Source organism: Meles meles, chromosome 9 (genome assembly GCF_922984935.1).
Source record: "Meles meles chromosome 9, mMelMel3.1 paternal haplotype, whole genome shotgun sequence".
NCBI classification, from domain to species: domain Eukaryota; kingdom Metazoa; phylum Chordata; class Mammalia; order Carnivora; family Mustelidae; genus Meles; species Meles meles.
In genome coordinates this window covers 77,314,939-77,387,027 of record NC_060074.1, presented here as the reverse complement: position 1 = coordinate 77,387,027, position 72,089 = coordinate 77,314,939, and the positions used below count along the sequence as shown (strand labels likewise).

The 72,089-nt window shown below is 37.1% G+C and overlaps 1 long non-coding RNA gene across 3 annotated transcripts; it reads right to left on the bottom strand.

Annotated features, from left to right (window-relative positions):
* Positions 1-34,459: 34,459 nt before the first annotated feature.
* On the bottom strand, positions 34,460-67,511 carry LOC123951117. Of its 3 annotated transcripts, none has more exons than XR_006820349.1 (3): positions 67,428-67,511; positions 59,864-59,906; positions 34,460-34,634 (listed from the first exon to the last, which is right to left on the bottom strand). It is a non-coding gene; the product is annotated as an uncharacterized LOC123951117 (long non-coding RNA). The 3 variants fall into 3 exon arrangements; XR_006820351.1 differs by lacking the exon at positions 67,428-67,511 and adding an exon at positions 64,126-64,245; XR_006820350.1 differs by lacking the exons at positions 59,864-59,906; positions 67,428-67,511 and adding exons at positions 41,748-41,887; positions 42,555-42,645.
* Between the last annotated feature and the right edge of the window lie 4,578 nt (positions 67,512-72,089).

Here is a 72,089-nt window from a genome sequence, read left to right as displayed (position 1 = left end):
TTCTTTCATCTTGTCATTATGTCCAGAGGAAAAAAAAAATAGCTGAAAGAGAGGAAAAAAATACAAAAACAGCATCAATAACACCAGAAAAATATATAGTAAACAAACCAGAAGAGATCAGAAAGGGGAAACAAAAGAAAGAAAAGAAAAGAAAAAGATAGAAGAAAATCAAACAGAAGGTGAAGAGAACAGAACAGAACAGTATACTAGATCCTGGGTATATTTTGGTCTGTTAGAAGAAACTAGATCACAAAATTGGAAAGAAAAACATATATATACAAAAATGAAATTGGATACAGTAAAAGGAAGCCAAAACTGAAATATATATATATAGTAAATGTAAAAATGAAAATTAAAAAAGACCTAAAAAAATGAGTTGATAAAATAAGAAGTTAGCTAGAAAGGAAAAAAAAAATTAAAACTGAAAGACTAAAGAATCATGATAAAAACCCCACAAATTCTGTATACTGTTTTCCCCAGTACTGGAATTCTGCAGTTCCATATGACTGGTAAATTTGGTATTCCTGCTGGTCTTCTAGGAGAGGGGCCTGTTGCACTGATTCTCATGTGTCTTTGCCCAGGTGGAATTGCACCCTTTGCCAGGGAACCAGGCCCAGTCTGAATGGCCCTGGATTGCTCTACATGGCTTTTGTTCCCTCAAGGCTTTCAACACCAGTTTGGAGGACAAAAATGGTGGTGCCCCTAATCTCCAGCACCAGAGCTGAAAGTTTGTGTCACCACTCTTCAGTAAGTCCTCACAGAAAAGCAGTCAATCACTCCTGTCTCCCTGGTTTCTGCTCACACTGTGTTCATCCAGCCTGTGAATGGGAATTTTTTATCTCAGGCATGCAATCCTGATTAGAATCTCCAAACTTTACAGACTCCTGAGGAGTGCTGCTGCTCTGCTCCTCCTGGTGGAAGGACGAGGGTCTTGCTGGGGTTCTGCTGCTTGCTGGGTCTCTTGCTCAGAGTGGTCACCCCATCATGCATAGGTTCATGGTTTATGGCAACACTGAGCTCAGAGTCCACTCCTGAGCTCACTGATTGTAGCTGGCTTCCCGCTCTGGATGCCTGGAAATTCTGTTGCATTCCAGCACTCCTCTTCCTTTTGTGACCCTGGAGATCCTGAGACCACACTGTCCCACCTGGGATTCTTTTCCATTTCACCACCCCCAGGCAAAGATATCCCCCACTGGAGCACATTTCTAAAAGTTTGGATTTAGGACCTGCTGCTATATCACTTTCCGGTAGCCGGCTGACAGAGGCTCCTCCCGCGTGGCTTATCTTCCTATATATTTCTTCAGATTCACTTCTTTGCATCCCCTACCTTGCAGAAAGTGGTTACTTTTCTATTTGTAGAATTGCAGCAATTCTTTTCCTAGATCTCTGGTTGAGTTCTCAAGTGTTCGGAATGATTTGAAAGCTATCTAGCTGAATTCCTGGGACCAGACAAAACTAGGGTCCCCGACTCCTGCACCATCTTACCTCTGTATAACACAACTTCTGCTTATCACTCTGTTACTTAAGAATATTCTATGGCTTACCACTGCCCTCAGAATAAATATAAATTTCAGAAATAACTATAATGCCATCTATAATGCCACTTCTTTGAACTATGTCAATTATATACTTTACTCCTACTCTGTAAGCTATGTTCATGTCCTCAAAGTCAATTTCATTCATTCAGTAAAAAGTGCCTGTGACTGGGGTAGGTGCTGGGGATGCAGCAATGAAAATTGAAGACATGGTCATTGAGTGGAGTCTAGAAGGGCATGTACACAGGTAAAACAAGGTTTTGGGAAGTACAATATACTACTTGGGGAAGTACAATATACTACAGGATAGCAGAGGTGCATAATAGCCAGGCTTGGTTTGCCAGAGAAGGCTTCTCGAAAGAAGTGACACTAACACTGGGTTAGTGTTAGCACTAACACTGAAAGCACAGTTGGAATCATCCAGAGAAGAATGGCCAAGTGGTGCACCAAGAAGAAGGCAAAAAAATGTGTGAAGATTTAGAGGTGAAATTGAGCATGTCCTATTTAAATAACTGAAAGAGATTTTGCTCTATTGGAATGAAGTATAATGATGCCTAAGAAAGGACCAGAAAAATCCTGAAACCAAGATTAGAAATTTGGTTTTAAGAAAAATAAAGAGCTTATAGAAGTTTTTAAAGTAAAAACACAGTAAGCAGATTTGTCCTAGAAAGTACCTTCTGGCTGATGGGTGCAGCATGGGCCAAGAAGAGAAGCAGAGGACCAGGTAAGAAGCTGCTTCCAGAACCCAGATATGAGTTTAGGGTGGCCTATCCTTGAGTAGCACCAATACGGATGAAGGTAAGCCAACAAAATTGAGGAATATTTGAGACAAAAAATTGTAGGAATTCAAATTAATTGTAAATGTGGTAAGACAAGGTTGAATCCCAAGTTTCTGTTTTGGGCAGCTGTGAAAATGATGGTATCATTTAGGCACACTTTGGAGATATTGTCAGTTCAGTTCCAGATTACTGCAATAAAGCACGTATTGCCATGAAATGAGTCAAGTAAGTATTTTGTTTCTCAGTAGATGTAAAAGTTATGTTTACACTACTGTAGTCTATTAAGTGTGCAGTACCACTAGGCTAAAAGAATGTATGAACCTTAATTAAATAATACTTTATTGCTAAAAATATGCTATCATCATTGCTTTCAAAGAGTTATCTTTTTGCTAGTAGAGGGTCCTGCCTCAATGTTGATAGTTGCTGACTGATTGGGGTGGTGGGTTGCTGAAGGCAGCTGTGACAGTTTCTTAAAATAAGACAACAATAACGTTTGTTCCATCAATGGACTCTTCCTTTCACAAACAATTTCTCTGTAGCATGTGATGCTGTTTGATAACATTGTACCCAGCTTCTTTCAAAATTGGAGTCAATCCTCTCAAACACTGCTACTGCTTTATCAACTACATTTATATAATATTCTAAATCCTTTGTTGTTATTTCAACAATCTTCAAAGCATCTTCACCAGTAGAGTCCATCTAGGAAATCACTCTTTACACATCCATAAGAAGCAACTCCTCATCCATTAACATTTTATCATGAGTTTGCAACAATTCATTCACATCTTCAGGCTCCACTTCTAATTCTGGTTCTCTTGCTACGTACACCACATCTGCAATTACCTTATCCTGTGAAGTGTTGAATCTCTCTAAGTCATCCATGAGGGTTGGAATCAACTTCTTCCAAAGTCCTGTTAATACTGATATTTTGACCTCTTCTCATAAACCATGATTGTTTTTAATGGCATCCAGAATGGTGAATCCTTTCCAGAAGGTTTTCAGTTCACTTTGTACAGACTCATCAGAAGAATCACTATCTGTGGCATTATTTTGTATAACCTTACAAAATCACAAAATATAATTCTTAGTCATACAACTTGAAGGTCAAAATGACTCCTTGATTCATGGGCTACAGCAAGGATGTTGAGTTAGCACGCATGGAAACAACATTAATTTCATTGTACATCTCCATCAGAGCTCTTAGGTAACCAGATGCATTGTCAGTGAGCAGTGGTAGTTTGAAAGGAATCTTTTTTTTTCTGAGAAGTAGGTCTAAACAGTGAGCTTAAAATATTTTGTAAATCCTGTTTTAAACAGATGTGTTGTTAACCAGGCTTTGTTGTTTCATTTACAGTGTTCAGACAGAGTATATTTAGCATAATTCTTAAGGTCCTGAAGATCTGCGGGATGACCAATGAGCACACGTTTCGACTCACAGTAACCAGATATGTTAGTCCTTAACAAGAGAGCCAACCTGTCCTTTGAAGCTTTGAAGCCAAAGCATTGACCTCTCCTCTCTGGCTATGAAAATCCCAGATGGTATCTTCTTCCAATAGAAGGCTGTTTTATCTACATTGAACATCTGCTGTGTAAGTGTAGCCACCTTCATGAATGGACCTTCTGGAGAACTTGCTACAGCTTCTACATCAGCACTTGCTGCTTCCCCTTGTGCTTTTTTGTAGAGATGGCTTCTTTTCTTAAACCTCATTAACCAGCCTCTGCAAGCTTCCAATCTCTGTTCTGAAGATTCCTTATCAGCCTTTAGAGTACTGAAGAGAGTTAGGGCCTTACTCTGAATTAGGCCTCAGCTCAAGGGAATGTTGTGGCTGGTTTGATCTTCTATCCAGACCACTAAATTTAGCTCTCTTATTTGTGTGTACCTTAGAGTAGTACGTTTCATTTCCTTTAAGAATGTTTCCTTTGCATTCACAACTTAGCTGTTGGTGTAAGAGGCTTACCTTTTGGCCCATCTCACCTTTCAACACGCCTTCCTCACTAAGCTTAACTAGTTTGATGAAGTGAAAGACATGTAACTCTTCCTTTCACTTGAACACCTAGAGGCCCTTGTAGGATTTCTAATTGGCCTAATTTCAATATTTCTGTGTATCAGGGAATAGGGAGGACTGAGGAGAGGGAAAGAGACAGGGAACAGCTGGTCAATGGCATACTCAGAACATACATGTAATAAAATAAGAAACAAAATGGAATGGATTTGAGGTTAGATATGATGGTTTAATTTTTGACAAGTTGATATTGATGTATCTATGAGTCTTCTTACTGAAGATCCACTATATACAGATGAGGAAGCAGGCCTGAAAGCTTAGAGCAAAGATCTAGGCTCAAAATGTATTCTTGAGAAACCATCTGAAACTACAGATGGTGACTGAAGCACTAAAAACAGAGGAATCCACTGAGGGACAATGAAAGAAAAACAGCCTTTGAAGAGTCATAGGCCTGAAGAGAACCAGCATTTAAAAAAAAAAAGGTGTAGGATAAAGAGATGAGGTAGAAGACTGCAGTGGCATGGAAGCATCATGAAAAAAGGAGTTTCAAGAAAAGGCCAGCATTTTTAAGTACTACTAAGAGCCTAAGTAAGACAAAGACGGAGAGTTGCACGATGGATTTAGCAATAAGGTTGTGCTGGTCACATTTTCTTTGCCTCTATCCCTCTTCAGTGTGTTTTGCACCCTGAAGTTTGACGTATGAATGGCCTCAATGAACTCTATGCATTCTATCTTCTGTTTGAGTTAGACCAATAGTGAGCACTGGCAGGGGATGAGAAGGAGGAAGGGAGGAGAGTGAATGGGGATATTACCCCTCAGCTGCTGCTTTGTGGATTAGCTGCAGGCTATGCATTCCTTGACTGAAGGTCAAAGCTCTTGTCAGGCAGGTGGCTCTGTTTATCCCTTTTGGGCTACGGTGGGCAAGAGCTTCCTGCATTGTTAGCTCTGGAATATTGTGCCATCTCTTGAGGGTTCACTATGCTCTCGCAAAGGCCTTTATTTCTCTTTATGACATTCTCTCCAAATTATTCCAACTCCAATATGCCATCTCTTTTCTACTGGAATCTTGACTGACACAAGGGTCATTTGTGACTTTGGTGAGAGTCCTCTCAAGGGTGTGTGGTGAAGGCAGAAGCCAGATTACAGGTGGATCAAAGAGTAAGTGGGAGGTGAGGAAGAGGAAAGGGCAGGTAGAGTATTCTTTCTAAAAGGTTAGCTATCAAAGGAAGCAGAGAAGGGGTAGGGGCCACAGAGAAAGATATGGAGAGGTTTTACACATTTTTCTTTTTATGTTGGAAAGACTTGAAATAATCATTTCATTATTTGCGAAAATAGGCTGGTATAGAAAATGATTTTAAGGATATGGGGGGGGGAAGGAAGAGGGTGAGAGGAAATAGGACCCCTTAATAGAAAGGCTTGTCGTCAATAAAAGAGGCTCCTTTCCATCATCATAGGAGGAAAGGAGGAAATGATGGCTGATATGTGGGAAGTCTATAATCAGAATGGGAGATTGAAGCTATTCTACTCTGATGGCTTCTCTTTTCCTCATGAAGCCGAAAGTAATGTCACCTGATGAAAGTGAGAGTAAGTGATGAGATTAGAGATTTAAGAAGAAAAGAGAAGTTGTAAGTATTTTGAAAAAAGGGTAAGGGGGGTTTGTCAGAACTCTTGAGAATACAGTTGCATTTGAAAATTTCGGCTAGCACCAATCTGCAAGTATGTACGAAGTTCCTCCAGTGGTACTGAGTAACATGGGTATTCTTTCAGAAAAGATGAAGAATTAGATCAGCCAAGTGGGGTTTTTCTAAGTACTCAGACTGAAAGACAACAGGAGAAGAGGGCTGAGGACTTAGGAAGCAAGTATTTGAAATAACGAAGCATGGAATTTATATGGATAAGCAAGGCAGCAAAAGAGAAGAGAGGAGTCAGTAGACTAAATGTCCCTGAAAGACTGAAGACAGATGTGGGGGTGCTAATCAGGTAGGGCTGGTGATCAGAGAACTGAATGCCCAATTTTAATATTTTAGTATAGCTCTTCCAAAAACTGACAAGGTCCTGGATGAAGCCAGGGTGGCTGATGTGGAGAAAATGGAAAGGTCACTGGACATGAGGCTTACAGGATTATCCACAAGATGGCTGCCATTCCTCAGGTGATGTCTCCTTTGAATTACCTGAGCTTGAATCTTTTTTAACGCATTTAATTTATAATTAATGCCTCATAAGCCATTTATCAAATTACATTATGTCACAAATATACATGGTAATATTTAAATGTGAGAGGGTCATTCTTTACTGTACAATTCAATTCCAGTTTTCTGGGTCAATTAAATCTTTTACTTAAACATATTAACTTCAGAAATATAGTTTTTTGTGCTTTTTTTTTCCCAAAAAAGAAAACAGGTGGGTTTCTTAAACCAGGCTTCTCAGAAAAGTTCCTCATTTGGTTTTCTAATTATAAAGCACAGAAGGAAGGTTTGGTTTGAAGTTTTAATTTACCAGAGCTATACAGGATTAGTTTTTCTTTTTTTTTTTTAAAGATTTTATTTATTTATTTGACAGAGAGAGATCACAAGTAGACAGAGAGGCAGGCAGAGAGAGAGAGAGGGAAGCAGGCTCGCTGCTGAGCAGAGAGCCCGATGCGGGACTCGATCCCAGGACCCTGAGATCATGACCTGAGCCGAAGGCAGCGGCTTAACCCACTGAGCCACCCAGGCGCCCAGGATTAGTTTTTCTACATGCAATCCAGTATTTGACAGTTGTTAAATATTTGCTTTAACCGTGAATTTATTTTGAGTACAACACAATTGCACCTACTATCTCTGCATGACTCTTTTAGGAATTGGCATACACTCATAATATTTAAGTAGAACAATGAATGATTTAAAAATAGAAAATGCACAAATTACTGTACTCCCTTGGAAGCATATAAGCTTTGACAGAAAGTGGAAAAAAGTGGTTGTATAAAGAGCTTCAACATAATTTTTTTTCAAAAGACCTTTTATTTTTATTAGCTTTAAATATATTTAGCTCTTCAGTGCAATCTCTTTGGAACACACATTCAAAATCCAGTAATATGTATCAGGCCTATGATAATGGGCTGTAATTTTTCCCTTTTGAAATAATAGCAGGTTATTATTAATAATATATATTATATATGTGATTATAAAATATAGATTCATATATTTCAATTTATAGACATACACAGATTTATACATATGGCATTATGTCTATGTGTGTATATATATACACACACATACATGTGCATATGTGTATTTATATAACCTAGATCTGGATATACATATATATACTTATATATACTTATTCTGGTCTTGGTATATAACACTATTAATATTTGTTGAAAAGTTGTGACAGATCCATTTTTCTTGCCCAGTGTCTTTTGTAACCAATGAGTAAATTAGGTGATGGAAAAAGGATACAGTAGGTTTCTGGTTAGAAATAAAGAAATAGTGTCTCCTGATGCCAAGAAAACAGATATGTTCAGTTGAATGAATATGAACTTGGTCACATTAACTTCATGATTTATATCAACTGTGACAACTATTCAGTCATTCATGAACACTTATTGAAGGTCCACTGTGTGTTAATCTCTGTAGCATTTGCCCAGTCTGGAGCAGGCATGTAACTGATCTAGTTATATTCAATATTTGTATACTACCTGTGAAAATGATGTATATTTACACTGGAAATATTTTTTATGAACCAGTCTATGCTACTCCCAAGAATAAGTTTTAGCAGTTTTTAATTATAAATCACACTGCTTTTCATACACCACTCCGATTTGTACTGTCCTTTTAATCCAGAGCATATCTTAGTAAACATTTGATTATCTGTATTTTATTTGAAGTTGTATAGACTGCTACTGTATTTCATAGCATTTCTCTGATCCTAAGGAAAAAAAGGGGCACTTGCAATCACCAATATACTATACTATATATAAATGTAAAAACTCTCCATGTCTATGTATATGGGGTAAATTTAGAAAAAAAACTCTGATAGTCCAACTTGGGGTTTTGTGTTGATTTCATATATGTTTTTCTTCCTCAACCATTACAGATCATAGATGCTATACATATGACCAAACTCTTGACTATTAAGCAAAGAAAACTCATCAAGCATGATTATTGCTTTGTACCTTTCATAATCTGTAATAATCAATAGTCTTCTGTAACTCATCAATAATCTTATCTGATGATATACTTTCTAACCAGATTTAGTTAAATTAAAGCCAGATTGCTATTTTCATATATTAATGAAAATGATCAAAACTCTGGCCTGTTTTTTTTGTTTGTTTGTTTAGGGAATATTTGAAATATGTAAGAACTGCTAGTAATCTTACTTATTATGACAATTAGTTTATAAAATTCCTGACTTTTTAAAAAAGCCAGTTACGTGTTAATTAATTATTTTTGAAAAAGATTTTATTTATTTATTTGAGAGAGAGAGAGAAAGTGCTCAAGCAGGAGTAGCAGGGAGGTGTAGGGAGAGGGAGAAGCAGATTTCCCCCTGAGCAGAGTCCAATGCAGGGCTAGATCTCAGGACTCTGTGATCATGACTTGACCAAAGGCAGAAACAACCCACTGAGCCACCCAGGCAACTGCAGTTACATTTTAAATATCAAAGATTTGGTTATTCATTTATATATTCACTAAAAACATTTCACAAGGTCATCAGGAATTAAGTACTATTCCCACTACTTCAACACTAGCCACTGTATTATTAAAATAGAGTCAGGGCCTTGTGGGGGTTCTAGTCAGAGGCTGTAATTTTCAGGCCTGGCATGCTTATTCAAAGTAGAGATGTCTGGGCCGTAGTTCAGGATCTGGGATAGAGATTAGGAAACTTCATTTTAAAGAAATCATTCCAGGTGATTCTGAAGCACATTCTCAAGTCCCATTCTGATGCAGAGTGTTTTCGAATACATCTTTTGAAATGTCTATCAGACTGTCATTCCTCTTCTTAAAATTATCCAACAGCTGCTCCCCGAGTTTAGAAAACGTTCAAACTCCTTGACATAGCTCCTGCCTTCCTGTCTAACCTCATTTGGCCAATTTTTCCTCTAATTGATGAATCTGCGATTTTATTGGCTTGCTCTGCTCCTGAAAGGCAGCAACCTCATAGTGTGCTCGGGACCTTTGCCTTTGCTGCTCCCTCTGCTCGGACTTCACCTCCCCATACTTTCTCCTCATTTGGGCCTCAACTCAAACACCACCTCCTCAGTAAGCTCTGGCGGGCCACCCCAACTCTGGGATTCTCTATCCAATGCTTCCTACAATTGTCTGATAAGACAATCCTGGGCCATGTGTAAAATAATGGATTTGTAGGACTCACCCAGGATGTCATCAATCAGCAATTCCAGGGGACAAACTCAGGAATCTGTATTTTTAATAAGTCACCTGGGTGAGGGCTCAGTGGGTTAAGCCTCTGCCCTCGACTCAGGTCATGATCTCAGGGTCCTGGGATTGAGCCCCGCATCAGGCTCTCTGCTCAGCAAGGAGCCTGCTTCCCCCTCTCTTTCTGCCTGCCTCTCTGCCTACTTGTGATCTCTGTCTGTCAAATAAAGAAAGAAAGAAGAAAAAAAAAAGTCACCTGGGTGAGTCATTATCAGGCAAATCTGGAAAACTACTATCAAGTGTCTTAATTATTACCACAGAGGCTATCACTGTCAAAAAAGAGCTTAGTGGGGTGCCTGGGTGGCTCAGCGGGTTAAAGCCTCTGCCTTCAGCTCAGGTCATGTTCCCAGGGTCCTGGGATCGAGCCCCGCATCGGGCTCTCTGCTTAGCGGGTAGCTGCTTCCTCCTCTCTCTCTCTCTGCCTGCCTCTCTGCCTACTTGTGGTCTCTATCTGTCAAATAAATAAATCTTTAAAAAAAAAAAAAAGAGCTTAGTGTGGGTGAAAGCAGGAACTTGGGGTTGTTCCAAGCTCTGTTTCTTAGGAGCTGAATATGATCTGCTATCTCATAGACATGGTTCAATAACTATTTCTTGACTGAATTGATGATACATGGGTCTAGGGGAAGATCCAAGTCTGGTGTCTACATGGAAGTAACTGGAACTATTTTTTAGGGTTTAACCATTGTTGTTAAAGATGGAGTTTAATTTTTAAAGGCTGATGTGAAGTGATCTGAAACTTCTAGCAACAAAATTATTGTAGTTTGATACTAAAATAAAAATCACTTTTCTCCTATATATAGGCCTCTGGGTGGGACTTAAAAGGGCTCCATGTTGGGGATTTCTCCTGTCATCATCATCTGGTCAAGAGGAAGCACTCATGTCCTTTGTCATAATAAATTCTGGGAGTCCAGACCATTTCTGACTCAGGGACTCAGCCTCTTCTTCCTGCTTGTCTGTTAGAGCAGCTGCTCTTTTACTTTTAGACATTTCTAGGTGCGAGTCTGTGTTCCATGATTTGAGGGGACATAGGTCAAGATCACTGACTGGTCTTACCAAAGTCTCTGCAGCAGGCAGAAAAGAGAGGGTTGTACCAAAATGACTTGAGAAGGTCACAGCACAGAGAACAGGCTAGTGTGGGTACAGTGTGTGGTAACAGAGGAAGATCCAAGAGGCCAGGACATAGTGGGTTCTGTAAGCCAGATAAAGAAGTTTTTAAGTTGATGGGCTGGAGGGAGGAGGAAAAGGGAGAAAAAAAAAAAAGAGGAATCAAGGCTAACGCCTCAATATCATCAACTGAGTCCACCCTAGTCATTATAAAAACAAAAAAGTAGAAAAGAGGAACCTTGCCCTTTTATGAGAAGTCATGTAGCTTGATATCAGGCTTTTCAGTACATGCCACTAAACTTTTACACAACATTTGGCTATTGGACTATCAAGTTTCAATGCTCACTTTCTGAAAATCAAACATTTTAGCCAGTCATTTAAAATGCTGAAATTCCTGCCATTTGCAGAGCTCCTTTTTTTGCCACCATTCCGGTTGCTCTTGGTCAGAGGCTGCCTCATCATGTGCTTCAATTTCAGCCAGGTTGAGAAGGTAAAGGCTTACAAACAGTCCTCTGTGCTTTAAAATGATCCAAACTGTGTAATGGTCAACAGATAACTCGAAGAGGAAAGTCAGGAACTTCATTCTAGACTCTCAAGTGTTGGGAGCTCAAAAGAGGGCTGTGAACATCCTTGGAGCCCGTGTACCCTCTGAAGCTGCACCTCATGACCAGAACCATCAGTAAGAGGAGTGCAAATGTCTATATTTGGTCAAGTGAACTGGAGGCTAGAATCTGGAGGAAAGCCATGGAAGAAAGGAAACAAGTTCAATTTGTACAAAGAAATGAAAGTGTGATGAGTAAAGAGGAAGTCATAAGATTTCATGAGTTCCAGAAAGAATCTTTCTTTTCCCCTGGCTTGTCAGAATGTGGTCGAATAAGAAGCCTGGGACTACAGAAGAAACTCATGGGACCTGGAGAACCAATAGAAAGCAGAAATATTGGATGTTGAAACCCTGTTTTGGGGCGTTTGGGTGGCTGAGTGGGTTAAGCCTCTGCCTTCAGGTCATGATCTCAGGGTCCTGGGATCGAGCCCTGCATTGGGTTCTCTGCTCAGTGGGAAGCCTGCTTCCCCCCTGATCTCTGGCTACTTCTGATCTCTCTCTGTCAAATAAATAAATAATATCTTAAAAAAAAAACAACTGTTTTATGGCTCAGTGGTTAAGAGCATGGGCTCTGGAGCTCAACTGCCTGCTTCAAGACTGTTTTCTTTCCAACGAGTTGTGTCTCAATTTCTTAACCTGTGAATGGGAATGATAATGCTCCATACCTCTTAGCTCTCTAAGGATTCAATGAGTGCATATGTGCGTAGCACTTAGAATACAGCCCACACTATGAAGCACACCTAAACACAGGTATCAGAGACCCTTGGGATCCCACTCAAGGGGCTTCCCCAGGTACACTTGCCAAGATGACACTGGTGGACAGGCCAGTTCCTTCCTGTTTGACACTTGTGATTTGTATATAGAAGATCTATATAGGTGATCTGTATGGGTGATCTGAAAAGACAAGCATCTCTGAGACAGAACCAATCAAAAGCAAGACTCACACAGGATAGTGTTAATAAAATGAGAGGCTCAAATAGGATTATGTTAACCTGGGAGCACAGGGACAGACAGAAAAGGGAGGGAACAGCAAAGCAAGATAGTCTTGGACAGCCTGGTGAAAGCAAGCAGGAGAGAGCAAAGTTGAAGGAAAGAGGAGTCAAATGGTCAGGCTCAGGGTGAGCAGAATCATTTAAAACAGATGATAAGGCAGTGGCTATATTAAATAGATAGATAGCTAGATAAGTGGATCTAGATAGATAAAGGGCCTAACTCTTTTAAGAGCTACTGGTAAGTGAAAAGAATCAGTTTTGGCTACAGATGTAAATATGGGAGGAAAAGAGAAATGATGTGTTGAAACTGACAGACTGCTCACTTCAAAAAAGATAAAGTGTGTTATAGTGTCACCCATGGAGAGAGAAGCCAGACCCTAGGGAAGTCAGCTCTAACCGTTCTCAAAAAAATTCATTGAGATTTGAAGGGTTAATGTGGAAAAGGGTGTTATTAGTGACAGGAGGCTTTTGGTATTCTTCCTAATACCCAAGGCACAGACCAAACATGCTGCTCCAAGCATAAGGCTAAGACGGTAAATTTGAAAGAAATGGCTAGAAAACGTGTCTAGTTGTGTCTGCCACATCTTTGCGTGCTCAGTTTAAACTGATTCAAGTGAAAAATCCTGGCTGATCAGCTCTCACAGCTGCTTTGCCATAGGGAGCAGCTGCTGCTGGTGCCAAACGGAATACTCACGTAGAAGGCCAACAGGCGACAGGGGACAGACATCAGACTCAGAGGGCAGAAAGTGCTAAGCACAGTGGGAAATAGTGTTTCAGGTTTCTGAATTGGTACTTTTTAAAAATTTTACTGTATTATTTTTTATTGAGGCACAATTGACATACATTATATTAGTTTCAGGTGTACAACATAATGATTTGATACATGTGTATATTGTGAAATTGTCACCACAATAAGTCTAGTTAACATCCATCACCATCCGCACAGAAATTTTTTCTTGTGATAATTTTTAAGATTTATTTTCTTAGACACTTTTCAAACATTCAGTACAGTAGTATTAACTAGAGTCACCACACTGTGCATTACATCTCCATGACTTATGTTACCACTAGAAGTTTGTACCTTTTGACTCCTTCGCCCATTTGCCCACCCCCAACGCCGAGCTTCTGGAAATTACCCATCTGTTCTCTGTATCTACAAGCTTATTCTCATTCTTGTTCTTTTTTAGATCCATATAAGTGAGGTCACATAGTATTTGTCTTTCCCTGTCTGACTTATTTCATTTAGCATAATGCATAGTAGCATAATAGCATAATAGCGTAGGTTTAAATTGGTACCTCTTCTAAAAGCCAAAGGTAGATAAGCAGATTTGGTGGAAGTATTTGTCAAGTACTTTTGTCAATAAGCCATAAGACACATCAGGCTTGACTGTTTCTGCTTGCTTCCGCTGGAGCAAGAGTTTCCAGGATTAAGTTCCAGGACATGGTCAAGTGTAGGTAAAGCAACGTCATTAATACAACTACATTCAGCAAAACATGACTCACAGTTTAACCAAGGACCATAGAAAAGTGAAGGATGAACCAAAGAAGGGTTGGCCATTGTTGAAATCATAAAATTCTTAGGCTCTTGTTTTTATTATCAGCATGGCTGATAATATTTCAAGGTGTCTAGATTTCCTGCCCAGGCATTTGAAACCAGAACTAGGTTTGGGAGTATAGATGAATTTGAAAGAAAATGGGAACAGGTTAATAGTGGAAGTGGAGTTAGATACTATGTGATTAGGGAGGCTGAATTTTCTGTATGAATGGGGAGATAAAGGAAGATCAAAGATATCACACCTAAACAGCAGGCAAAGAGAAAAATCTAGTATTAGAAGAGTGGGTCTGCCAGTGGGAGGAAGGGTAGAGGCAGGAAAATGGAGGGCTGTGAGGGATGGCCTCCTGGGTGGGAGTGTCTAGAAATGTCCCCAAAGGCTAAAGGTGTGTAGGTGGAGAGAGTGTTCTGAAACAGCGGCAGCTGAACTCATGGTTGAAGGAAGCTCATTAAGGAGATGGTGTGCTTTAGGATCAAAGTCTGGAGCAAAGTCAGACTAGAAAGACATTCAAGAAAAAGTTATCAAGGATTCCTAAGATAGCAAGATCAAGAGGCAAAGATAAGGTAAAAAATCAACATGCCATCCCGTTCTTTTCAAAATCTTTATCCTTGGATTTAACTCTGCTTACTGAACTAAAGAACTTTAAAAATCAGCAAAGCTTTTAGAACTTCTCCTGACTAACCCAGGCTTTCTTTACTCTTCTCACCTCACAAATAGTTATATAAAAGGTGATTTTTAAATACACATCATTTAGAACAGATCAATGTATTATAGGAAGCAATTTGGTTAGCAAGAAACTGATTTTATTGGAATATCATCATCTTCATAAAGCATTCCAATTCCTTTTTTTTTTTTTAAGCTGAAGAAATATAGTCCATGTTGCAAAATGAGTCAAGATAAATCTGAGTCTGAAAGTAGGAAGAAAAGGGCAGAAATGGAGTATATACCCCAGGGGACCATAATGCAAGCCTTGCTGAGGTTACTAATTTCAGTTCACATAGGATCTGAGCATCTGGGGCCAGATTTGCCTAGTAGGGGCAGGAAAGAAAACTGAAATGAAATATAGGAAAGTTAAAATTACATATAAATGGATCAACAACCCCTCCTATTTTTTTCCTAGATTGATGTACTGTCAAGGACTCTGCCTCATAAGCATTAAGAATGGCTTCTGAGGGGGCACCTGGGTGGCTCAGTGGGTTAAGCCTCGGCTTAGGTCATGATCTCGGGGTCCTGGGATTGAGCCCCACACTGGACTCTCTGCTCAGTGGGGAGCCTGCTTCCCCCCTCTCTCTGCCTGCCTCTCTGCCTACTTGTGATCTCTGTCAAATAAATAAACAAAATCTTAAAAAAAAAAAGCATGGCTTCTGAGTGATTCCACTCCATAAGGCTCAACATAAAACCTGACATCTTATGCAGTTCCTACCCTCTGATTTTGTGACTGAAACTAAATAATGATTCCAAGATTCCTAAAATCAAAATCTGCAATCTGATTCATGAATATTAAGTTTTAAGGCACTGGTAAATATTAGTTTCTATAGAATGAAAAATCTGTAGAACATTTTCTAAACCCCTGTGGAATGTATTGTCTCAGTAATCTGGAAAAACAAGATGCTCTGACAAAAGGAACCAGATACTGTTTGCTCAAAATACTGTCCTGACTCCGGCGCCTGGGTGGCTCAGTCAGTTAAGCCTTCGGCTCAGGTCATAATCCCAGGGTCTTGGGATGGAGTTCCCCTTTGGGCTCCCTGCTCCATGGGGAGACTTCTTCTCCCTCTACCCCTCCTCCTGCAAGTGCTTTCTCTCTTTCCCCCACTCGCTCTTTTTCTCTCTCTCTGTCAAATAAATAAATAAAATTAAAAAAAAAAAAAGACTGTCCTGACTTATGTTAAGACTTTCCATTAAAAAGTCAGTGTCAAATTGGTGAGAACATAACAGATTGCCAAAATTCAGTTGTATTTTAAACACTGACTTTTAACATAATAAAAAAATAATAAAGATAACATTGACTGTATTGACTTCGTGAAGGAATTTTTCATAGGGAAGACTTACAGATAACTGAGGAATTACTGTTAATGTTAATTAAATGGGTGCATAGAAGTTTTTTTAACCAAACACAATCCCTCAATTTTTTTTAAACAACAGGAAAGAATGTTATTTTCTCTGAAAGTTTCAGAATGTAAGCCCATACACTGGAAAGGAAAGTTTGCATACAGGGTTGTAAAAGTGGGATAAAAAGGTTTTAGAAAGACTTTGATCAAAGCAATACTATGAATCAGAACTGTCATATTTCAGATATTTTTCTCATTATCATTCATTGTATTTTTTAATATCAACTTTTACTGTATTTTATTGATACTAGTATTTTATAATATTTAAATTTATCTTCATCTTTTTTCCCAAAACTTCCATGTACACAAAGTCGGTATCTTTGTTCTGGGAGAATGACTTAGAGCAGTGCTTCTTAAACTGTCTACACTGAAGATGTAGATTTTCTGATGTTTTGTTTTTGTTTTCAATTGGTGATCAATTCTATTATGTAACAGTAGAAGTGAATTACTGGTAAAATGAAAATAATAAAGCAAAGGTGTATATATACAAGCCACATTTTTATTATTAAAGTCAGTAGTTATTCTATTCTATCAAATTGCTATAAGTTTTTAAATGCTTACTCCCAATGTTTCTGTTCATGGATTGGCATTGGTCCAGAGTTCACAATCTGAGTAGTACTGACTTGGAGGGTTCAGATTAACCAAAACTATCATAATTACCCACAGTACAGAGAGCCATTTGAGTGATAGGGATCCTATATTATTCTATATAATAGCTACAGAAATAAATAATATCTTTTACTTATAATAGCATGCTTTCACTTCCCAAGTATTTGCATGTTCATGGTCCCATTTATCTCCAGGACATACTGCAGAAGGTAGTTGAAGGCTTATTGTTTTATCATCAAGAGGCCAACATATCTTCATCATGGAAATGCATTTACTTAAGTGCACATGTTTTAGCCTACTGCTTGATAGTATTATGCTATAAAAATCTGGATAGAACACACCATATGCAAAAAAATAAAATAGAATAATTAAAAAAAAACACTGTATGAAAACCGCACAGTGAATTGAGTTACTGACCTTTTTATTCAATTCAGGAAACATTTATTGAATGCTCGTATGTGGCATGCACTGTCCTTGACTTCACATGTGGGGAATTTGAGAGGCGAAAAAGATGTTCCTTGCAGTCTGGTAGGGCAGATGAGGCAAAACCAAGTGCTGTTAAGGCTTGGGAAGGCAAGGCTAATTTTGCTGGAGAAAGTAGCGTTTGGTTTGGTCTTAACATGGAGTAGCTGTTGAAGTTGATGCAAGGGAATTCTGCTGAAGAGGTGGAACAACAGGAACAAAGTCAGAGAATATGAAAACACAAGGGGAATCTACAAACCAGTTCATCCTAGCTGGGCTTTGCATATGTAAGGATGTAAGGATGACTTCTGAGAAACAGAAGAAACTAGGACAGTAGATGTGTGCTAAATCATGGAACAGTGAGCTAGGAAGCCAAGGAGTCTGGGTCCCACTGTTGTCCCACAGATACAACTGCATCACTGAGTGGAGTCTCTCTGCTGTCAACTTTACTCACCTTGACTTAACCCTTAATCACAATCCCCAGAATGCAATCTGAACCATAGAAAGGGTAGCAAAAATACATATTACAAAAGACATGATGGGAAAACAAAAAAGAGAATTCCATTAGGCAATACACAACAAAACTTGACAAAAGTCATGATGAAACATGTATGTCCTTCTGAAAAACTTACTAAGTTTCTTACTGGCTACAAATATAATTCATTTTTAACTGACCCTTTTCTTTCCTAGTACAATTGAAAATCTCTCTCCATGTGTAATTTTGCATTTCCATATGCCTCATCCTATTCAGTAGACAAGACATTATCATATCATTAATATCATCTTCCTTAGAATCTACACAGAAAAGGTATGAATAATATTCAGATTTTTTTCTTTTTCTCTGAATGGTGACACACAGAGATATTCGTGACATGATTGCTGACATTGAAACAGCCATGTAGTGTAAGGGGTTAGGGACCAGTGGCAAGCAGAAGAACCTGCTTGAGAGTTAAGAAGCAAAGACAGAAACAAGGATGATGGAAAACACAAGGTATTTGGGAGACTGAAGGGACAATCCCGAGCACGACCTTCAGATCCACTTTTAGCCCCAGAGCTACTGGGACTCTTTTTCTTAGATACCTGCACAGCGGTCCTTTATAGCTTTATGTCTCTTTTATTTAATTTAGCTTTCATTAAAATGATGGTTTGATGATAAAGACACACTGTACTTCCTACCTGATTAAAAAGGAAAAGGAAAATAATAACTGCATACATTGCCTTAAAAAATGCCCAAGTGACATAGAGCATAACAAAGACCAGGTATTAATTGTCTCCAGAATAATCCAGGCTGATCTTTCTCTCTCTAGTCTTAAGGAAACAGAAGCTGGGCATAGGTAGTTTTAGGCTGTAAAACATTTATCCTTGGAAATTATATTTCCTAATAAAAGGGAACTGATGAAGGAAAAGGAAAGACTCTGGAAAATAATTGCATCCGCATGGTGGGTGTATATATTGCCTTGCAGTTCTCCACGATGCCCCCCTTTTTATGAAAGAGAACAGTGGGAAAAAGCCCTAATACTATAATAGGTATATTCATTCAGATAAGAGTTTAGAATTAAAGTAAAAGAGATTAATTTCTCCTCAATAAAGTAAAAATGTAAGGCTGATACATGTAAGATAAAAACACAGAATCCTGACCCTGGAAATGGTCCCAGGCTTATAGGCTTAAGTATGGGAGATGGTGTGTGTACTCAGCATAGAGATCCTTTCCACCAGCCACACTTTACATTGTCCATACTGTCACCTTTGGCCATGAAGGACGCTAGCACATACAGCACCCTCAGGAAAGCATAATGGGGGCTCATCGACATACCGCCAAGAGAAGAGATAAAGTCATCAGCATGGGACAGAACAGGCTCTCGGTTTCAGAACATTGCATTTTATGATTAAAAAGGGCTGGTGGCTAATAAAATTCAGTGATTATGACATGATTTCCCCAACCGTACTTAAGGTAACACCAAGGTTACTCAAACCAAATATTTTAATGAATTCACAAGGAGCGGAAGCCATTTCTAGATTTCCCAGCTGTAAGAGCTCTAAAATATAACTATTACATTCAGCTCAATAGAACAGTAAAGCAAGAACGCTTATTGCTGGTGACATTCCGGGGAACAGTTAAAATTGCTTTATGGCCTTTGGTAATGAGAGTGGACAGCAGTATAACAATACATAATAAGGTGAGTTTAGTTTTATGTCCTGAGAACAATCTGCTTTACCCTTATGGTTCAGTTCTTTAAACTGTTTCTGTTTTAGGTAATTACAAAAGATAGCTGGCAAGTGACAGTTATAACCACTATAGCAAATGGACTTTGTTGTAGCCTTGTAGTCGACCCTTGGGGACTATTATCTTAGACTTCTAGGGCATTTAGTGTAAGTGAGGGTGGCACATGAAACAAATGCCTCCTGACTTATACTAGACTTACAAAGATCTCCTTCAAGTAAGACCAGCTCGAGATTGTGGCTCATAGTGTTTTCCTAAGGGTAGTACTTATAACCCTGGTTATGCTTGAGTTACTATTAGGAGGTACAAGAAAAAATATACATTTTAATAGTTATGTATTTTTTTGTAAATTATCACATGATAATTAATATAAAGACCACATCAAACCTATGATTTCGTAGATATGACTGCTTAAGACGAATAAATTTTAGAAGTTTATATGGGAAAGGCAAAAGTTCTGATGTTGGTATATAATGAATGTGGTAGTTAGTCTCCAAGATAGCTTCATGGGTCGTAACTCCTGGGATTCAGGCCCTTGAATAATCCCCTCCCACACTGGATAGTACCGACACATAACCTACAGGCTCATTTAACCGACAGACTATGGTGGAAATAAAAGAGTGTGACTACCAAGGCTAGCACAAAAGTCACTCTAGTCATCCATCTGAAAGAAATCAACTTCCATGCCATGAAGAACAACCCTATGAAGAGTCCCAGGTGCCAAATAACTGAGGCCCCCTGCTCACAGCCAGCAAGGAATGCTAACCTCCTGTTTACAGCCTTGAGAGTGAGCCGACATCTTGGACTGCAGCTTCATAAGGCATGAGGGGCCAGAACTACCTCAGCTGAGACCCTAATTTCTGACCCACAGAAATTGTGCGAGGTAATACATGTTTATTGTTGTTTTCAGATGCTAAATTTTGGGGTAATTTGTTAAGCAGCATTAGATAACCAATAATAGATGAAGAATGCCATGAGCAAGAGTGGGAAACAATGTCAGGGGATTCCATTTACGTGTGCTCCTATGTAGCTCTGTTTTTCCTCCTCTTCTCTGAAGCTTCCATTCCATAGAGATGAACCATTAAGTCTTAGTTCTAACAGAAAGTGTACCTCGTTTCTGCTTTTGGCTGACGCTACACCTGGTACTTCATATCTGACAAAGTGTTTACTATCACTTAGTCCTTCTGACAACAAGAGGGTTATAGGCTTTTAATGAATGCAGACTCTGCAGCCAAGAGAAATGTAGCTGAGAGGTGTGATCTAGATCTACAGTTCCCAATCCTAAACATTAAGTAACTTGCTATCTCTCTTGTTCTTTTTTCTGTTTCAGAAAGTTGCCAAAGCGGCTGCTGTCTCTCAGTTCAACCCTCATGTGGAATTTAACAGTTTTCCCTAACTAGGAAAGGCCCTAACTAGGTCCACGGTAAATTGAGAGTTACAAAGTTGTTACTTAATCCTTTTCTTCTCTTAACAACTTCAAAAATACATTTTAGATATTTTTCTTATTAATTAATGTTTTCCTCATGTCAGCAGAAGTAGTTTGTTTTAAAAAGTTCTTGAGACATTCGTCCAGCTTCTTACCTTTGCTCAGAGGACTTGGTGAGAAGATTCCCATGAAGCTGTTACTCCCTCAGATTAGGGAGCAAAGAGCTAGTGGAAAGAGCACAGAGACAGGGTAAGGTGAATTCAGGTCATTTTCTACATTTACTCACATATTCTCATTCACTTTTTTCTGTTTCTGAATTATTTTCTCATCATCAGCGGAAGTTTCTTATTAGGTCTTGGTATGCATGTTGAAAATTGATTTGGTTTCCACTGTGTTCTGCAATGTCAGCATTTCCATAATTACACACCATTATTGGCTGTCCCCCAGATGATTGCTAAAATTATATATCATGGTATTTAACTATAGGCCAGATGAGGAACTAATCATCTTTTTTTTTTTTTTTGGTCTCTAGTTTGGGCTTTTTTAAGTACCGTTCTTGCAACAGATTAGAAGTTCCTTTACCTTTCAAGTTTTCAAGCTGCTTTGGTTCATGCTTTGGGGGAAAAGGAAGAGGACTTGCATTTTTCTGTAACTCCATGAAAAGGATTTCCATGAGTCAGACTCACTAATAATTTGCAGGATGTTCTGACCCACAGACACATTATTTGCCACATAATAAACTTAGTAAAATACCAAATTTTATGAATACCTAAATCCTGTGCTATCTACCTCAGGAATCCTATTTTTTAGTATCCGTATTACAAGGAATCCAGATGAAAGCAAATGTTGGTAGAGATGCAAACTAAGTATACCAGGAAGGTTAACTTCCAGTTCTGGCTCTAAATCGCCAATCGTGACAAGAGCAAGTCTCATGACTCTTCAGAGGCCAGCCACTCCATCTGTAAGATAGGAGGGTTGGAATACATGACCAAAGATCACTTCCAGCTCCACAGGCCAAACACTCTGTAACAGTGATGGCAGCTGGAGAGACCCACACTTCCTGTGGGCACATATTCTCCCAACCACTTTGTCCTGGTATTCCTGCCCACTGGTCCAGCTCACTGGCTATTTTATTGTCATCAGTCAAGCCTGTTCCTTTTCTTTGCTCTGTCCTTTTTGTTTGATGTTTAATTCTTCGTCCTTTTTGTTCTCTTCTAAATTCTCTACAAGGAAAAGGGGGCAGGATAGAGATTTGCTACCTCTTGATATGAACTACACTCTTCTAGCCTTGTTAGAAAATAGATCTGAAAATGGTCTTCCCAAAAGTTGTCACCCAGTCATTCCTGATGTGCCTATCATTGCTTTCTGGATTATTCTCTTTTAATTATTTGGCTATTTATTGATTTTAGGGCTCCCCCACCAGAATGTACTTTCTTTTTTTTTTTTTTAATTTTATTTATTTGACAGAGATCACAAGTAGGCAGAGAGGCAGGCAGAGAGAGAGAGGAAGGGAAGCAGGCTCCCCACCGAGCGGAGAGCCCGATGCGGGGCTTGATCCCAGGACCCTGAGATCATGAACTGAGCCGAAGGCAGAGGCTTTAACCCACTGAGCCACCCAGGCGCCCCCAGAATGTACTTTCAAAAAAAAACCTCCATCTGTGTGCCATGTTCCTGTTTCAGCCTGAGTTCCTAGGCCATTGTTTGACAAAATAATAATTGGGATTGTTTGTATCAGCTTCTATGCTCAGTATGCTAAACTAATTAATTGAACCAGAATCCCTTTCAAGGAAATCTGGTTTTTGAGGAAAGGATGCCCCCAAAGACATCAGAACTATTTAGAAATAGCAGCGGTTCAGAAAACACTTAATGTAGTCACACTAAATCATCCCTAGCATGACATGAAGCAGAAAATCGAAAAGAAAGAAAAAATTCCTAGACAGAAAAGTGTCTAATAAACCTTCTCTAAATAGTTTGCCACTGTGTGGCATGTGGTATGACTGGATAAACAAACTTAACAAGCATATTTGGGTTGGAGAATTCTGGCTGTAAATGTACTTTTCATCTCTTTTTGTGGCCAGACACAAAGTAAAAATGGTAAGGGCACTGTTTTTAGTGATCATGTCATCTTAGGTTATGGAAATTTCTCACTAGTTTGAGTTCCATGAAGATAGTCTTAATTAATCTAAACCTGATTTTGTCTTTAAGTAGGAGTTGTTTCTGAGAAGAAATAATAAATGAAACGGAGAGAGTATAAATGAAATTTTAGACTGGGCCATTATTTGTCCCATAGTCTTTGGAGGTCACTTTTGGCAAATACTTCCTATATGATTGTCTAGAAGTTATCTGAATCTCTCCTCACATAAATGTTCCTGAGCAGCTGACACAGTGTTGGCACAGTGTGCACCTAACAGGTGAGAAAAGGTGAGCAAAGCAAACCACTCAAAGCATACCTTGGTACATGGTAGGACAGGCAAGAAAACCAATTTGGTAGTCATGTGTAGGCACTACTTCATGCGGTTCATAAATGACTCTAAAATATCGAAGAGAAATCCAAGTGGGAAAAAATACTATCTGTGTGATGAAACAGGAAACGTTTTGTGGTGGAGTCATATAGAATATTCCTCCAAGGTCGAGTTAAACTCCCACCTCCTCAACAAAGCCTTTCCTGCTAGCTCATATCATTTTCTTCTCTGTTTTCAATTACGTTTACTGTCTGTTAGCGGTTCTTTTTTTGCATTCTGTCATATGGAACCTTGTTGAACTTTTTCAAGTGTTAATAAACTGCTGAATAAACTCCTTGAGGGACAGTTCCTCTGTCTTTATTTTTATCATCATAGTATTGCTTGGTGGCTAGCTTGTGAAAAATCACTCAAACGAAGTTTAAACTGAACTGATAGGATAGAAGAGTAATAACTCAGTATTAATAGCTTTGTAACGATGATCACAGTAGAGTTGACAAGCCACTGGATGAACCCAATGGGAAATAAGAGAGCAAGAGAATTCAGATGATGTAGTCCATACAAGTTAGCCTGCTGGAGCACAGATTACCATGACAAAGAGCAGAGAATAGATCTGGAAGGACAAATGGACGATAATCAGTATGACTCCTTCCTGTTTTCTTTGGATACTACTATTTGTAAAGCTTGTTACTATACATGACTCTATTTTTACCAAATAATAAAAGGATGGTCACCAGATGCAAAATAATTCTCTATCACCAAATAATGTATGCAACTATATCATTTGTTTCACATGTGGCATTTTTGTTTATATTTCTCAAAATCATCTTATATGGTTCCACTGATTTTATATTAGAGCTACTATATTTTAAACTATTAACAATAGCGAGAAATATAACTTACTCTTATTTTAATGTGTGATTTTTAATGTTAACCTTTACTCCTTAATGAAATCTATAATTTATCTTCACTTGGTAGTATATTCTTCAGGAGTATTTTGATAATTCACTTTTTCAAACCACAACTACATATTTACTTTAATTATTTAAAATATAGAAAGTACAAGTATTTTTAAAAAACCCTCTTTATGAGAAATGTGGAAGTGTAAATAGTACATTTTTTACTTGTGGGCAAAGTTATTAACACAGTTTAGCTCCCAGAAACTAGCAAGAAACCACAACAGCCTTGAGAAAAAGGCTGAAGACACACTCTATAAATAGATTCTATAAATCCAAAATACAAAAATATCTCCTAAAATGCTTCATAGGACCAAGGGTCCTTGACTTACCTTTATAGCACCTATTATTCACATGCTAAATCATGCTTAAATTTTGACACTCTAGTTTCAGTGTAGATTTAACTTGTCCCCCAAAGGTCACATTTCCTATTTTAATTGATGTGTTAAAATAATTCAAACATTTCTACATTGATAAAATGATTGACTGTCACAATATTAAATCTGCCTGTCATTATATCACCTGGAGAGCTGATATAATGCTTTTTATTGGGTTGGGAAAGACTGAGAGAAGAGAAGATATAGGGAGAAAAAAAATTAAGGGCTTAGTTCTGACCTATTGAAAGAAAGAGGTCTAGCAGAGTCCCACAGGGTAACTGGATCTGGAGTTCACAGGAGAGGCCTAGACTGGAAATATAAACAGGGGAACTGTCATTATGGAAGGTGATTAAAGCCATGAGCCTGAATCGGATCACCAGGGAAGAAGCAGAGTAAGAGAGTATTGAGCAGCTCTTCATGAATTACAAGGCATTTAAAGAGAAAGGGAACTTTCTAGATATTAAAATGTATTTTTAAAATTATAATGATTAAAGTGATATGATATTGAATTGCAGTGATGATCAATGATAAAGAGTCCAGAAAGAAACTCAAGTATGTATGGGAGTTAATACATGATATATGTAACATTTCCAACTGATAGAGCAGGCATAGATTATTCAATAGAACAGAATCAGCATGAGAATCTTCCATTTTCTTTGGTTACTATTTTTAAAACTTGTTGCTATTCTGGCTACTTCAACAAAGAAAAAGCTAAAAACCTAAAAACCTAAAAAAACATGAGATCTTGTCTTTAATCCATGTGGAATTTATTTTAGTGTAACTTATAAATGAATAAATAAGCAAACAAGTTAAAAAAAAACTGTAATTCTGTGGTAAGAAAGGTATATCTAAGCACGGTATATAAAATAGAAAACATATTTAAAAGTCAATAAAGTATGAATAATGCAATCTGGGAAAAATATTTTCAACAAAACTGACAAGGGTTATCTCCTTATAGCCTGTGAAGAAGTTTTATAAATCACTATTAAACAAATGAATACATTCATAGAAACATAAAGGTTATGTTAAACAACAACATCATCAAAAAATAGAAATGGTAAATGTTGCAAACATTGTAAAACAATGTTTTGTATATTTAAGTATAAAAACAAGCTAAAACAATAGTGAAATACCGTTTTCATATCATCAGATAGACAAAGATACTACTCAAAACATATATTACTAATGCAGTTCATGTTGGTGACATAGATCAAAGGTCCTAATACTGGCTAGGACAGGTAGTTTTCCAAAGAGAGCAGCACCAATAAATAACTCATGTCACATGTTTTTCTTATAAATGTGACATCAACACTCTCCCATTAAGGAGAAGGGAGTCTGTGGGGTCTATGTCTCCTCCCCTTGAACCTGGATGACCTTTGTAACTGCTATAACTAATGGAATGTGGGAGAAATGATGTTGTTTGATTTCTAACGCTAGGTCATAAAATGCAATATGGTTTCACCTAGCTCTCTTTCTTTCTCTTGAAACCCCGTCACCATCATGTGAAGAAGCTAGGCCCTTAGCCTGTGCCTAGCATCAAGCACCAGACAACTAGAAATGTGAGTAAATGACCAAGACTTCAGATGACGCAGGCCCTTGACTTCTGGTATTCCAGCTGAGATATAGACATCCTAGGGTATAGGCAGGCCATACCTGATGTGTGAATTTCATCCACAGAAATCATAAGAGATAATAAATAATTATTGTTAGTTCAAGCCAAAAAGTTTTGGAGTGTTGTTTTTTTTTTTTTTAATGCAATAACAGGTAATGAATACATGGGCTTTTAGCATATGTCAAAAACCAGGGCTTATCTGTTGACTAATTTATTTTGAAGAATCACTTGGACAAGTGCACAAAGATATATGTTTAGGGAAGTTGACTACAGCTTCCAATATTTCACCTTACAAAGATAATATCAAACAATTGGGAACTACTTAAATAAATTATAAGGTATCCATATAATGGAATACTCTTCAACCATTCAAAATATGTAGTAAATCTCTATTTGACACAGGAATTCTTCAATTTATATTAGGTAAAAAGTTAGATTTCAAAATGTTTTACTTATAGAATCCCATTCTTTTGGAAAAATTTTTCTCTTAATCTAGGTATAGAAAAGTCTTGAAAATATGCATCAAAATACATATATTTTGTAATCAAGTAAAACAAACTATCTCTTTTGAAAATTATAAGTAAAAACACAAAGCACTTATGACATTATCTCATTTAATATTCACAGATGCTGTGAGATAGGCATTAGCACTTTTATTTTCATTTATTTTCTTTCTTTTTATTTATTTTTTTAAATTGAATTATAGTTGTTATACAGTGTTATATTATTTTTAGGGGTACATAATACTATGATTTGGGGCTCACTTTTAGCTTTAATCCATGTCGAGTTATTTTTGTGTATGATAGAAGAAAATAGTCCAGTTTTATTATTTTGTATATAGATGTCCAGTTTTTCCAACCTCACTTATTGAAGAGACTCTCTTTTCCCCAATGTATATTCTTGCTTCCTTTGTCGTAGATTAATTGACCAGATAGGCATGGATTTATGTCTGAGTTCTCTATCCTGTTCCATTGATCTATGTGTCTATTTTGGCAGCAGTATCATACTGTTTTGATTATGATATCTTTGCAGTATATCTTGAAATCTGGGACTGTGATACATCCAGCTTTGTTCTTCTTTTTCAAGATTACTTTGGCTATTCAGAGTCTTTTGTGGTTCCATAAAAATTTAGTATTATTTATTCTAATTCTATGAAAAATACTGTTGGTGTTTTGATAGGGACTGCTGTGAATCTGTAGATTGTTTTGGGTGGTATGGCCACTTAACAATATTAATTCTTTCAATCTATGAGCATGGTATACCTTTCTATTTGTGTCACAATTAATTTCTGTCACCAACATGTTATAGTTTTCAGAGTACAGGTCTTTCACCTCATGGTTAAATTTATTTCTAGGTATTTTTATTCTTTTTGGTGCAATTGTAAATGGGACTGCTTTCTTAATTTCTCTTTCTGCTACTTTGTTATTAGTATATAGAAATGCAACTGGTTTCTGTATATTAGTTCTGTATCCTGTAACTTTACTCAATTCATTTATTAGTTCTAACAGTTTTTTGGTGGAATCATTAGTGTTTTCCATATATAGTATCATGTAACCTGCACATAGTTAAAGTTTTACTTTTTCTTTACCAATATGGATAAATTTTATTTCTTTTTCTTGTCTGCTTGCTGTGGCTAGGACTTCTGGTTCCATGTTGAATAAAATGACAAAAGTGATCATCCCTGACTTATTCCTGATCTTAGAGAAAACACTTAGTTTTTCACCATTGAGTATCATTTTAGCTGTGGATTTTTTCATACATGGCCTTGTGTTGAGATATGTTTCCACTAAATCACTTTGTTGAGGATTTTTATCATGAATGGGTGTTGAATTTTGGTTAGATACTTTTCCTGCATCTATTGAGATGATCATATAATTTTATCTTTCATTTTGTCAATTCGCTATATATCACAGGGATTGATTGATTTGTAGATACTGAGCCACTGCTGCATCTCTGGGATAAATTCCACTTGATATGATGAATGATCCTTTTCATGTACTGTTGAATTCAGTTTGCTAATATTTTGCTAAGGATTTTTGCATCTATGTTCAGTAGGGATACTGGGCTATAGTTTTGTTTGTTTTCTGTAGTGTCTTTTTCTGGGTTTGGTACCAAGGTAATAATGCTGGCCTTGTAGGATGAATTTGGAAACTTTTCTTCTCTATTGTTTGGAAAATTTTGAGGAGAATAGATATTAACTTTTCTTTAAATGTTTGGTAATATTCACCTGCAACTCCTTCTGATCCTGGACTTTTGATTTTTGGCAGTGTTTGATTACCAATTCAATTCTGTTACCAGTAATCAGTGTGTTAAGATTTTTTATTTCTTCCTGATTCAGTTTGGGAGATTTTGTGTTTCTAGAAAATTATCCATTTCTTCTACATTGTCCAGTTTGTTGGCATATATTTTTTCATAGTACTCTCTTAATAACACTTTGTACTCCTATAGTGGTATTATTACTTCTCTTTCATTTCTGATCTAATTTATTTGAGTTATCTCTTTATTCTTGATGGGTCTGGCTAAAACTTTCTCAATTTTATTTATCTTTTCAAAGAACCAGCTCTTGGTTTCATTGATCTTTCCTACTGTTTTTTCAGTCTCTATTTCATTTATTTCCTCTGTGATCTTTATTATTTCTGTGATTCCACTAAATGTGGGCTTTGCTTATTCTTCTTTTTCTAGTTTCTTCAAGTGTAGAGGTAGGTGATTATTTGAGATTTTTCTTGTTTTTGGAAGTAGGCCTGTATCATGATAAACTTCCTTCTTAGAACTGCTTCCACTGAGTCCCAAAGATTTTGGACCACTGTATTGTCATTTTCGTTTGTCTGTAAGTATTTTTTATTTTTTCTTTGATTTAGTCACTGACCCATTCATTGTTTAGTAACATGCTGTTTAGCCTCCACAGGATTGTGGGTTTTTTAAAATTGATTTTTAGTTTCATACCACTGCACTTGGAAAAGATCTTTGATATGGTTTCAATCTTCTTAAATTTATGGAGATTTGTTTTGTGGTCTAACATGTGACCCACCCTGGAGAATGTTCCATGTGCACTTGAAAAAGAATGGGCATTCTGCTATTTTGGGATGGAATGTTCTATATATATCTGTTACATCCATCTGTTCTAATGTGTCATTCAAAGCCACTGTTTCCTTATTGATTTTCTGTATGGATGATCTATCACTGATATAACTGGGGTATTAAAGTCTCCTACTATTAGTGTATTATTATCAATCTCTCCCTTTATGACTGTTAATATTTGCTTTATGTATTTAGGTGCTCCTTTGTTGGGTGCATAAATATTTATAATTGTTATATTCTCTTTTAATTCCTTTATCATTATGTGATGCCCTTCTTTGTCTCTTCTTACAGTATTTGCTTTAAATAGTGCTTTTCTTTTTAAAGAGATGAGCTTCACATGTCATATTTTGAAAAATTGCAAAATGCTGCCTGGTCCTTGCACTCTTCCTCCATCTCCTTACCTATTCCTTCTCAAACAAGCACATTCCCTTCATGTTCTTAAAGAATGTCTAGGGAGATGGGAATAATAATGTATTTGAAGAATGTGCATAGATATTACCCTGAAAATAAATATCATTATATTATTACACATCAAAAAGACTCTGGGTAATATTATTATGCCTATTTTTATAAATGAGGAAAATGTCTCAGAAACTCAAACTGGCTTCTTTATTATCAGTCAGAAATTATTAGAAAACAAACTAGATATGCTAACTCCAAAACTTACAATCTTTGCACTCTATGGGGAGGCACCACAAAGTGTTTCAAATTTCTGTTGTGCCATACTGGGTATTATGCAAAGAGAATTATGCAGTCATAGACATTAGGGTCTATGTAAATTAATACTCATTTACCTCATTTAAACAGACCTATGAAGACAAAAAATGATAATGAATATTACACACTGGATTTTACAAATAGATCATTATAGAGTTGATACAATAAAAAAGAAGTTAAGGTTAGTATTCACTTTAAATCTGTTTTAATTATTTATGAAATGAATTTATCTATTAGAAGACTACATCTCTGCTGTTTGTTGAATATATTCTACCTAATTTCTATAGTCCAAAATAGTAAACATAAGGGGCTTATTTCAAATATTAATAATAAAGGGCTGGTCCAAGGCATAATTGTGAATTCATTACAATTTATTTTTAGCATTCATTCATATTTCCTTTATCCTTCAGACTTCATTACCTAGACATATGGACATGTGTCCATTTTTCCCACAGGAAGGTTGATTTTTGCCATAAAATTACTGTTAGTTAAAGTACACTGCCTATCAATTCTATATCATATGCCAAGAAATAATTAAAATTTTGGACAGTTACAGTTTTAAATTAGTTATCCTGTCTTATAGTGCTTGATTTCCCCATGTTGCTTTAGGATGCTACAGGAAATAAGCCACTGAGACTTTTCACAAATACCTTGGTAACATTTTCCAAAATATTTTTAAGTTATGTAGAGGTGTTACAATGATTAGTAAGATGCCTAAGAAATTATCAGCTAGAGTTCACATTCTATAGAAATGAGGAAACTGAAGTTCAGAGAATATCATTATCCCAGGATCAAAAACCAAAAAGTAATAGAGCCAGAAATAGAAATTCCATTTCCTAATTCTTAGTCTACTTCATCTCCCCATGGCTCCGTTTCCACTCTATGGCAAACCTACATCTGCCTAGTTGGATCAAGGAAAACAAGTGACTACTTTCAGTCCTCCAGGATAGGATGTCTGCTGTCTATGGGATATTCAGAACACAGTAGTTGCTGGATTCTAATTAACAAGACAGCTCTAAATGTGTACTAAGGATGTGCCTCATGCTATAGGTTGCATCCAGAGCCATTGTTTAATTGAGTGGTTATGGCAATCTTCCTAAATCATTGCAAATTATTAAGCAGCATGTGGTACAACTGGGACCAGGAAGGCTCAGGTGTAATAAATGACTGTCCTTTAGAGAGTCATTTCTTCATAATAGGGAAGTAATTCATTGGGGAAATAAAAGAAACTTCAACTGTAGCAATTAAGCATATTGAAAAATATTTCATACAGAAAATCCTTTACTTCTTGTCTAAACGAAGCAGAAACCGAAGACCCATTTCTGAAAAAGTTATCAAAACAAAATTCACTTAAAATAGAATTGTTCTTTGGCTCATTATTTACATTGTGACTTTAAAAACAGCCATTATTTTCCAAGAAGAACATTAGACTTCCATTTGAAGTGTTTTTAATTTAGACTTTCGTCTTTGAATACAAAAACAAACAAGCAAACCTGAAAAACTCAAAGATAAACTTAGAAAGTATGATATTCTTGGTGTTTAGAGATACATGACTGAAAACAAAAAGCTGAAAATCCAGGTAATTCAAAAAGCAGAAGAATTTTAAAAATAAATGTGGTATCAGAAATAAGTCTATATTTACTACACCAAAGATAGTAAGTCAAGGACTAGAATGTCAAGAATTTAAGTCGACCTGGATCTATGGTCACCCTGCAAGCCTGGTGGCTTTAGTGAAACTGATGACATCCTTGCTTTTCCTTCTCTTCCTTTTCTTAAAACCTGCACACATGGTGCTTGTCATCTTCTAGTTTGCATACACAATTTTTGAAGCATGTTTTTCCTTTTTGACTATATACTGGTTTGTTTTTTAATATTTTTCTGGACAATAACTATAGATGGATATACCAACAATTCAAGTTGCATTTTTTTGGTTATTCTATTATTTCAGCATTTTAGCATTAGTGAATAAATTTCACTCAAAAGCATTTTTATTAACACTTGTTGGGTAAGAAATGATTTGAGGATAGAGTATAATTTAAGGGTATCCCAAAATGGGTAATATAATTTAAATCTCCAAAAGAAGAAGACAGACCAAAAGTTTACATAGTACATGCTCACATTTTTTTTTTTTTTTAAGTCTAACATCTAACATCTGGGCATCATGATCAGGCATTTAATTAAGGCAAAATGAATGTCAAGAATTTCACATGGATTCCATTAATCAGATTTGCTGTTACATCATATGAATTGGAGTCCTTTATTTCCCCACTTCATAAATATCTCTTCAAGGACTTGCCTGTGGGTGAAAACAGGACATAGAATTCACATTCCTTTGAAGAAATAGACGCAGAAAGCCACATATGCTTGTGAGGCTCTCTACTGCATACTTAGTGCTTTGGACTGGGAGAAAGTAGGTTTGTTTTGAAATAGACTAATCTCATACTTCTCTTAAATATGGACTTACCTGAAAAATGTTTTGGGGTTGAAAAAAATAATCATGGCAAGAGTCCTGAAAAGATTTCTGTAAACTGGACAACTTAGTTTAGTACTGTGAAAGGTAAAAGAAACAATATAATCTTAAATAAATATAGAAAAAGTATATGTTTAATATTTGTTAAACTCACTAATGCCTGAGCCAGCAGGATGATAAAATTGATTCAAAGAGTATTTGAGGACCTGGATATTTATAGGGAAAGGAGAAGGAAAGCCAAAACAAGATTTCTACGTCAAACACAAAACAACATAATAATCTAGTCAACACAATCATATTTTCTACCAGGAAGAATTCATTTGTACATCTACCAAAAAAATATATATGTATATATACATATATATTTATATGTATATAAATTAATATGAAACTTCATAGAGCAATCAGTAGGTAATATTTGAATACATAAAGCTCCAATCCCCTAGATAATTAATCTTTGAGTGGTCCTGCAGATGATACATCAATATAACATTGAAAGAACATATAATCCTGCTTTGTCTAATTCCTAAGTTTTGAATGAGTTTTCCTAACACCATTAATATTTAGAATGATGATATTATATGTCTGCCAGAGTCTATAAAGATTGTGTTTATCACAGGAAAGAGTCCTACAATTCATTAGTTATGTGTAGAAACCACTGAGCCACTAATTTGTTTTTTTAAGCAAAGAAACCTGTAAAATTGCTGTAAGGCAAATGAAATGAAGATAGCCTACTTTCTAGTAGGAAACATCTCATACAAGGAATCCTCAACATGATTAACCAGCTGACTTCTCATTAGAAACCACGAAGGCCAGAAAGCTGAGGAATGAATATTCAAAATGCTGGAAGAAAAAGAATGGCAGCTAAAAATCCTATAAACAGTAAAACTATCCTTCCTAATGAGACCTCATTCCCATACATTCTTCTAGGTCTTTAGACATAGTTTCTTTTAGTTCTTTGAACATATTTAGATAGGTGACTTCAAGTCTTTGTCTCATCAGTCCAATATCTGAGTTTCCTAAAGTACATTTGTTATTGATGGCTTTTTTTCATATCAGGGTCAAATTTCTTACTTCTCTGTGTGTGTCATAAATTTTTGTTGAAAATTCGGCAATCTAAATAATATAATGTAGGAACTATGGAAATTAGAATCTCTACCTCCCCAGGCCTTGTTCTTATTGCTGTTTGCTGCTGTTTGGTGATCTTTCTGACCTAATTCCATAAAGTCTGTCTTCTTTGTCATTTTTGGACTCTGATGCCTCTGATCATTTAGGTTATCAGTCAGCTAATAATTAGGCAGAGATTTCCTTTACCACCTAGAACCAATGAATCTCCTAATTTTTGACAAAGGGCTCGATGTGCACATTGGATATGCCTTGTCATGGAGCCAGACAGTGGGAAACTCTGCCTCAGCCATTACTTTCAGCTTGTGCAGAACCTCAGGGGCAGCCAAGAGTGAGGACTTAGTGCCTTTTTGAGTTGTTCCTAAAAAGCGTACACAGCCCTGGGCGTATGCACAACTTTCTAGATCACCAGGAATATATTACAGTTTGCCAAAGCCCCTATGAACATATTTCCCAATTTTTTCCTCTTAAGCTTAGAGGTTAGTCTAATGTTTGCTCCAACTGTTCTCCATGACCCAGGCAACCACAATGTTAACAATTTCCTGTATTGTTTTTTACAAATGCCCCAGAGAAAAGACCTTTCTTTTCACAGTGGTAAATCTCTTGAGTCCAGTGAGATAAAGACAACCTTGAAAGGGGGGTCTTCAGAGAGAACCACTAAATAGGTCAGTCAATGACAGTTCTCTGGGAATGGGACTTTGAAGGAGCTTCAACTGTGTTCTGCTCCTTCCAGTGGCTGCCAGACTGCTGGTTTTCACTGATTATGGGCCGTGAATTTTCAAGGCTACCACTGAGCTAGGGAGTGAAGATAAGAATAGCACAAGTTAAAATGCCACAAAACTTGCTGCTCTTACCGTGATTCCGAACTTTTTCTTGAATGAACTCTTCGTGAAGTGCTGAAATCCTTTAGTTAATTTGCAAAGTTATGCAAAAGTTGACTCTGATCATTTCTTTCCCCAATTTTCTCATGGCTTTATGGAGGAGAAAATTTTCAGTTCTTGCTTTGCTACCTTGCTGATGTCACCAGAGGAGAGAGCTTTTGAAGAGAAGAACAAAAAGTGGTAAGGGATAATGAAGGGTATGGGAAGAGAAAAATACAAGGAAGATAAAACTGGAAAATTCCAAGGAGCTGGTAGTGGCATGAATGTCATTTCTCTGTTCCTAAAGTTATAACTGCTTCTTAATCCCAACCCCACTAGGAGGATATCAAGGCCTGAATATTCTTACCCTATGTTAAGCATGCAACTCTACTGTTCTCTGAGTGTAGCTACCTTTCCAGTTAGGTAAGCCTCTGTCTCCACCTCCCTGCTCCCACCTGACATCCACACCCAGGCTGCAGGTTACTGCTTTAGTGTAAGGCACTAGCTAGAGACGACGTGCTGGTGCTGTCACCTCTCAAGTAGAGGAAAATATAGGCATAAGGGATTGTCTATGACAGTGCCAAAGCAGAGACAGGTTACTGTCCCAGCCACATTTGGGTTGTTGATTTCTAGCCCAAAGACATTTTTCTTCCTCTAGGGACAAAAGTTTCTGCCCCCAACTCCATTTTGTTCAGACAATGAGAGTGACCATCTGATTCAAAGTCAGAACAGACAAGTAGAGCAAGGCTAATCTAATCCTGATGCTCCACTAATGAGTGAAGCCAGTGACAAGACAAATCTGTGACCAGTGATAGCATTATGGAAGATCTTAGACCCTATCCACAGGAATAAGAAGCCAATGAGAAAGTGCATATTTAAGAACTGAAAGAAAGGATAGGTTTGAATGGAAAAAAGCAAAGTTAAATGGAGTTCAGTAGTGTCTGGGTCGTTGAATTTGAGGTTGGTGCCAAGTGCGTAAGAAAGACTTCTTAGTTGTCTGGTTCATACAGTAATTAGTTCTAGTTTTGTTCAAGTTGGTAGTTTTACAAAACAGGTTCTATTAACTCATGCTATGTGGGCTATTTTGGTTGTTTCTAAGTCTTTAGTTAAAAAAGAAATTAGCCCCTTTATAAGAAAGCAGAAATGCCAAAACCTGAATGTCTTCAACTGACCATCTGCTGCGATTTTACTACCCAATCAATAATTCCCATTGCACTGGGTTTGCTTAAAAGCCATTAATCCACAATTCTATCATATAGATCCTTAATCTTAGTCATTTAGACACTGTAGGAAAACTACATTTAAATGGTCATTATAAAGAGATTTTTACTACTTCTTTTGAAATTTGGGTAAATTCAATTGCTATTTAACATAGAGTCTGATTTTATCACAGAAATTAAACATTTATATGTGCACATTTTGAATCTGTGCTAGAAAATGCTAATCTCTCAGTCAGTACTGCAACTCAAGATTACATAAAGTTTTCTTTGAAAAAATACTAAAAAATACCAAACTTTCCAAATAGATGGAAACAAATTTCTACTTTTTTTAATATATATATTTTTTTATTTCTTATTTTTTATAAACATATAATGTATTTTTATCCCCAGGGGTACATGTCTGTGAATCACCAGGTTTACACACTTCACAGTGCTCACCATAGCACATACCCTCCCCAATGTCCATAACCCACTCCCCCTCTCCCTACCCCACCTCCCCCCAGCAACCCCCAGTTTGTTTTGTGAGATTAAGAGTCACTTATGGTTTGTCTCCCTCCCAATCCCATCTTGTTTCATTTATTCTTCTCCTATTCCCCTAACCCCCCATGTTGCATCCCCATATCCTCATATCAGGGAGATCATATGATAGTTGTCTTTCTCCGATTGACTTATTTCACTAAGCATGATACCCTCTAGTTCCATCCACGTTGTCGCAAATGGCAAGATTTCATTTCTTTTGATGGCTGCATAGTATTCCATTGTGTATATATACCACCTCTTCTTTATCCATTCATCTGTTGATAGACATCTAGGTTTTTTCCATAGTCTGGTTATTGTAGACATTGCTGCTATAAACATTCGGGTACACGTGCCCCTTCGAATCACTACGTTTGTATCTTTAGGGTAAATACCCAGTAGTGCAATTGCTGGGTCATAGGGTAGTTCTATTTTCAACATTTTGAGGAACCTCCATGCTGTTTTCCAGAGTGGTTGCACCAGTTTGCATTCCCACCAACAGTGGAGGAGGGTTCCCCTTTCTCCGCATCCTCGCCAGCATCTCTCATTTCCTAACTTGTTAATTTTAGCCATTCTGACTGGTGTGAGGTGATATCTCATTGTGGTTTTGATTTGTATTTCCCTGATGCTGAGTGATGTGGAGCACTTTTTCAAGTGTCTGTTGGCCATCTGGATGTCTTCTTTGAAGAAATGTCTGTTCATATCCTCTGCCCATTTCTTGATTGGATTGTTTGTTCTTTGGGTGTTGAGTTTACTAAGTTCCTTATAGATTTTGGATACTAGCCCTTTATCTGATATGTTGTTTGCAAATATCTTCTCCCATTCTGTCAGTTGTCTTTTGGTTTTTTAAAATGTTTCCTTTTAAACTTTCTTGGGAAATACAATTCTAAGGAAGTATAAAAAATTGAACAGTTCATTATCAATGAAAATGAACTACACAGTAATGTTACAATAAGCAGAGTTTATTAAGAAGCTAAAATCTAGCAACTTCTAAAAATGATAGGATAAAGATTTATCAGAAGTTTTTGTGTTGTGTTTTTGACATGATACTAGGTCTTTTGCAACCTAGGCAAATATTCATAAATGCATTTTTTGTCTTTCCCCATGAAAAACAGAAAATTGTTGGAGGCAATACATTAATTGTATTTTTCTTGTGTCTGATTAATCTTGCATACTCAGAAAAGGAAACAGTTGGGATTACTCTTTATGCTAAATTGATAATAACTTTAAATTAATTACTGGTGTTGTTTGAACATGGATTTTAATCTCTTGATTGAAAAGACATTAAAACAGATCTTTAGCCACCTAATGACAGGAAACCAATTATCTGAGTGGATCACAACATTGCAGATACTTAGGAAATATTCTTAACACAATCAACTAGGAAAGTTATTTTTGAGGAAATATCTTGGAGATATCCTTTTTTTCAATTACCATCAATAACTTAAGCTATTTCTAAATGCAAATCTAGCCACTTTTTATAAATTTGTGCAGCTCAAAATTTATCCAGAAAGGAAATAGTCAGTGTCTCTCCTGACTCGTGAAAAATGTCACAAACAGCTGGAAACTAGGCAAGAATGCAACATTACCAATTAAAGTAACGAAGCAAGATTTTTTAAACAAATTGTTTTGTATAGAAAACATTATTTTTCCACATAATTAATAGCCCTAATGGTGTCTGCTACATATTCAAAGTGAGCAGAAAGACAAATGTTTCCTCAGAGAACACCCAGCCCAAATATCAGTAGATTATTTGACTATGCGACATCCCCCAGAGGCAATTCTGAGCTGAGTGCACAACTGCCTGTGGAGCTCACCAAAAGGCCAGATGTTGCTACTAGAATGTTCCAAGCCTTGGCATCTGGACCTTGGCAAGCCCCAGAGGTAGCCTTGGGTCTTGTGCCTATTGCTAAAATAGAAAATGAAAGAAAGTTCCACAATAGAGAGTCTAAATGATTTTGAAGAAATATACAGGAGTGAAAAGTAATTCAAAGTAACACTAGCTTTTAGTAAATTATGGTTTGTCTATACCACGTAAATACATGGGGAGAATGTCAAAATAGTTTCAAGGCTGGGAAAATCATTTTCATTGACTTTCACTGTGTTCTACAATAATTGAATCAATCACTTAAATTAGTTTCCAGAAACTGAGACTGCACATTTTTCATTAGTGAATAGCAATAACAGAAGGAAGATGGCCATAATCTTAGTCTCAGACTTCAGGTAGTTTTAGAGTTTTTGAACTATTTTTCATCTCATTTTTTTTTATCTTACATTAGTCATCATACAATACATCATTAGTTTTGATGTAGTGTCCCATCTCTATTTAATTTAAGGTTTGTAATGTAGAAGTCAAAATATGGCTGTTGGTACACAAAAATGAATTGTTTTATGGGTCTCATTTTATTAAGGTTTTTTTTGGGGGGGGTTAAAAATCATAGATTTATTTAGGTAGATTCTGAGAAATAGCATGGTAATAATGAGAACTTTGAAAATTCATAGCTTTAACTTAGTAATTCCTCAACTCTTAGGAATTTGTCCTAAGAAATTAATTAGATATGACAAAAATTTATTTGTATGTTCATTGTGAAGGTAAATAGCTAAATACCAATACAAACATCCAATAATAGGGGTGGTTACACACAATAGAGTATTTTGTACCATTAAAATAATTTTAAGGACTGTTTATTGGCATAGAAAATGCTCATGATATGTTAAGAGCAGGAAATAAAACTATATGACAATAGAGCCCCAATTGGAAAAAAATCAGGTATAAACTGACTGAAGACTAGAAAAAATATATAAAAGTATTAGGACTGTTATGTTTGGATAGTGGGCCATAGGTACTTTTTAATTTTCTTCTTCATCAGTTAACATTGTTTACGTATCTTATAAAGATCATATAATAAACATTTAAAAATATTATGCAAAAAAATTAAAACATGTTTTATTATTGCATTAGCAAAATGTGTATAGTTTGAAAAGGCGGTAAATCAACAACTTCTTTAGACCTGAAACACTGAAAATTCTCTAGCTGTTTTAGCTTCCACCCAAGTGCTGGGATTTCTGCTTTGTCTTTCCTGAGGATACAGTTAACAAATCCTGAGGACACAGTTAACAAATACAGTTAACAATTCCACCTAAGTGTTGGGATTTCAGCTTTGTCTTTCCTGAGGATACTATTATTCTGTTAGAAAACTATATGTGAAAAAGAAAAGAAAAATCCATTTTTAAACCAAAATAACATTTCCGAAATACACTGAACAGTGCTGCATTAAGAGACAATTTCAAAAAAGGAAACAATTTCAGGATGATAAGTGTCCTTTTGTTATAAATTTGGTTTATCTCAATTTATTCCAATTTTAGTATATGTGCTGCCGAAGCGAGCACCTCAATTTATTCCAAACATTAAATCACTTACAGTGTCCTTCCCAAGATACATACCCTGATCCATTTCCCCTACACTTAACACTGAATATTAATTGTAATATTCTTAATTTAAGGGCTTTTTTTTTAAATTTAGAGATTTTCAGTATTGTTTATTTCCTATTACAAATTTACTTATCTCTAGTGTCTAAAGAATATGTATCATTATATCACTGTATTAGATTATATATATTTCCAAACATACCTGAATTTGAATACTTTAAGTATTTAATACCAATATCTATGTTTTCATACAAATCTTACGTTTAATCACAAACATAAAACTCTTCTGCTTCTAATAGCCTCCTGGCAGCCGGCTTAGTATTTTACTTACTCGGGGTTTAATTTTCACTAAACAGATTTTTTTTTTTAATTTCAAGCAAAATCAATGTAATCTATGTTAGATGCTCATTTAGCAATATTTCTGAGAGGTGGGGCCAACTTTCAACAGCGGCATCAAGAGAACAATACGTTAAATCAGATTCCCTCTCTTTCTGAGGATGGCAGTGTGGGTGCAGCTGGCCCCCAGTCCTCAGCCCAGCCCTCGGCAGAAGCAGTGAATTCAACCATAGCTATAGCACAGTCTGATCATTCTCTTGATGAAATTACACTGATCTAATTTGCACGCTGTGAAGACATTTGGCACTGGCTGGATGTGAGCCTTGACATCTTCATTGGAACTAAAAGTACACTAAGAACTGACATTACATTTCACATTCTCTTCTGCCAGGTTGTGGCATTTCATCCTCTTTAAAGGCATTATTTCAAGAACATTTAATTTGGCTTTGATATGCCTGCCATTTTGTTGGGTAGAACACACTGCGCCAGAAAAGCTCAGCTGTAATAAAGTTTGGCACCAACAGCCCACCATATACCTGCACCATCCTGTGCAATTTAATTGGCATTCAGTGGGTTGATAAATGGATTGGCTTAATGAGACAATATACTTGACATATGCAGGATTCTCCTGAGGAATAGCATTCATTTTTTCACTTCACACATCAACATGTTACAGATACCAACACAGTCACCTCTAACAGTGGTGCCGTAGCCAATGGATGCCTTCCACTGGGCTGACCAATAGCCCTGTTACCCTCCTACCAGCTCACGCCTTTCTCCCTCAGCAACAAGCCACGTATGGCTTTTAAAAGCTATTGTATTTTGTTTCTCCCAGACACAAGGAAGAAGATCGCCCCTGTCCCTGCTTTATTTACATAAATCTGGATTTTCCTATGAGACCAAATAGCCGTGTGGCCTAAACAGATTAGTTTTACCTGCTGTAAACCCCTATAAAATACAAGTAATAATGAATTCTAGGTATAACGACTGGCATGCAATATGCATAGGAGCAAGTAGGTGCCATTCTAGCCTCAGAAATACTGGTTTTGGGAATGAATTAATTAAAACAACAAAGACACACCATTTTTCACTCCATAGATTAGCAAAGATTAAAAAGAACCATAATGCTGAGTGTTGGCAGGGGAGTGAGGAGACAAGTGTGCCATGCTCTGCTGGTGGGATTCTAAATTAATACAACTTTTCTGGAAGGCAAATGGCAATATGTATCAGAAGCCTTAAAAATGGGCATAGCCTTTTACCAGGCACTTCTACTTCTGAAAATAGACCACAAAGAAATAAAGATATGCTTAACATGAATTTTCAACAGTGGTTATCACCTCAATTATAATAGGAAAAATTCTAAAATATGTAGGTGCCTTTAAAAAAAGGAGATTACCTAAATAAAGTATGGAATACTTATATTCTAGAACCCTATAGAGCTATTGAAATACTGGTCATGAAAAAAATGCTCTTGATGTCTTTTATGCCAAAAATGCATTACAAAGCACTAGTTTATTATTAGTCAACTTTTTGGTGAATAATTTACATGTAAACATATCTATAAATTCACACATGGAAAAGTCAAATATCAAAGTAGTGATAATGCTTGCTTCTGGAGGTGGAATTAATCAGAGGTTTGTTTTTTCTTGATGCTGGTTTTAAAATAAATTATTTATTTAAATGATTTAATTAAGATGGCATTTTAAACTTCTCAAGGAATTTCTTTCCAACAAATACGCGATATTTGGAAACTTTTTTTTACTGTATCTTAAGTCAAATTATGCCCACCTAATTCCATTCTTCTTACAGTTCCAGGTCATTTAATATTCTGTTGAATAGCTGTCCAGGTAGATAGATAATTCATCTTGGGCAAATGAAGTTTCTTTCTACTTCCAGCTTCCTGGGATTTCTCATTTCGCTAGTAACAGCTTATTAGTAGAAAGCAGCAGATTTTTAGAACGCAGTTGACATTCAAAAGACTTCTGGAGTTTACAACTTCTAACTACAATCTTTCCTAAAGGGAAACAGCTTGGACAAAATTTTTGTTTTTATGATGCTGATTTTTTATTTCATTTTTTAAAAGATTTTTATTTACTCATTTGAGAGAGAACAAGAGAGCACGAGCCGCGGGGAGGGGCCGAGGGAGAGAGGGAGAAGCAGACTCCCCAATGAGCAGGGACACCGATGTGGGGCTGGATCCCAGGACCCGGGGAACATATCTGAGCCGAAGGCAGACGCTTAACTGACTGAGCCACCCAAGGCGCCCCTTATAGAAAATAAGAATCCAGACATGAAAAGATTATTTATTTAGATTTGCTAAGGTCCCATGGGAACCATATTGTGCCTGGCACTGGGCAAGATGGTGTACCTGCCTTCAAGTCTGCCCAGGCAAATAGAAAAGGGAAGATAATTGGGATAGAATGAAAGTGCTTTAAGGGGGAGATAAGCTTAGGCGAGCCAAAGTGCTCCATAATAACCTATTGGAGGGCTTGGTTAGCGGTTCGACCCAGGCAGGGTGAGGCGCCACGTGAACAGCGTCCAGGGCAGCTGCACGGCTGGCAGCCTCGCAGGCCTCTGCGCCCACACACTACCTACCCCTGGCTTCCTTCCTGTCTCTGAGGTGGGGAGGATGCCCACGAGCCACTGCTCCTCATTTCAACTGGTTGCCAGTTTGGTGCTCTCCATTCTGCTCCAAAGGAAGTTCCAACATGCAAATAAGCCCAAGGAAATGAAAAAATGAAACGGTGTGTGACAGTTTCTAATTACTGCATAAAAACAACATATGGAAACTTCATTGTCCATTTCATCGCCCAACATGTACCATCAAGTCAGACTTCTTTTACTCAAATCACTCTCTGGAGCATTCAGACCTGGTTTATTTCAATAAGAAGGTTTTCACCCTTTTAAAAATTTCTGATGGGGATAATAGTATTTTTGTTGTTGTTGTTTAATTTTAAACATCTTGATTATTAGGAGGTTTTTAGAACCTTGCCTGTTTTCTATTTGAGTTTTCTCATTGTATTTCTAAAGTGAGTTAATTCTATTCCCCAGGGCTACTCACAACCTGGATTGATGTTGTCCATTCCTCAAAAGTTTAAATTAACTATCCATAAGTACCTTTTATAAATGCTTGAATGTGTCCCTAATCACTTATTAGAGGGGGCAGGAGGATGGATTTGGCACTTGTAGTCTGCTTTGGTGTTCTAAAGACATATGACTAGGGGTTCAGAAAAGAAAAATATCAGGGAGACACTGGTAACTTTAAAAAGGACAATAAGGCAAATGAAAAAACCCACAAAAATGGAAAACAACATCCTGAAGTAGAAAGACTGGAAGGAGGGTCAAGAGATGTGAAGTCTGTCCCCTGCTTTGTCACAGATATACCTGTGTGATCCAAAGCAAATTCTTTACTTCCAGATCTGCCTTAAAATGGGATTTAGGCTACATTCTAACATTCGTTTCCTCTTTCCTGCATTCTTAGACTATACAGAATGATTTAAATACTATTTGTTTTCTATATGGGACAAGACACTGCTCACCAAAGGTTGCCTGCACTTAAATGCTAACCTTGGAGTAAAGTTTAAAAGTTGAGGCAAGACCAAAGATGCAAGGCATATATCATGCGCCCATTTGCTAAAAGCAAAACCTTCCAGTTTCTCTTCTCATCCCCCCTGGCCACAGAAGCAGAGTCAGTTAATGAATCAGAAAAAAGCTGGTTACCAGATGTCCTGGCTTATTAACACGCACATCGCATTCTGTAATGGCATTCAACAGCAAGCTGTGTGGAACCGAGAGATGGCAAAGGAAAAGTTCTTCTCTCAGATGAGCTTCAAAATGTGGGTGTCTTTTGATAAATTTAAGGAATGGTTGCTGTACAAGTTCATTTCGGCTATTGTCAGGCATTCTATCTAGGAGGAGCTTGCCTGGTTTACAAGAGACTCTTCTCCAAGGTCACTGGACAACATGTCTCTCTCAGAACTTCCTCGTTCCTCTAATCTGTGCAGAATTGCTGACATGACCTCTTATATGTGGAAAGGAAGACATTGATAATAAACTTTGGAGCAATGCAAAGGAAAAGCTAATTCTATTTGATTGGTTTTCACCACAGCTAATTTTAAAGCCACCCATTGTTCAGCTCTGCAGTCTAATTTTATGTTAATATCCCGAAAGTTGTCAAATCTTGGCAAAACCTATGCATAAATTACACAGAAAGTAGCTCACAGGAGGGGGAAAAGTAATGACTGTCATGGTTAGCCAAACCCATTAATAGTCTGACAAGCAATAACCCAGGAGTTCTGGTCAACTGCTGCAGACATCTGTGAAACTTTTGCAATTAATATCATTTTTTTCCCTTTTTTTTTGTTGTTGTTGGAAGAGGTATCAGCTGTGAAATAGCATGTAAGTGACTGATCATTATCAGCTCTGCCGGTAAGAGTTGGGGTTATCATCTTTCTTGGTTGACCATTGTCCCCCTTTTCACAAAAAGCCACTTTTTTTTTTTAAAGTAATGCAGTGTTTTTCAGCACAAAGACTGATGGTCTCTAGAAAACAGCTGCCATTGGTGTGTGGATACTCAAACAATAAAAAAATCAGATGCTTCAATCTCTAATTCATTACTGACTTTTTCCTCCGGTGAGGTTGGAAAGAAAGATGGGGAGGCTTAAAATCTCTCTTCAAAGCTACACCCTAAGTCCTAGGCTTGCTGGTAGATCATCTTACTATGTCTTCTCCTACCTCTTCCCACATTATTCCAGCACACCTTTCCTGTGGATAAGGCCTTCAGGGTAAAATAAATGTATCCACCTGACTGATGTTAAAACATAATATCACTCTGTATGTGTGTTTGCAGACACATACATAATCTACTGCTCATTTACCCAGAGAATATTGCTGATAGAATTAGTTGAGTTTCCAGATCTGCCTGGAAAGGCTTCTCTGTCTTTCCCCAGAGCTGTTATCGTTGATGCATCTGGCATAGTACCTGGCACTGAGTGGAAGCTCAAAAATATTTGTTGAATCAATGGGTAGATGGATGGATGGATGTTCCCTGGGCATTTTTCCATTTATGACCATTTTGTAGCTTCATTTGTTGATTTTATGCAGAAATTTCTTGCTGCTAAAAAACATTTCCTGTGTGTAGGGTTTTCTCAGAATGCTGACGGAAGACCTGCTCTTATAAAACCTTATAAGCGATCTGAAATGTCTGCCTTACAAAACCATTTGGTACCCAAACTCTTTCTGAGCTCCTGCTTTGTGCCAGGACCTGTGCTTGGACAGGGGTATAAGAAGATGAATAAAACAGTTTTTGCTATCATAGAGTTAGTTCACAGAATGTTCGGAGGCAGCCATTAGAAAGGTGATTCCAAACAGAACATGGTATATGCTGTAACAGGTTTCTATAATACAGGTTTCAACAGACTTCAAGGAGCAGCACATTCTACCTGGTATTGCAGGGAAAGACATCATGGTAAAGAGACATTTGGACTGCATCTCATTTAAAACAAAACAAAACAAAACATTGGAAGAGAGTGAGGAAAGGCTTTTGAGGCTCAAGGTCTGCATGTGTCAAGATATAGAGTCATAAAAGGGCATAGAATTTTAAAGAATAGTGAGATGGTCAGTGGCGAGAAGCAGAGGGCATGGGAGGATATGGCAGGAGATGAGGCTGGAAAGGAAATGAGGTAGGATAAAAATGGCCTTGGTGCTATCCTAGTGACTACATTGTATCCTGCAGGCAATGGGAGATGAATGGAAGAGAGCCTTTAACCAGAGAATCAACTCCATAGGTCTTGCCTATGAGGGCTAGTGTTAGTGGGGAGGGGTGTAAGGGGGGAGGAAAAAGGGACTGAAGAATCACGATAGGGAGGCCAGTGAGAAAGTCATTTCAATAGCCTCATAGAGAGATGATAAGAAAGGAGAAGGAACAGATTTTGAAGACATTTCTGCTGTAAACTGTCAAGATTGGGTGATTGATTGCATGTGGGGGTAAAAAAGCTATGATAGAGGATAACTCCTAGTTTTGCGTAAATAGCAACACCTTTAATTAAGACAAGGGCACAGAAAGCAGCTGGCTGAGGTTGATGTAGGAGTAAGGAAACTGCAAGGATATAATGGAAGACAATATGTAAATTGTCTGGAAATCAGTCTTTGGAAAATAATGAGTAGCCATACACCGAACCATTTCCGACTACCACGGATAAAGCCAACAAATCAAACAAGAACACAATAAAATCTAACTGATGCTAATCAAAGGCAAGTGCCATTGGAAAGACTTTTAAGGAATAATCAGGAGGAAAAACAACTAAAATATACAAATGATAACTGGTCCTTTGAACTTATGTAAAAAGAGCTCATTAACAGGAAGCTTTTTATAGCTTCTGAGTTCTGAGCTTTCTGAACTGACTACTGAATGATATGCTCAATCTGACCCATTTCTTCTTCTTTCCCTAAATATTATAGTAACATTTACCAAATGAAAATGATATTCATAAAATCTAAACCCCTAACGGTGACAGTCTTCAATTTGGCAACACATGTGGATTCCTCTCTAGCCTTGTCAGAACAGAACATATTCTGGACAAATCGAGAAAGAAGAAAGTATTGGAGCAATCACATAAATGAATGCCAGTTGTCTGAAAAACAAGACTGCTGTCATCTTGGGACACATCATTTTTAGAAACAATGACCCATTTGGCAGCCTCACACATGTTCCCATCTCTGAAGCTTTCCAACATTCCAGGCCTTACTTTATTTAGGTTTGAGATTTTCTTGATTATAAATCTTCGGTGAAGCAAGTGCAGAATCTTAATTCCATTCAGTATTACTCATTCCATTCACACTTTTTTTTTCCTCATTGTGTTACTGACCCTTGTTTTACTGCTTCAGAGACCTTGTCTGGGCACCTCATATCAAATGGCAGGAGTCTGGAATGTCTAATTATTTCACTGTTGAACTTGCACAGCTGTCCTAGATGGTCTGTTTAGTAGAGCGGGTCCTCCCACTTTTGAAAACAGCCTTTGTTACATAGCTTCCCTTATTAGAAAAAGTTACATTTTGGCTCAGTCAACCTCTGAAGGGCCCTGAGTTAGTACTATTCAAATTATCAAGCTGCACTTTTTTGTCTTCTTATTGACTTTCTATTGATTATACAAAGTTTATAAAAGGTAGGAATTTAGGCATCCCAGAACCCAGAAAATATTCTACCTGTCTCCCAGCATCTGACAATACCACTCCTCATTAAATTTTGACTTGAAATGGTACTCTTGATATACATGGGATTTTCCAGAATATGTGAACTCTAAAGTCAAAAGAAATTTCCTAGAGAATCTCTAGCCTGTAGACCTAGGTTGAGAGAGAGTTAAATGTTTCTCTTTTGAAAGGGAGGTCAGACTAAGTTTCAGGGAAAGGAAATAGGGTCACAGAAGTAAGAGTGGTAATTCAGTCAAAGAATAGGCCTTTGTTGGGGAATCACAAGGTGGTGGAGCCCCAGAAGCAAAGAGACCCTGTCTTCATTGAAGGCCTTTGACTTCTGAACACACCAGCCCTTCTTCCTTTGTGGGGGTTTTTTCAATGTCAATTGCTCTTTTGTACATGTTTGCCTTTTAACCTGATTTCCATTGTAGGGTGATGATTTTCCCTTCCCCATCTTTTAGATCTTTAGATAAAAGTAGTCAAAACGATTCTTCCAAGTTCTTTGTAGAAACAGCTTAATAGGCTGTTTTAATTTTTCATTTTATTCAGATTTTTCAGTTTTAGTTCTAATTGTATTGTTGTGAAATGAATGCAACGTTTTCCAAAATTATTATAACCAGAAGTAGTTAAGAATATGTATATTGTTCTTCATCTTACACACCACTGTTACAACATAGCTCATTTATAAATTTAGAATCCTTGAATAGTTATTAATCAAAACCATCAGAAATAACAAGTTTAAAAAATTGAATCAACTCTTCCTCCAAAGATAGTTTACAGATATTTAGATAGGCCAAATAAAAATAATAAAATGTGAACAGTCCTTCTTTATAATTAAATGGGAAAAAGGGGTGCCTGGATGGCTCAGTCAGTTAAACGTCTGCCTTTGGCTCAGATCATGATCCTGGTGTCCTGGGATTGAGCCCCATGTTGGGCTCCCTGCTGAGCAAGAAGTATGTTTTCCCCTCTCCTGCCCATTTTCCCTCTCCTGTGCTTGTTCTCTCTCCTTCTCTCTCTCTCTCTCAAATAAACAGAATCTTAAAAAAAAGAAAAAAGAAAAAAAAATTACCACTTTTCCTACTCCCATTCTTCAGGAAAACACTAGAATTGAAGTCTCTGTTTTCAGATTATATGTTTGAATCTAAATGAAGCAACACTTTGGCTATGTTTATCTAGCTAAGAAAAATTAAGCTCAATTTTCAGCGCTTATGTATAGTTGGGGAAAATGAATATAAATGGTATTTTGCAACTATATCAGTTTAACATGTATTCTTAAGTCTATGGATACTTTCAAGAAGTTGATGACATAATTGTTTGAATAAACACATTCTTTTGAAAAATTATTACATTTCAAATAAAAACTATGTAGCATGTACTATAGTAGGTATCCCTTTTTCTCTTTAAGATGAATGGGCTAATTCACAACTTGCTGCAGGTCAACAAGGCCAAATGCCCTGAGCAATATGGAGAAAAAACCCATAAGGAAATGGCTAAAGTATACAAAGGGGTCATTGATTTATAAAGTGTATAATCTTCTAGTCTCTGCTTTATATTATGGACATTCCCCTATAATGCTTTTATTTCTGGATCAAGTAAGTCAGCCCAAGTGGTGGCCATGAAGAGGAAGCCTGGGCCCCAGGTTTGAGCCTAGGATCAACTTTTCAGTAGTTCAAGGCTATGCATCCGTGCTCAGATATAACTTTTCACTTTTCTCACCAAAAATGAGGAAGGAGTAGAGAATGCAAGTTGCCATCTGATATTCACCCTCTCCCTCTTCCTTAGGAACAAATATTTGTTTGGGGGTAGAAAGCAAGCAACCTACTTACAATTTTCTTCCTCTCTTACATGTAGGTGTGACCCAATGAGGTGCTAGCCCGTGAGGGGAAACGGAATTCTGGGTAGGCCAGAATCCCATCCAAAGGGAATGGATTCAGCAGAGATATTTAATGTTTTGTTCTCTCTTCCTAATGTTTGGACTGCAGATGTGGGAATGGAACTCTGGCTGCCATCTGGAATTATGAGGTAAACTTGAGGGTGGAATGGGAGCCAAAAAATAAAACAATTGTGGATTCTCGATGACTGTGGGGCTGTCACATCAGCCTGGACTACCTAACTCCAGATTTCTCTATATGAGAGTTTTTAAAGTCACTATTGTTATGGTTTTCTATTATACGCATCCAACTCAAGGTGGTAAGAGGAAGAGCATTATGTCATTTCTGCTCTTATTGGGAAGGTTCACATGACCTTCGGTTTCACACTATATATAGTATATGGTCACCTGTTTCTCTTTTACTACTGACACCCCCCCCTTTGATATAAAGTGGAAACTCCTCAGACTAGAATGTATATGTATTGATTCCTATCTTAACATATCACAGAGCCCTAGGAAACTACCAGCTGAGCAAAATGGCTTCTCAGACTTAACACTGCCAGCCTTAATTGGAGTGTAGAGTGGGGTGGGGCAGGGAAATATAGGCCAAGTGGGCAGTGCTCAGTGACAAAGTGTCATATCATTGCAGAAAGCCAATCAACAGCTAAGCATTTGTCTCCCAGAATCCTGTTCAGAGTCTACTTGAGTAAGGCAGTAATAACACATGCTAATACTGGAAGACTGAACAAAGATCCCTAAATTATAAAATCTCTTCGGAGCAACTGTGTCTTCCACTTGTGATGTGTACAAGGACATAATTTCACTATTTTAAGATAAAAGAATTAACAATACTGTGGAAAACAGTAGCTTCTCTTGCATTGTTTTGCTTTTTGTTATTGCTACTGCTACTTATTGGCATGGAATATGATCAAAATATACATAGAATAGGGGCGCCTGGGTGGCTCAGTGGGTTAAAGCCCCTGCCTTCTGCTCAGGACGTGATCTCAGGGTCCTGGGATCAAGCCCCACATCCAGCTCTCTGCTCAGCGGGAAGCCTGCTTCCTCCTCTCTCTCTGCCTGCCTCTCTGCCTACTTGTGATCTCTGTCTGTCAAATAAGTAAATAAATTTAAAATATATATATATACATAGAATAATAGACCATTGAAACTGGATACATCTTTTTTATCAGGATATTGTAGGCTACATACAGGAAAAAAAAAAAAAAAGAAGGGAAGGGAAGGGAAAAAATAACCCACAAATCTCAGAGCCCCCAGCTATGGACAAGAATTGCTGATATAACCAATCAGGCACTGCATGTTAGTCAACTTTTTTTTTTTTTATCAGCTGCATCTAGTAACAGTCAAGTATAAACCTCCTTTGGACTCATTTGCACGAAAAGTCAAACCAGAGAAAATGCTTATGCTCCATGAAGCTCTCAGATATCAACTTTAAAATGCCTGCTGACAGCAGCCTGGGTTAACTCCAAGAGACTAACCATTTCTGGCAACTGGATTTCAAAAGGGAGAAGGGACATGAGAAGGAAGTCCTTCAGAACAGATTACCGCTGATATCCTTGCGGGTGAAGAGGATGGTCACTACCTCACTGTTTGTGAACTTGTGAGAGAGCAGCATCTGTGACGTCCCGAGTATTTGGGGAATGCTTTATGGGGATTTGGGAAACATAAATAAAGAAAAAAGAATTACAAAGCCTGATCAGTTTGTATGGCATTATTAGACAAATACATGGGTCGTAAGGTGTTTCCTTCTACTTCCTACATATACTATTTAATAAAAACTGTATGAGGATAGTATTTGCCCTGATACTATTCTTTCTTCACTCAACTTTTTTCTCCCTCAATAATTCTCTATATGGTGATAAAATATTTTCTCAAAATGCCTAGTATCCAAATATTTCAACATATCCAGGGGCCTGATGGAAGTTTTCATCCTGAAATCTCTTGTATCTAAAGTTATATAATTCCTGCCATGATAAATAAACATAATTGTTATTTTAATGGTCATTGACAATGCAGTTACTACACTGCCATAATTAAAAAAAATTTTTTTTTCCTTTTTACACTTTTAAATCTGGTGCATTTTAGTGACAGCTGGAAGTCATTTTAACTAGCTAGTTGTCTGGGGCAGATACAATGGCCCTGATGTTCAAGGTCTTATGGCTGATACTAGGTATATCTGTTTTTTTTTTTTTTTAAGATTTTATTTATTATTTATGTGACAGACAGAAATCACAAACAGAGAGGCAGGCAGAGAGAGAGGAAGGGAAACAGGCTCGCTGCCGAGCGGAGAGCCCGATGTGGGGCTCGAACCCAGGACCCTGGGATCATGACCTGAGCCGAAGGCAGAGGCTTTAACCCACTGAGCCACCCAGGCGCCCCAGGTGTATCTGTTTTTGACATTAGGATCACTACTATCTGGCTGAGTTGCCAATTCCTGATTTGAGATGCCACAACACAGTCCTGTTTGTTTAGTCCTTCTGAAGGTAGGGGCAAAACTAGGTTAGAGAGATGGTATCAAGGTGGAGAGAGAAGACTGAGTTGACTTCTCTGTGTCTCTGTAATCTTCTAAAAGGCTTATAACCTCTGGGGTGCCTGGATGGCTCAGTCGGTTAAGCATGTGACTCTTAGTTTTGGCTCAGGGTGTGAAATCAGGGTTGTGAGATTGAACCCTGCATGGGCTCCTTGGTGGCTGCGGAGTCTGCCTGCTGAAGATTCTTTCTCTCCCTCTACCCCTTTTCCCAGTTCTCCCTCTCTAAAATAAATAAATGGGGGAGCTTTCAACCTCTACTTTTAGTTACCAGGGATCAAGACCATTATTAGAAATGACCGTTGACAGTATAGAGCCTTTACCTGGACTCTTCTCCTTTGTTTAAACTTTATTTGTTCCAAGTAGCATTTTCCTTAAACCTCAAGGCCTAATGGAATCTAGTGGAAGAAATAGAAGTTGGAAAGTACCTAGCTTTAGCACACCAGTAGAACTGCATACAATGGGGAAAAGATAATTCTCCAAAGAAAAGACTGAGAAGAGTGGAGAAGGGGTGCTAAATGACCAAGAGGCAGTAAATGTCTACCTCCTTTTTATCGGGGGAGGGGGGGAGCTTACTAAAAAATTGAAGCTGAAGAAAATGGTTACCTTTATACAAAATACAAACAAAAGAAACTAAACTAAACTAAATAAAAACAAAACCTGCCTCTGAGTTAAAAGTAGTGCTGTTAAATTTTAGTATCAGGACATTTTTTTCTTTTTCTTTTTATTTTTTAAATTTCTTTTCAGTGTTCCAGAATTCATTGTTTATGCACCACACCCAGTGCTCCATGTAATACGTGCCCTCCATTACACCCACCACCAGGCTCATCCAACCTCCTACCCTCCGCCCCTCTAAAACCCTCAGATTGTTTTTCAGTGTTCTCCCCCTCCAATTTCCCCCAACTCCCTTCTTCTCTCCATCTCCCCATGACCAGTGTTATTTCTTATGCTCCAAAAATATGTGAAACCATATGATAATTGACTCTCTCTGCTTGACTTATTTCACTCAGCATAATCTCTTCCAGTCCCATCCATGTTGATACAAAAGTTGGGTATTCGTCCTGTCCGATGGAGGCATAATACTCCAGAGTAATATGGACCACATCTTCCTTATCCATGCATCCACTGAAGGGCATCTTGGTTCTTTCCACAGTTTGGAGACTGTGACCATTGCTGCTACGAACATTGGGGTACACATGGCCCTTCTTTTCAATACATCTGTATCTTTGGGGTAAATACCCAGTAGTGCAATTGCAGGGCCATAGAGAAGCTCTATTTTTAATTTCTTTTTTTTTTTTTAAGATTTTTAAAATTTATTTGACAGACAGATCACAGTAGGCAGAGAGGCAGGCAGAGAGAGAGGAAGGGAAGCAGTCTCCCTGCTGAGCGGAGAGCCCAATGCGGGGCTTGATCCCAGGACCTGAGCTGAAGGCAGAGGCTTTAACCCACTGAGCCAGCCAGGTGCCCTATTTTTAATTTCTTAAGGAATCTCCACACTCTTTTCCAAAGTGGCTGCACCAACTTGCATTCCCACCCTTTTTCTTTCTTTCAACTATTCTTTCTACCATGAGATTCTGAAATAAAACTCAGCAAAGAATACCAAGTAATTCTAAAGGTACTACCACAGTTTGCCTGACTGGTTGGGCTCCAGTATCACTCACTGTTACTTATTTACTTAAATTTCCAAGCTATGAGGATATAGTTTTGAAGTCTGGATAAACTTTAGGTAAGTGAAGGGGGGATAAGGCTGGGCTTGGAAGACTCTCTAGCTACAGAAAGATGGTGCAGTTGGGCCATGGAGTAATTTCTAAGAGACCTTTGGCATCAAACAAAAACGTGACTGGAGAGGCTTAAAGCACAAGTAAAGAACAAGTACTTAGGAAAAACATATGATAGAATCATAAAATCCTATGGTCATGACAGAGTTACATTGATTTGAAATGGCAAGTACTTGGCTTACAAACTCATCTGATCTCATCCTATACTCAAAATATGCACCACAGATCATTCAAGATACTATCTGCTGATTAGCTGCAGAGAAAATTGCCCATTGTTCTACCCCTCCCAAGCCCATCTACTGTTAACAGTGTTCTCATTATCTTTCTAAAATTTCAAACTAGATCTCTGAGACTCCTGACAGTCCTGCTCCAAAAGCACTTATTCCCCAGCCCTACCCTCTGCTACAAGTCACAGTGACCTTCTTACCATTTTCTTAAACACATCTCCATCATTCAATATTTCATGACTCTGTGTATGTCGTTTCTTTTTCTCAAATACTCTGATATTCTAACCTACTAGTGAACTTCTTCCCATCCTTCAAAATATTTTGTCCCTTTTTATCTTCAAGAACTTCCTGAATTCCACCAAATTGAGTTTCTTATTCTTATCATCTGAACTCCTATAACACTTAGCGTTTCTCTCTCTAAGATAACTTCCATTAAGTTTTGGTGTTTATATATTTGTGTCCCTCATTAGGCTTCATGACACTTGAAGGTAGACTTATGTCATTATCATCATCTTCTTCAGCTTCTTCTTCTCTTCCTCCTCCTCCTTCTCTTTCTTCTTTTTTTTTTTTTTAAGATTTTATTTATTTATTTGACAGACAGAGATCACAAGTAGGCAGGGAGGCAGGCAGAGAGAGAGAGGAGGAAGCAGGCTCTTCGCTGAGCAGAGAGCCCGATGCGGGGCTCAATCCCAGGACCCTAGGATCAAGACCTGAGCTGCAGGCAGAGGCTTTAACCCACTGAGCCACCCAGGTGCCCCTCTCTTTCTTCCTCTTCAAGATTTTATTTATTTGACACAGAGAGAGAGAGCACAAGCAGGGGGAGTGGGAGAGGGAGAAGCAGACTCCCCAGTGAGCAAGGAGCCTGATGTGGGACTCAATCCCAGGACCCAGGGATCATGACCTGAGCCAAAAGCAGACACTTAACCAACTGAACCACCCAGGTGCCCTGTCTTATTCTTTTTTTGATCTGACCTAACTTGAAGACAGTCTGACCACTGTAGATGCTCAATAAATGATACTGACCAAATAAATGAATATCATCTGACTTTTGTAGCCATCCTGCCATAAGCCCTGAGAAAGGAGGGGTCTTTGATTCAATGTTACATTTCCCTTCCTATTGAAAAATATGTATTTTAAGATTCATGTGTATAGTATATGAACTACCTTCACTTGAAATATTAAATAGGAGTTTATAGTTTTGCTTGATTCAGCTTGCTTTAGCTTTATTTGTATATTGTTTTTTTTATAAATGTAAATTAAAGTGTTATGCTATTTAAGGAAGCTGAGATTAATCAAAACCCCTGTGCTTTAAATGGAATATCCATATTTATTACTTGAATTATATATAATTCTGTTTATTTTAACAACATTTTTCTGGATACAGCTTTGAATCTCATTGAGTAGATGTCCATTTTCAACCCCAACTCATCATATAGTATTCACAGGAGTGTTTTGTTTAAAAATGCACAAAGGTATCTTATTAAATAATGTCACAAACACGAAGTTCATTATTATGTAAATGCCATCCTTGGAACAGATTTGTTAATTGCAACTCATTTGCATAATTAATGAACTCCCAAATGAATTATGCCTTTACAGATTTGTGCAGCATTGTTTTAAAATAAATTATAAAATACATGTCAAAGGAAGAGTGCTTTCTGGGTTCCCACAGCATTGTTTGAAAATTAATTACCAAACGCTTGTCAAATTAAAATGAGTTTGTAGTTTTTACAATGTTATTTTAAAATTAATCACAAAATAAAATGTCACTGCATTAAAGTAAACAACTTGTTATTTTCTCTAAAAGAACCACAGAAAATAGCGTTTTAACTTCAATTACATTGTTTGGTATAGTGATTCTAGTGTTTTATGCATTTCGTTTTTATACTGTGACTTAACAAAGTTGTTAGCATGTTAATGTTTTGGTAAATTGAGATTTAATTTAATTTTATTATGTAGCTTATTTTATACAGTTGATGATTAATGCATTGAATATGAACCCAGTATGGGTTTGTTCATGATAAATTGGGAGTTTAAAAAACATTTAAGGTCACTTGAATCTGTTGTATGAACAGTATTCTTAAGATTTGTTTTATTGAAATTTTGACTGCTGCCAGTTAAAATGATTAAAGGCATATAGCAGGGCTGTCTTTCTACCTATTCTGACATAAACAGTAGCATAATTCCTTTCTTCGGTACACTGAAATTTTCGGTCCCCCATGCTACTTGTTTCACTCTGCGGAAATTGTCTGCTGTTGCCCAGAAGCCCTAGTTACACCCCCAGTCCTCTCCAGTCCACATGGAACCCCACTATCCAAAAGTTGGACGGAAAATGCTAGTGTACTTAAACAATGATTTGACCAAAATGATTTTCAAAATAAAAGATTTGGTAAACAGTTTTCAGGAATTAACGTTGCCAACCAAATACCCTTCAAAATATTAAAATACAAGAATAAAAATAATAATAATAATCCCTGCATAGGGGTATAATGCCTAATAATGAAACAGTCACTTCAGAAGAATTTTGTTTTTTGTTTTTTGTTTTTTAATAATAGTATCCTCCCTTTGCTCATCTCTCCTTCTCCTTATTTCCCAAAGCAGACCAGTTGTCTGTGGTTTACATTCTATCTTGTCAGTTCTTGACCACTGAATGTTAATCTATGGGGGAAGGCCTTTGATATGATTGCAACTATGCAAATTGATACCAACTAGACAATAATTCTTAAGTTAGATGATAAACTATTTTCTTCCTGGTTTTTTTTTTGTTGTTGTTCTGTATATAGCTGCTTTTCTAAACTCCTATGAACTATTCCAGTTTCCTTTTGTGTAAACTGATAAACATAGTAGTCCATTTTGAAGAGGCAATATTTCTTCTAATTTATAACTGGTGTGTGAATAAGAACCCATTAGCCCATATAGATTAAAGAATTCAAGCTTCTGCCATTTCCTACTCAATTCTGGCACAGATATTACTCAAACACTTAAAACATGTATTTTTTTACAATCAAATCAAATATAACTGCTGTTGTCAAAGCTCTGATGCTACCCTAGACATGTTCCTTTGTTTAAATCCCTCAGGATAGTTTTATTGACATCCTTTCTGAAATTCTGTATCATTATGCTTACAAGTACAAGACAACAAAACATCTAACAGACAAACTATCACATAACTAACATTTTTAGTGAACCAATAACCACATACTGAGAGCATAAGTGATTTGTACAGATGCAGGATCTTTGAATTAATTGAATTAAATTAATTCCCATTGATCTAAAGCAGAAGTGTTCTAAGAGAGAATATGATACACAGTTCATGTTCTTCAATGAACTGTAGTCTGGGAAGCAGTTGTAGATATTCTAGTTTTTGGAAAATTTCATATTGATGAGAATAAGAGTAAACAAAGACATAATTTTGTTGACTGAATGTCAACTTTTTGTGAAATTCTATGAAGATCACTGGCCTTCTCTTAAAATAATCTTCATTTTATAGAAATGCATTAAGTTAGGCTTGAATTTAGGCTTTGTAGACTGCATTTATTTCTGTATTTCATTATACAAATTCTAGAATTTTAGGCTGAATTCATTTCTGCATTTCATTATACAAATTCTAGAAACATGGATAGGATTGCTATCCTGTGAAATAAATCAGAATTCAAGCTTTTCTTTTAAGTTCTCCTGGAGGTCTTTCCAGATCCTCCAAAGTGGGCCCTATTGGTTTTTTCAGGAGGTTTTGCCAAGCAGCTTTATTGTCCAGATCAGGATGAGAGCCCATGAAAACTAAATCTCCCTTTCCTTTATTTCCATGAGTCTACCACAAAGAAGTAGATTCAGTAGTGCTTTGTTAATCAATGTTATCCTTAAGACTGCAATGTTTAGAATGTTAATTTTCTACAAATTTTGTTCTATTTATTCGAAATCTACTCTTCTCGTATCCTTTCCTTAATGGCATTTCTAGGCATAAAATATATGCTATTCCAGGATTCCTGGGTGGGTCATTTGTTAAGCATATGCCTTTAGCTCAGGTCATGATCCCAGGGTCCTGAGATCAAGTCCTGCATCGGGCTGCTTGCTCAGCAGGGAGCCTGCTTCTACCTCTGCCTGCAACTCCTCTTGTTTGTGCTCTCTCTCTCTCTGGCAAATAAATAAAATATTTGAGAGACAAACTGAGGGTTTGGAGGGGGCATGGGGATGGGGTGAGCCTGGTGGTAGTTATTGTGGAGGGCACGTATTGCATGAAGCACTGGGTATGGTGCATAAACAATGAATTTTGGAACACTGAAAAAAAAATACTATTCTAAATTTGTAAGTTATATATATATTTCAAGCTACAATTGGGAAATTTACATTTCTCCCCAAACAAGTGATAAGTTATTTTTGCATTATCACTGGGCATTGTTGGTCATTTCCTTCATAAATAATTTTAGAAAATAAATCATCTTATTTGTAAGAACAGAAATAATTCTCTCATACAACTTTAATACAATATTGCATATATTTAAATAACTAGAAACCTAAGTCTCTTTGATGGAGAGAAAATTTTAAATATTGCTCAGTGTTATGTGGGTAAAATGACTGAATTGTATTTTCACTTTTCAATTACATGTTTAGGCTGTATAGATATATAGTTAGAAGGAATAATAGGCATTCTATGGCTTTGTCAGTAACACAGAATTTCATTTTATTTGTTTATTCTCTTATTTTTGTGTGTACTCCTTTCTGAATCTTAACTTGTAACTGAATGACCCACAGACTTACTGAATATTCATGCATAGGATTTGAGATCTTTCTTCCCTAGAGTTTAAGCTGAAAGACATTGTTGATATATGTCCACTGTGACATGATATGACATACTTTTGCAGTTATTTTTAATTAGATATAAAATATTAATCCATTTGAGTTTGTATATAGAATGTATTTGGAGGAGGAGGAGACTTGAAGAGGCATATTGTGACAGAATTTTAATTTATTTTAAAAAGAAGTCACATTAACTCAAAGGCCAAATAAAGTCTGTCTCTAATGGCCCCCTTTGTGATCTAAAGGAGGGAATTCCCCATAACTACAACATACAGAGAAGACTAAAATCCCTTTCTGGTTTGGTTCCTCATACTAACCCAAAATAGATAAAACAACTTGCTTTCTCCTGGGCTTGAAAAGCAAGAAGCTGAACGTATGACTCTTCTTCAAATCATACACTTGTGCTACTAGGGATATCACTTAGTGCCAAGTTTCAGTGAAGAGAATGTAAAGCATCTAAAGAAATTATGTTGGTGGCTAGACCCTGTCATGCAATTTCAGGTTTCCTTCTGAAAAGAGGTCTAATGCCTGGAATTTAAAGAATTTGTTAAGGCTTCTGTGCTGAGACTATTAGATGACTGTTATTAAGGAAAAAGAGTGACTCCCAGTAAATGGTATTTTAGAGATGCGATTATTTAGAATTCCAGCTGGTCAATACCACTGACTTCTTAGATCATCGAGTAGCATCAAGAACTTCTATTAACTTAGGCTATGCATATACTGTGAAGACTCTGTGTTCATGAGTTTGTCAATGAACGCTGATCCACACATTCTGATTCTTAAATGTTTTTTAATTTCTTCAGTTTTGTTCTAAGCTAAAATGGTGGGGAGTGGGCGGAAGCAGATGACAACTGACATGGGCAATTATCATTTGGTAAGTTCAATGATGATGGTGTGTGGAAAGGCTGCTAGTACAGCCTGGAGAGAAGTGGATAAGAGAAACCCAGAAAGTGACTTTCCCATCTTCATCTATTTAAATCCTATTCATTACTGAGATTTCAACTTCTATGTAACTTTCCAGGGAGGCGCAGACCACAGGCCCAGTAGTTCCGTAGTGAGTATCTGCTGAATACATGGAAGAGCTGTGACTCATGCTGTCCTTTGGGGCTGCACTCTCAAGAAGAAAACCCTGTGAAGAGCTTTTGCCCTTTAACTGGAAAAATATGCCAAGACTGGAGATTTTGGTTTTATTTTTTTGTTGCTGTTGCTCCACACTGAGGAGAGATCTGAGTGGCAAATGAGAGCTACAACCTTTGGTGAAGTTCTGCATATCAGAAGAATATATCAGGTCATTTTGTATAAAAATAGGGATTTCAATTTCTTTTATATTTAGATATGCCATTCTACAATTGTTTCAATACCTAAACATGATAAGGCTAAGAAGAACTTGGAAGCATATGCCAACATAGTGTTTTTACCAGTGAAGAGTATGGCTATTTTGTATAACCAACATAGCACAGTAGTTAAAAGCATGGGTACAGAAATACGATATGACTTACTTTCTGATGACTTCAGATCCTTTCCTGAGGCCAGATTCTTTCTCTGTAAAATGAGCATAATAGTGTTACCAAATAGAGTTATTATAATTGAGATAAGGTATGCAAAGCACTTAGTACTTATTTTTAAGGACAGGAGATAGATTTTTAGCTATTCTTTGCTTTATGAAATGGCAATTATGGTTTCCTTCCTGTGTAGATTCGATTGAAAGCTAATAGTGTATATAATTCTGCACTGACTTGATTTTATGAAAGGAGAAAGAATTTCAGCATTTAACTGGGTGGCTGGAGTGAGAATGATGACCAAATAGAGTACAAACCAAGTCAGGAATGTAATGTGTAGGGAATCTCCATTAAATTCCCATTCAGAATTATTCAGGGAATCTCTAAACCATAAAGCATACAGGATCACTTCAGGGTTTAATCAGTGGAGAATTTGGGCTGACTTGTCTTTAACGAATTAGTGTAACATTCTCTAATATTGTTCTCACATTTACCTATGATGCAGGGTACTGGGCTACTGCTCCAGTCTTGGCACATTTTTCTAGTTAAAGGGCGAAAGCTCCTCACAAGGTTTTCTTCACGAGAGTGCAGCCCCAAAGGACAGCATGAGTCACAGCTCCTCCATGAACTCAGCAGATACTAAGTAACTACTGGGCATGTGGTCTGCGCCTCCCTGGAAAGTTACACAGAAGTTGAAATCTCAGTAATGAATACGAGTTAAGTAGATGAAGATGGGAAGGGTGTAGGAGAAGGACAGGGACCACACTGAGAAAAGTGGACATCTGAAGACATTTCAGACATAAAATTAGCTATGATGTAACTATTGTTTAGAATAAATCTGATATGCTTGTAAATAAGGTATCTAATCAAGAAAAAATTGGAAAGATGATGATGATAATAATAGCTCATATTCATCTGGAACCTACTATAGTAGGGCACACTGTTTTTTTTAGCATATTGCTATGTACCATTTCATATAATATTCATAACAACCCTAAGAGAGAAGTGTAATTAGTAGCCCTATTTTACAAAGTAATTTGGTCATCGTCACATAGTGAGTAAGTGGCAGAACTTTGAACCCGGGGTTTTAAATCCCAGAGCTCAAGTGACCTCTGCTGCCTTCAGATTATGATGGGCCAGGCATAATTAGAATTTTAGTCTTTATCCTGCAGGCCAGGATTCTCCATGTATGTGCCCCATCCCAGACTTACTGAATAAGAAACTCTGGGGCAGGTCCAGCAATCCATGATTCCATAAGCCCTGAAGGTGAATCTGATGCTCAAGTGTAAGTTTAAGAACATTTGATATAGGTAATAAGAAATCCTGAAACATTTTTAAGCAAAGAAATCATGATATTTCCTGAAAGATGGTCATTCTCTTATCTACATAAAGGAAAAGTAATGGGGTTAGGTCTGATGGTTCTCTCTGGAGTGAAAAAAGAACCAAGGTTTCTCATTTTCCCCTCTGCACCTATAAAGTGTGATACCTACTCTGTTTCACTTAACACAGAATGAAGTTAAAAATAAATGCTACTAAAAGTGGCAAGACTACAGTAAGTAATGCAGCCTTCTATTACGGGACTTTGACCTGACTGCTATATTGAAAGAGATGAGAATATCCTTTGTGATCTTACTGTAAGAAAAATGCCACTAATGAGATAGTTGTGACTTAGATAAATTTTAGTCTATTAGACTTGTTTAGTTTTATGAGCAAAAAGAGTGCACATATAATAGTTATGATTTTTTCTCATTCCCGGACCAAAGGATATTTTTCACTAGAATTAGCTGTAGTAATAAAAATTAGACATATATTTTTCCAAAATATATTCCATGGTTTTAAGAGTTACATAAAATTTTCACTCCTCTAGAAAGGGCCCAAATCTTAATATGAATAAAAATCCAGCAACCCCCAGTTTGTTTTGTGAGATTAAGAGTCATTTATGGTTTGTCTCCCTCCCAATCCCATCTTGTTTCATTTATTCTTGGGAGAGGGGGAGCGGGCTATGGACATTGGGGAGGGGAGGCGAACCATAAGAGACTATGGACTCTGAAAAAGAACCTGAGGGTTTTGAAGGGTCAGGGGTGGGAGGTTGGGGGAACAGGTGGTGGGTAATGGGGAGGGCACGTTTTGCATGGAGCACTGGGTGTTGTGCAAAAAGAATGAATACTGTTACGCTGAAAAAATAAATAAAATGGAAAAAAAAAATCCAATAACTCTAGCCTTTAGAAAGTCACATTCCATATGAACTGTAGAACAGAATGGTAATTTTCAATTTGACATTATTTTGTTTCTTTCAACTAAATTATATCCTTTTCATTAACTTATTGTGAAGTTTTCTTCCCCTACCAGTTTTTATATTTTAATGCCCTCTAATCTGGCTTTGAAGGATTATATTTAGGGTACTATGATTTATTTATGAAACATTAATTAATCTAGAAACTAGAAATTGTGAAAATCTTTTCAAAAAACATCCATTTAAAAGTTGATTAAAACATCACCAATATGAAAATGACTAGTAATGTCTGTTCTCTTGAGGATAGAAGCTAATAAATACTTGAAAATTTAACAGAGCAAATGACTAGTCTTCCCTTTAGCTTGACTTTGAAATAATCTTAAGTATAAAAAAAGGACTTAAGCTGATGCCTGCCTCCCTCCAAATTACTATAAATTAGGGTAAAGAAAAAGAGATTTCCTATGTATCATATGGCCAGGATTTGACATGTTTTGCTTTATTTTTAATTTATGGAAGAAAATGCAGGCTTTCAAATACATGCATACAATTTTATATTAACATGCTATGGTATTTATTATATAATAAGTCAAATACCTCTTTAAGTCAACTTAACAATTTAATGAACAAGATATTCATTCTGGTTAGCTGAAGAATACAGGGAGAAGAGACCACTCAAAGGAACTAACCCCTTGCTTCCTTCTTCCTGGAATATTTCCCTTCTCTCTCCTCCTCTTCCTTTCCTCACTTATTCTGACTAGCTCTTCATGACAAACCTTAACCCCACTGGCCCTTTTCCATACAACCAGGATAGATTTCTGTAAGCTCTCATATTTCTCTGTACTTCTTTGATGCATGTATTGCAATTGTAATGAAAATAGTAAACATTAGTCTTCTCCAAAAGTGTAATCTCCTCTAAAAATTTAATTCCACTAGGACCGGAAGCATTTCTGACTTATTCCCTGTTGTATCTTCAGCAAGTAGCAGAAGAAAGGAAGGAAGGCTCCCATAGGGTAATGCCTCCAACAGCAAAAAGAGAAATGAAGACCAGTGTTCTAAACTAAGCCTTCATATGATTAAGTATCACTGCATTTAGCTACATGAGCTTAAAACACTCTAGCTTAACCAACACCTCCATGCTTTGGTGAATTATCATATGCTTATTAATAATGAGTGAAAGGAGACAATGTTATTTGTCATGATTCAAATTGACTAAAATATAACTTGGTGATCACGTAAATAAAGAAATGCTGAGGAAGGACATGCTAGGTATACAGGCTCAGGAGAGCCATAAAAAAATCATTTAGCTGAGGGGGAAATGGCATAACTGATCTACACAATTGATGATCAAATATTTCCAAGTAGAGATCACTCTGATCTGACATGTGGCTCCTAAAGGGAGTATGCCGAAGAGAAAGTGAAATGAGGATCATGAAGGATATGTCGACACACGTGAGCCCGTTGCCCACAGGTGTGCACACTGCTTTCTATTTCCCACAGCTAAGAAATCAGCTCCTGAAAGCAGTTGTTAAAAGAGTCAACTTGGGGTGCCTGGGTGGCTCAGTGGGCTAAAGCTTCTGCCTTTGGCTCAGGTCATGATCTCAGGGTCCTGGGATCAAGCCCTGCATCGGGCGCTCTGCTTGGCAGGGAGCCCTCTCTGCCTGACTTTCTGCCTACCTGTGAGTTCTGTCTGTCAAATAAATAAAATAAAAGTCTTAAAAAAAAAAAGAGCCAATCTTTCACTCAGACTCACTAGAAATCAGCTTCTACTTCTCATTCATTTAACCACAGGCAACAAATATTTCCGTAGAACCTACTATGTGCCAGCGGTGTTCTAAATGCTCAGGATGCTTCAGTAACAAAAAAAGAAGTGGAAGATATGAAACACCACTGTGGGCTGACAGTAGCTACTAAATATAGAATAAAGACCAAAGGACAGTAAGTACTAAAATTTATAAAATGTGATCCTTATTCTTGAAATGTTCATAATCTTGAGTGAGGGAGGTTGATACACATGAAAATGGTGACCTACCATATGAGTAGCCCATGATGAGTATCAAATTGCCTGGTGCGGTGACTCAAACACTTTAGATGTTGAATACTGGGATTATGTCAATGAAGAGACCACTTTGAACTTGGGGGTGATGGAAAGCTTCACGAGGAACTGTCTTGAGTGGGTCTCCCAGCCAAGTTTAGAAAAGCAGACAAGGAAAGGGAAAGGTGAATGCTCTCCAGAACCTCATGTACAGAAACTGTCTTGAAAACCATGTACTGTCTACCCAGATCAATTGAGCACCTGCTGTGAGCTGGCTATTATAATACGCTTGGCAGAGTGTAAAGTAAAAGTAAAATTTCACCCTCAGAAATTTATGGACTAGTGAGGAAGTTGTAAAAATGTGCATTAGTCACTAAAATACAAACTAGAAAGTTCTAAGAGTCACAAATAAGAAAGGTGCTGGTAAAGTTTTATGACATTTTAGAGGAGGGAGATATTCACTTACAGCTGGTTATCAGAGAAGGCCTCATGGTAAACAGGCGGCATTCAGTGGGACCTTATGAAATACGAATGCATGAAGGAGAAAGTGATGTAATGGCAGATTTAGGAAAGAAGCCTAATAACCAAGTGAGAGAGCTTAGAAAGTGGGAGGGTCATTTGAAGGCTTATTGCGATAGTCAAGGTAGGGTAGTCTAGGTAAAGACATGGATATTTATTGATTGGCTTTAAAATTAATTATAAATGGCCACATCTACTTTCTAGCTCCTCTACCAACTCTTATAAAGTATTTTTATCTTATTTGAACCACCAAACCATAATATAACGTGAGGTTTTCCTCACTATTTAACATTAAGCATTTACCTCCTATTAGTTTTCCTGCTTTAGTTTTTGAATCTTCAGATAATTTCAGTCCCATATTTCATCAATCAGAACTGATTAATCTTCAAAATGTTTCACATTATTTTTATTATTACAACCTGATTTGTACATGCATTTCTTTAAATAGTGCTCAACACTTTTTTTTTCATCTATTTTATCTTGTTTGCTGAGGTCTCTGCATTAGCTATCTTCCCCGCCCCACTGACTTAGTATGTTATGTATTTCTACATTTCTAATGATTTGTTTTATAACTGTAGTGTACGTGGTGAGTTATTACATTAATATTATTAAAATAGACAAACCTAACATGTAAAATTCTGCTAGAATTGTATTCCAACCATCTTACGTTCTTTCTCAGACAGTGGGACTAAAGAGAATTGTATGAAATGCCTGATTTTTTCCTGAGGTCAACTTCAGGAAGTTAAGGATGTACTTGAAATAGTATAGTTTTCCACACATATTTTCTCTATGAAAGGGTCTGGATGTGTGCTACATGAATAGTGGTATGAGGATGGCCTTGGCCATGTGTGAAGGCAGTGATTTCTTGGCAGTGCACTAAAGCCTTTACTAGTCTCAATAAATTATGTCCCGATCTGTTTATGTCCACAGTGGTAGGATATCTGATACCTAAAGCCAAAGGAAGAGGGCTTGAGTATGGGCTGAGTAGAGGTTTGGAGGGGGGAGAGGAGCTTACTACCTGTGTCCCCTCTGCCTCCTCAAGGGACCCGACTATGCACAAGAGCCCTAGAAAAGCTAAGAGAAGAATGAGTGGAGGAAAGCGTAGGTTTCTGTCTATGCATTGTTTAATTAAAAAAAAATATGTTGATTACCTACTTTGTGCTGGGGATGCAGTAGGAGTTAAACTTCTGCCATGAACTTTGACTGCTTTTAGTTTATAATTTAGTAGGGGTGACAAACATGAAATGCATCATTATGAGTTATCACATCATTACATTTGTGATAAATGCTTCAAGGTGAAAATGCAGAGTGCTCTGAAGGATGGCTAGAGTGTTGCACTGTGGAAGCACCCATCCTCAGAACAGAAGAAAAGAGAGCTAATTGTGCTTGAAGCATAACATTAACTACAAGAATAAATTATAAAATTCTTCATTCTTGGGGAAATGGTGGTATAGATGATATCACAACAATGGCAAGGCATTTAGAAAACTTCAGCCTCATGATAAATTATGCATAAAATTTTGTTATTGCAAAAATGACAAGGAATCCCTGGAACCCCCCTCCATCTTTTAATAATACATATTCCTCATAAAAACAAGGAAATCTCAACTGAAATCTTACATACCTGTGTGGCTAGTCAATTATTCACAAAGCATCATGGAGCTGATATATATTTTTTTCTACCTAATTCTGTTAGACAGTCAATTTGTAATGCTAAACAAAATGTGCACAGGAAACTTAAATATAGCATTTCAGATATTCTCTGAACATTCATTTATTTGTTTACTGTGGGATATTTACCAAAATCAGATGTGCACATCCATCATCTGAGCACATGTCCATCAGTCATCTAAAATTGCCAATAAATATATTGCTTAAATAGTAACAGTTAAGAATAGAGACTCTCACAATGAGAGAACTAAGAATAGATCATATAAATGATCACAGAGCCACATAAAGATAACCACCAGACAAGCCGCAAAAAGATGGAATAACATAAGCTGTCCTTGACAATTCCTTCATGTGTTCCATTTCTAAGGATTCCTGATGGAACTTTGATTGTATAAATTATTTTCAAATAAATGAGAAAAGGAGGAGTTAGTAAATGTAACCCACTGGAAGTAACTGAATCCTAGAGATTAAAACCCAGACTTTATGAGTCCTCCACTCTCACCTCTTGAAAGTGGAGGCTACTTTTATCTTTACACAACATATTCATTAAGATTCTTCAGTTGCATTTACTAAAAAGTTGAACCTGGATATATCACTCTCGCTGGCATTTTTTAATTCCAAGCATCTCTAGCTGATAGTCCTTTCCTGGGTTATAGTGTGCTTGTGACTTAGAAAAGAAACTCTTCTTGTCTGAATGAAGTTCTCTGAGATAAGTGTAGAAAAAACAGATTTTGAAACTTCCCTGTTCTCACTAAACCTGCAATTACAATCAGAAAATGAAAAAACAAACAAACAAACAAACAAAGAAGGAGCAAGAAACCCTTTCTCAAAAGTATCCGCTATCCAGGGAATCTCCAGACAGAAGTAAATGTGCTCCTGGCTTTGCATTGTAAGAAAAATAAACCAAAGGAGCAAATAATTCATTTTCCATTAAAATAAAAATATTCCTGTTTTACTAAACTCTTTCTATTGTCACCAAAAATTACAATAATATACAACATATTCAGTCTGCTTTTCAGACTATAATGATTTAAACTACTGTATATTGTGCCACTTCTTTTCTGAGAGGGCTGGATTTGGTCATGTACCCACCCTACAAGTGTACCCACCTTTCAAGTTTTTAGAGCATGAATCCCCATCTTCTTTGTAGGAGTAAAGACTTCTGAACTGATGATATTGGAACTCGTGAGACTAAAAAAATAATTAAATAATTACTTATTTAAACAAAGAAAGTAGGTTAAAACCTACTTGAAATTCATAAAAAACATACACATATATCTTAACATATTAAGAAATATACCCACTCATTTGCTGAACTTCAAATGTAGGGCCAAGATTAGTTCTTTGGTATAGGGCTACTATCTGGAGCCCAGCGTTGATTGTTTGCACAAACAAATTCAGAAACATCTTCAACAAGTACTATTTTACTTTGTTTGTTTTGCATATGTTTTGTTTTGTTTATTTATGAAATAAGAACTTAAAGACAGGGGCGTCTGGGTGGCTCAGTGGGTTAAGCCTCTGCCTTCAGCTCCAGTCATGATCTCGGGGTCCTGGGATCGAGACCCATATTACGCTCTCTGCTCAGTGGGGAGCCTGCTTCCCCCTCTACCTCTGCCTGCCTCTCTGCCTACTTGTGATCTCTCCCTCTCTGTCAAATAAATAAATAAATAAATAAATAAATAAATAATCTTTTAAAAAAAAAAAGAGCTTAAAGACATAGATGAACAATTTAAAGCAAAATCTAAGTTTTTTTTTTTACTTTTCCCCAATCTCTTCTGTTTCCTCACCTGTAATTAATCTGATAGCAGTGCTAAAGAAATTTTCAAAACTTTCCAAAGCATTAAATTTAACGTTTACAGAAATAAAAACTCTTTACAATTACATTGTTTATTTACTATTTAATTAAATGTTATAGTTACAAAATGAAAAACAAGTGGCATAACAAGTTTGAGAATAAACACAAGTGATTCATGTTAAGAATAAAGGAGGATGTGCTTATTCTTTTTTTTTTAAGATTTTATTTATTTATTTGACAGACAGAGATCATAGGCAGAGGCAGGCAGAGAGAGAGAGGGGGTGGGGAAGCAGGCTCCCCGCTGAGCAGAGAGCCCGATGCAGGGCTCGGTCCCAGGATCCTGAGATCATGACCTGAGCTGAAGGTAGAGGCTTTAACCCACTGAGTCACCCAGGCGCCCCTGTGCTTATTCTTAAGAAGAGTTTATTTTGGATTATATGGGTACTTACCTAAAGAAAACAAAAGTACTAATTCAAAAAAATATACATACACCTCTGTATTTATTATAGCGTTATCTACAGTAGTCAGGATATGGAAGCAACCCAAATATCCATCTATAGTAAATGGATAAAGAAGATGTGGGAGACACACACACACACACACACAGGAATATTATTCAGCCACAAAAAAGGTGAAGTCTTGTCATTTGTGACCACATGAATGGACCTAGTGGATAGTAAGCAAAGTGACATAATTCAAAGTGACAAAGACAAATACCATACGATTTCACTTATATGTGGGATCTAAAAAACAAAACAAAAAGAAATAGACTAAAAAATGTGGAGAACAAACTGATGGTTTCCAGAAGGGAGGTGGGTGAAGGATGGGCAAAATAGGTGAAAGGCATTAAGAAGGACAAACTTCTCATTTTAAAATAAGTAAGTCACAGAGATGAGAAATAAACAGCATATGGAATATAGTCAATAATGTTATAATAAGTTTGTATGATGACAGAACATGACTAGTGGTGAGCACTGAGTAATGTATAGAATTGCTGAATCAATATGTTATACACCTGAAATGAATAGAACATTATATATTATGTTATACTATACTTTAGTAATAAGTATTCTTTTAGAGTCTATTTTCAGTAGTATATGGGTGCCACAGGGCAGAAGGGACAGAAAGTACAGCAAATTGGTTAAGTAGAGGGTATACTGAGAGAATATCCATGGTAATTGTTATATTACAGGTATTTCTCAAGAGTTGTTATGGTATATAAATGAGCATTAAATTTATTTTAAATCATTTGATATTTCTATGTTGAATGCAAGTTTTTAAAACAGAAAACTACTGTTTGGCATGACCCAATTCTCCTACTCATATAAAGAGAAGCAACCTGGCCTGTGTGGTATTACTTTAAAAGCTCCAGGATACTTTGCCTTCCACACAAATGCATTCCTTGGCTACTATTAATACCTGTCAGTTTTCTACCTTAGGCTCTATATTAATTTATGCCAGTGGTTCTCAAAATTTGAGGGGCATAAGAATTGTAGAATGAACCTTTAAAATGCTGAACAGAGGCTCTGATTGAAGATTCTGACCTTGTAATAACAGGGGGAAGCTCAGGAATCTTTTTTTTTCCTTCTCATTTTTAAAAATCATTTTTATTAACATATAATATATTATTTACCCATTTTCCTTCTCATTTTTAAAAATCATTTTTATTAACATATAATATATTATTTGCCCCAGAGGTACAGGTCTGTGAATCATCAGGTTTACACATTTCATAGCACTCACCATAGCACATACTTTCCCCAGTGTAGGAATCTGCTTTTTCCTATAATCCAAACACTATTTTTAGACACTATTTTGACAAAATTTTGAACACTATTCAAAATATCATCATCAAGGACCATGCCATCTTTCTTTTGATTCCAGCCATTCTGGACTACTTTCAGTTCTGGCACAGATTTATCTCTCCTCAAAACCCTTGTCTAAACAGTTGTCTTTCCAGGAAAGATTTTCCTGTACTTTATGGAACAACTTCAACTTCAATCATTTCTCCAGGGGAATTCCTCCCTCTGTAGACTAGGTTATCAATCCTTGCCATATACTCCATCATATCCTTTACCCCTCCTTGTCAAGGATGTACTACTCATGTTCATGTCTTTCACTTCCCACTTGCCCACCTCCAAATCATGAGCTCCATGAAGGAAGAAACCATGTTTGCTTTGGTCACCATTATATGCCCAACATTTCTCAAGGTGATGGGCAAAGTGGCCATCCAGCATTACTACAAGAGTTAAAAAAAAAAAGAATGTCAATATGCAAATCTCTTCATGAAAGGCAATATTACCTGCCTTTCCTCAGTTAGCTGCCATTTAGATCCATTTTTAAGAATATGGTTTAATAATGTTGTAAAATGGAAAGCAAGAGATCCAGGCAGCTCATACTCTGGGTCCCTGACCGTGAATGCTACCACCACAACTCTGGGGTGTGGAGGGAAATGCAAGGAAAGGAGAGCAGAGTCAGCTGTGGCCTCTGGTTATGGACAGAAAAAGGACTCATCAAAGTGGACAGGCAAGCCATGTTCACAGGCAACATAAGTGTGTCTGAACCCTGGGGTAGCTCTGCACCTGCACGGAGGCCAAGGGGACCCTCCTACATGCCTGCAGATGGTGACCTGGAAAGGAGACTTGCTTAGTCTTAAAACCTCTCCATAAGGGTTTCCATTATTTCCACAGATGGCCTTAATACTGCCCTGTTGCCATGAATAAAGGTGTTGGTGTCTTTGCAAAAAAAAAAAAAAAAAAAAAAATGAAAGGAAGGAAGGAAGAAAGAAAGAAAGAAAGAGAATAGGTTTTAATAGGAAAAAGAAAAAGGATATTTATTTTGGGAAAGAAACAGGAAGAATTTCCTGCATGAAATTTAAAATGGCTCACTCTTCAATTTGCTCTAGAAGTGGCTTGAAATCAAATACCACTGCCCATGTTGAGCTCGGGTGTAAAAAAAATTTTCCATTCAATGCTCATCTATGGTCTGCAAATTGCTCATTGATGGCTACTTATTCTTTTCAGCACAAGTTCTTACTGTTAAGAATTATACACTAATGATGTCAAGGGTGAGGCTCATAAAACTGCTGCTGAAGTTCTTGGGAAAGAATTCAAGAGAGAAACAGGATGGTTAATTACATGTTAATTCACTAAGTGGTCCTCTACTATTAGATTTTGAGGTATTCAATAGTTTCTATTTAGCATGATCTCTCAGAGTAACAAAAAAAAAAACAACAGAAAAATTATTTAATTGATTTTTATTCATAAAGCCCTCCATCTAATATATAATAAGTAAACCCTGACTATTAGACAAAATGAATAAAACAAAGTTTCTGTCTTCAAAGTGTTTTTAATTTGGCTGGTGATTCTATCAGCAACCAATCTAAACTGTAAAAAGAAGAAAGAATAATAAAAAGTGAGAATAGGTTGGGCACTTGGGTAGTTCATTGCTAGGTATCCAACTCTTTATTTTGGGTCAGGTCATGATCTCAGGGTTGTGAGATACAGAGCCCTACAATGGGTTCAATGCTGGGCATAGAGCCTGCTTAAGATTCTCTCTCTCCCTCGGACCTTCCCACACCAATTCACATTCACAGGGGCTCACTCACTCTCTATCAAAAAAAAAAAAAATGAGGATGACTGGGTGGCTCAGTTGGTTAAGCATCTGCCTTCTAGGGTCCTGGGATCCAGTCCCACATCAGGCTCCCTGCTCAGAGGGAAGTCTACTTCTCCCCCTCCCTCTACCCCACCTTCCTGCTCATGTTCTCTCTTTCATTCACTCTCTCTCAAATAAATAAATAAAATCTTTTTAAAAAATGAGACTAGGTTAAGGGAACCTAGAGATATCATCATGTGTAATAAGATTTGCATTACAGGGATCCCAGAATAAAAGTGAGCAAACGGGGCAAAAAATTTGTTTGAAGAAATAACAGCTGAAAAAGAAATAATAGCTAAAAATTCCCTAAATCTGGAGAGGG